This window comes from Phoenix dactylifera, chromosome 1 (genome assembly GCF_051530095.1).
Source record: "Phoenix dactylifera cultivar Ajwa chromosome 1, Ajwa_hap1_PhDact_Kaust_v1.1, whole genome shotgun sequence".
NCBI classification, from domain to species: Eukaryota; Viridiplantae; Streptophyta; class Magnoliopsida; order Arecales; family Arecaceae; genus Phoenix; species Phoenix dactylifera.
The window spans coordinates 53,753,573-53,816,749 of NC_143190.1; the positions used below are offsets into that span (position 1 = coordinate 53,753,573).

General features: G+C 44.9%; 2 protein-coding genes and 1 pseudogene across 3 annotated transcripts; 1 reads left to right on the forward strand and 2 right to left on the reverse strand.

Moving 5' to 3' along the window:
• Nucleotides 1–1,451: 1,451 nt before the first annotated feature.
• LOC149768752 (protein ASPARTIC PROTEASE IN GUARD CELL 1 pseudogene) lies at nt 1,452–3,294 on the reverse strand (annotated as a pseudogene).
• Nucleotides 3,295–6,138: 2,844 nt separating this feature from the next.
• On the forward strand, nt 6,139–21,013 carry LOC103706846 (putative CoA ligase CCL8). 2 transcript variants are annotated; one of them, XM_089925609.1, is made up of 17 exons: nt 6,139–6,482; nt 8,094–8,272; nt 9,390–9,557; nt 10,658–10,838; nt 11,453–11,541; nt 11,779–11,847; nt 11,997–12,050; nt 12,319–12,426; nt 12,932–13,030; nt 15,216–15,308; nt 15,460–15,537; nt 16,341–16,445; nt 17,561–17,651; nt 19,646–19,719; nt 20,285–20,464; nt 20,583–20,636; nt 20,723–21,013. In XM_089925609.1, the coding sequence occupies exons 1-17, from the start codon at nt 6,335–6,337 to the stop codon at nt 20,765–20,767; spliced, it is 1,815 nt and encodes a 604-aa protein (XP_089781735.1). In that variant the 5' UTR covers nt 6,139–6,334; the 3' UTR covers nt 20,768–21,013. The 2 variants fall into 2 exon arrangements, with proteins under 2 accessions (XP_089781735.1, XP_088562340.2); XM_088706214.2 differs by having other exon boundaries at nt 6,231–6,482; nt 9,351–9,557.
• A 666-nt stretch (nt 21,014–21,679) lies between these two features.
• On the reverse strand, nt 21,680–30,646 carry LOC103706844 (peroxiredoxin-2C-like). Its single transcript, XM_008791094.6, has 3 exons — nt 30,267–30,646; nt 29,697–29,776; nt 21,680–22,149 (listed from the first exon to the last, which is right to left on the reverse strand). The coding sequence occupies exons 1-3, from the start codon at nt 30,419–30,421 to the stop codon at nt 21,896–21,898; spliced, it is 489 nt and encodes a 162-aa protein (XP_008789316.3). The 5' UTR covers nt 30,422–30,646; the 3' UTR covers nt 21,680–21,895.
• Nucleotides 30,647–63,177: the final 32,531 nt, after the last annotated feature.

Consider the following 63,177-nt stretch of genomic DNA (forward strand, 5'->3'; position numbering starts at 1 on the left):
TAGAAGCCAATCATTTTATTAAATAGATGATTTAATTTAACCTATAATAGATTGAATCAAATTAAACAGGTTAAAGCGCTTTGCTAGGTGGTGAAGCACCTAAAGCAGCTCTATAGGTTTAGCTGTTGAGGTCCAGACAACACTCACCTTCGAAGGCATGCCCCAAACAATGAGCGATTAGAACAGGAAGGCAGCGAAGGGTTCCTCCGGAAACATTCCCAAGGTGGATTGAAGAGATCCAGTTATGGTCGGGAGTAGTTCAGGGCCACCACTTGCAAGCATTGTGGACTAGCCATAGGATCTCCAAGGATGGACTAGAGAACCTCCAACTCTATTTCACGGAGGTATTGGAGATGCCGATGGAGAGGGTGGAGACATCGAGATAGGCCTGTGAGTCCACAATATTGATTGCTTGAAGCCTTGGCCGGAGGGTGCTGGCCAATTCGGTTGCCTGAGATTTCAAGGTTAGGGGAAAGCTTGACTATTCGACGGCCTATGGTTGGTGGCTGGGCAACTGTTGCCATGGAACCCTGGGTGCCCGGCTTTGTTCTGGGTAAAGACATTGTCAAGACCACCGTTGTGTGGCTTCAATTGCCATGTTTGCCCTTGGAATATTGGGAGAAGGAGATGATCTGGGATATCACAGCAGTGGCCGCCTGCCCTCTAGCGCTCGATAGCTTCATTGACTAGTTGAAGAAGCTAAGGTACGCCAAGATCGAGATCAAAATTAATGCCCTAAAACTGCTTAAGCTGGGGATTCCCATTCGGGGGCGATCTAGGGATTTCTGGCAATCCTTCATGTACGAGAACATTTCAGTGTTCTCCTACCACTATGGAAGGATTGGTCACAAGGACAAAGAGTGTCGCTTCCCTTTGCCCTCGTCGACGGTAGGAGGTGGTGATTTGGGTGGAGTTTCTTCGAAGCCAATGGTGGTGGAGACCGGCAAGGAGATCCCCTCGATGGTGGAGGAGGAGTGTCCAAATGTGGGAAAGCGCCCGGTCTTTGGACCCTGGTTGGCCACGATGAAAATCCAGCCACCTAGGGTTTCAAAGGGAGAGGTGTGGCTGAGGAAGGAAGCTGAGTCAATCCCGAAGCCAACATCTGGCCTAGGTTCGACTCAATCCGGACCTAGTTCCTCCTGCAATTGATTGAGTTCGTTGGGGTCTCCACCGAATTCTGATGGGTGGCAAAAGCCATCCAAGGTGGCATGGTGGACATCGCCGGAGAAAGGTTGTCCCCATGCTGAGGCTCGTCAGCTAGGTGGTGAACCGAGTTAGCTCGGCTCTGGAACCGAGTTAGGCTTCGAGTCATGGGAGGAAGCTAGCCAGCTTCAAGGAGTTAGTCAAATTGGTCGGGCTGACAGGCTGACTAGAGATGGGCACTGGGCCGGGCCGCCCATGGCCCGGCACGGCCCGGCACGAAGCGGGCCGTGCCAGGCACGACCCGCATGCTACAGTAACGGGCCGTGCCTAGCACGACCCATAAAAGGGGGCCGGGCTGGGTTACCACTTTCTGGCCCGCGGGCCGAGCCCGTCACAGCCCATAAGGGCCTGGGCTGGCACGGCCCGTCTACCGGGATGAGGTAGTTCTTCGCCGGCAGCCGGAGCTCCCGCCCTTCCGGAAAGTGGAACGCCACAGTCGGCACCTCCACGCTGCTCCGCGACGAGAGGTCGTAGCACGTGTCGAACAGCGACATCCCCTCCGCCGACGGCAGCCCCGACGTCTCCCGCCGGAACGCGTCCCGCAGCGCCCCGTACGCCTCCGCCTGGAGCCGCGTCACCGCCGTCCCGGGATTTTGGTAGAATGAAACTCCTCTAGTAACTTTTGTCGGAGGTTTGATTCAGGCGGAATGACAACCCTGCCTTTGCTCCACGATCACACCGCCGCTCCCGCTCTCGTCCATGGCGAACGACGACGGCGGGATCGACAGCATTTTCCCGCCGACGCTGATGCCGGAGAGACCCACGTAGTAGAAGGTATCCAGCTTCCGGTTGTGGAGGAGCGGCGCGGCCACTGCCGGGCCGGAGGCGGCGCCGCCGCCGCCGAGCTCGAGGGTGGAGCTCGCCGGGGAGTCGCGGTCGACGAGGCAGTAGGAGAAGGAACGGGCGGAGATCTGGGAGGGGAACGAGAGGGGCCCGCCGCCAAGCACGAGGAGCCCCGCGGCGCCGACGAAGAGGCCCTCGTTGTCGTGGCCACAGCCAAGGGCGACACCGGCGACAGGGGCGGAGTTGCCGAGGGTCACCGTCTCCGTCGCGAAATCCCCGACGGTGTAGGACCCGTCGCCGTAGGAGACCTGGTAGAGGCACGATGAGCCTCCTTTGCCGCCGGAGGAGTTGCGGCAGGCGGAGACGTCGAGGGCGCGGCAACGGGGCGAGTCGCAAGGGAGGGGGGTGTAGGAGGAGGAAGCAGAGGGGTCGAAGACGGGTCGTGCCTGGAGGGGGTCTGGCAGCCCGTGATGGGCCGTGCCTGGCACGGCCCGTCTCGTGCCGTGCCGGGCACGGCCCGCCAATCCACGGGCCGAGGGCCGGGCCGGGCTTGGGTTTTAGGCTAAGCAGGCCGTGCCCGGCACGGCCCGTTTACGAAGCGGGCCGGGCCAGGCACGACCCGTTTAGTCTGTGGCCCGGTGGGCCTGGGCCGGGCTGGCCCGGCACGGCCCGATGCCCATGACTAAGGCTGACGGGCTGAGTGCACTAGACACCATAATGGCAGAGGTGGACTTGGGCCTGGGCCAACTCAAGCGATCCAGAAGCCTAGTCTCTCCTTGGTGATTGTCCATATGGAGGGTGTGATCATGCCCTAGCCCATGTGGTGGCCTGGAGGGCGGCACCGAGTGCGATGGAAGGTGGCGACGTTCTTCACCATCCCCAACCATCTTCCTCGACCCCGAAGGTTGAAGCTAGGAACCACGGGCTGCCCGACGTCCTCGGTGGTGCATTGGAGGCCATCCAGTCAGGAGGAGGGGGCTCCCACCCTAGTTCGGGTGCGGCAAAGAGCTTGATCACAACATCCGACCCAGCAAGGGAGGATGACTACTACTCGACGGTGGCCGCTGGCGGAGGCGACACACTTGGGCAGGAAGAGTCGTCAAAGTTAGGTGGGGGTGATGAGGAGAAGGCTCGAGCGGTTGGTTGAACGGCAGGGGGAGACGAGCATAAGGACATAATCCGAAGGGCAAAATTGGTCTTAACTGGGGGCCCCACCAAGCCAACCTCAACGGAGGAGGTGGTCAGGAGCGTCAGTGCTAAGGATCTAGGCACTGATGTCGGTGGTGCTTGTTTACCTGACTTCGCCATGTTATGATAAAGTTTTTTCTATAGAATTGCAGGGAGCCGGGAAGCCATTATTTGCCGACTCCTTCAGATGGCTAGTGCAGCTTTACAATCCGAATGTTTGTGTCTTGTTTGAGACGCACCTGTCAGGTGGGAACAGCAGGCTAGGTGGTGTTTCCCTTCCTTTTGGGGTTTCTATGAGATGGAATCTAGGGGTTTATCTGGGGGCATTATAGTGGTGTGCAGGTTGGGTTTTGCTACTTTTGATTTGTTTCACAACTATAATCAATAAGTTATTATGGTGATTTCTGATACAATGAGGACCTTTGGATTATGTCTGCGGTGTATGCCAACACAGACTATAGAAAACGTTATATATCGTGGGCTAAGGTGGCCAGTCTGATTCAATAGGGGTCCCTGCTATTGTGGCTGGGGACTTCAACTGCATTGGTGGGCCTTGGAAGAAGAGGGGGGTAAGGCCTTCTCTAGTAAGTTGGATGTTAGAGAATTTCAAGAATTCATATATCTTTCAATAGCTTTGTCGACCTCAGTTTTATTGGATCCAGAATCACATGGTGTAATAATCGCATGGGTAGAGCGAGAGTTTGGGAGAGGATTGACCAAGCCTTTGCCACGGCTAGTTGGATCTAACGCTATTCAGATTATCAGGTGCGCCACTTGTCCCATATTGCTTTTGATCATTTCCATTTTGTATTGTTGTCCCTCTCATTTTGAAAAAAATTGGCTTTCTTGTCCAAAATTCTGGGATATTGTGAGGGGTGCTTGGAGAACGATGATAAGGGGTGATGCTACGTACCGAGTCACCTGCAAGTTGGAGTTAACCAAGTGCCTATTTCAGAGGTGGAAGAAAAAAGGAGGTGGAAAATATCTTTAGGAGATTGGAGAAGTGAAGGATTCGATTGCTCATTTACAAGCTATGGAGGATTAGTATGAGGGGTTGCCCCCTAAGGAGATGGAGTGCACCTCCTTGCATGGTAGGTGGTTTGTCAGCCACTTCACCACGAAGGGTTGGAAATTCACTTGCTGATGATAAGGAGAGAGGCCCTGATTGCCAGGGATGTGGCTGGATATGTGCTTGAACCGGAGGGCTTATAGAGCTTGATGATGAGGGCCAAGTATGGCATGTGGACCGCTACAACGAAACTCCAGGATGGTGCCACTGCTCTTATATCTGGAGAGAGATGTCCGCCCGGGCTCCGCTGGTACTGCCCATGGTCAGATGGGTAATTAGGGACGGGCAACCGATTGATATGATGGATGATATCTGGACGGGTAGTCGCTGAGGCTTTGGTCTACTATGATTAACCTAGAGGGTGTGGAAGTCCTTAAGGTCTGCGAACTGTTGCTTCCGGGTGAGAGGAGATAGAATGGTAATGTTGTTCGGCTTACCTTCGGGGATTAGCTGGCGGAAAGGACCCTAGTAGTGCCGATGCCTAGGTAGGGGGTCCTGAATAGGAGGATTTGGAGATTGACTGCTAGATCGAAGGTTAGAGTTGGCAATCTTTGTGATCTTTATAGAGCTAAGCTCACTTGGTTGATTGATGAAGGCTAGATCTGGAAGCTTTGTGTTCACCATCATGTTGCTCTGTTTCTTTGGAAGCTGCCATGAGACTGTCTTCTGACCATAGGTGTTTTGTGCAATAGAGGAATGAGGCTCTCCCTCTCATGCATGGTTGTTTGGAGGTGAAGGAGTCTATGGTTCATGTGTTGTTTCATTGCCCGAGGGTGGCTCAGGTGTGGAGGTGCTCTGGGATCAACTTGAGTTTATTGTAGCAAACGACCCGATTGAAGCCTTCTTGGCCTTTCTAAAGGGAACCATGAGGAGGCTAACCATGGTCCCTCAGGGTGTTAGGGCAGCATACGTTGCCTACTATATTTAGCTTGACAAAAATGCTTGGGCATTCAAGAACAAAAGGCAGCAGCATCCAGGGCATGTGGTGGACAGGCCCTTACTTTATGCAGTCAAGATCATTCAGTTTCTCTCTACTAGTGAACTTGGATAGCAAGGGACACCTAGGACTCCCATTCGGCTCCCGTAAAGACTCGGATGATCCTCGTCTACTAGGAGTCCCCACCTTCAAACTTTCTCAAGGTCAACTTCGACGGAATTGTGTCTGATAGTGGGCACAGAGTCGAAGTGGGATTCGTGATTAGGGCTTCCGACTCCAAACTAGTGATAGCCGGTAGTAGGCGCATTTATGATGTTTCAGATCCTGAAGCAGAGCTAATAGCAGTTTGGGAGGAAATCACCTATGCAAGGAGCATCCTAAGAGTAGACTGCATTCATCCTGAGGATGCCTCGGCGAGGGTAGTCGGATGGTTTTAGAACTCGTCTGGAGCAGGTGGAGAGCATACGCTGCTGTAGAATATCCACGGATAGGCAATGAATTGTCCTGCCTTTCGGGTTAACTATGTATATCAGAAGGCGAATAATATGGTTGACTAGGTTGCCTTCTACATGGTTTAGTATTCTGATGGTTGTTGTGGGACAAGAACGAGGTTAATTCATTTCCTTCTTGACTTGTTTCATTTTCTAATATTTGTGAATGTGCTCGTATTAGGTACGATTGATCAGCTTTATAAAAATAATAATAAAACAAAGCATGCCCGTGAAGCTCGATCCCTGAAATAGGCACCGCTTTTACCGATTTGTGGAAAAGTGACACGTGGCTTCTCTCTATTGAATAGACGTCCGCTGAATTCCTATGCGCACATCTTTCAGCCGTCCGATGCTCTGCTGTCGGGCAAAAAATTGCAAGGCGGGCGCATTACGTTCCTTGATCCCCGTGTAACCGTATATATACGACTCATGACGGTGTTCTTTTCTCTCCTCTAACCTCTGATATCGGGCCGTACCGCGGGCTCTCTCTCTTGGCCCAATGGGCGTTCTCCTCCGCGACAACTAACACCGATGAAGAGTTAGGTGGCGAAACTGAGCGAAGCCCCGTGTTTCTCCTTTTCTCCGGTTCTTGTTTTTGTTTCTTTTCTTTCTTTCTTTCTTTTTTTTTTGTGGGAAGGACTTGGGCCCAGTGGCGGCGATTGAATGAGAGGTGGCGGTTATCATGAGCTCATTTACGCCTCCAACTGCTTTCTCCCCCCTCTTATTCGCCTCCTCTCCTCCCATGGAAAGAGAGCCTCTCCGCCTCCGGGAATTCTAGGGTTTTCACTCCCTCCATCTCGTCTCTTCTCAGGTTAGCTCCTTTTCTTGGTCTCGATGTCTTCTAGCTCCCTTGGTTAAGGTTTCATCGAGAAGTTGAAGCGGGCTGGGACTTCTTATTTCCTAGGAGTTTTGCATTGGTTTCTGTTTCTTGGTCCAGTTTGTATCTTGATATGTGGTTATTCTTCAAGAATTCTCTTAGATAACTTTGATCAAGATTCGTATCATCGAATTGAAGCATCCGATCACTGATAATGGCCGGTGGTTTGATAGAAGTCGTTTATTCTGATTGAGAGCATTCTCTTGCCTAACATTTTCTTCAACAATAAATTTCACCAAGGTTTTTAGTTTTTTTATTCACGCGTTATCAAGGACGGGACAAGAATTATAAGGATTATTATATATAAGACGATCTTGCAAGAACAAAGCTGACATTTTGATAGGAAATCAGGCTCTGGTTAGGTAATGATCTTGCCAATAAATAACATATATTGATAACCAGTTCATCCGCACCTGGACAGTATATTGCGTTGAGCACAGAAGAGATATAACAATATCTTTAGTCTAATGAAAAAGATCAAGAATTTCTTGTTAATGTTTTCCCTTAAGGTTATATCAAGTTAATTGGTACGGAGGCAGTTCAGACTGAGAAGATGGTGATTACGCAACACCTCTTTGCAAGATAGGTTAATTTCTTTTAAATAATGTTTTCTGGAAGAAGGATAATATATCTATGACTACATTTAAAGACTTTGTTGATTTGTTATCTACTTTTAAAGATTTTTATGTTTGTACTTGAAAATTGGAATAGGTGCTAAATTATATGTTAAAGAAAAACATTTTAACGACGGGATTACATTGTGATTCTGGTGAAATGAAACAACTGATGCCAACATAGGGATTAAATACATCTTATGGTTAATCATCAGCGCTGCCCAGGTTTTAGTTGAGTTTAAAATTGCACAATCAGATCTTAACTTTTTATTTTGATATTTTGTGTGGATCGAGGTTTTCTTGTTGTCCAAATAGTTCTAGTAAGGCTAGTTTAAATTGGGAGCACAGACAGAAATCAACTGTTACTGGCCATCATCGAATGCTCTGGATATGGATCATATATGAGTAGCAGTTATACGTTAGGACTATGATCTTTTGTATTAAGGTTCTACGAAATCACAAGTAATTTTTTTTGCTAACAAAGGCTGTTGTAACTTCTCTTGTTCAAGATCATGTTTTCATGAAAATCAGGGTGGCATGTATCTCATGCAGGTTGGTTTCCTTATCTTCCAAAATGATTAAAATGATTTCAACCAACACTATTTCTATAGGTAAAGTAACTCTATAATAATTATTTCATCATGAAAATCAGCATGCCTTTTTAAGCCTTTTTGAGAAAATCACATCCCAATCAGTCAGTAGACTTGTTGTGGCAAAAGCCAATAGCTGTGCTGTGGTTTGAACAATAAATATAAGCATGTGAAGCAAGAGTAATCATTTCATATGTTGAATGAGTGATTGTGAAAGCTGTAGGGTTGAATTACTTATACTGATGATTATCAGATTTACATATTCGTCATAGTACATCCCACTTTTCTTATAGGAAAATAACTAATATTTTCTGAGACATCTTATTTTCTTTGCTTTATAGCCAATACTGCAGGACCCTCATTTCATACATTCATGGAAGTTGTCAAAGCAGTTCTTAGACAAGCTTCAGCAACTAATGAACGTGTTGCCATAAGAGCTGAATATAAGAGCTATAGCTATCTTCAACTCAGTGTGTCTGCTTTGAACATTTCTAACTTATTGCGCAGCAAAGATATTGAAGTAAGTTTAATTTTTAATGTTCACACATAGACACACATATGTTACCAGCTGTCTCTGTATAATATATTAGATGCTTCCTTTTCTTAGATCTAATTATATATAGTGTTTCTATTAATCTAATATAGGCCATATCAAACTTCAGTGTATTGTTTCGCTTGCAGGTTATAAAATTGATACATATTGCTATCGCTTACACAAATGCTAACTGCTCTTTTTATATTTTGTATTTATGTACCTTCTGCTTCCCCATCCCATGCTATGTATATGTTGAAGATTTACCGTCAAATACTTTTTATACATATATAACATATTATGGATGTGCTGTTTGCATACAAAGTTCATACAAATCTGTTCCCTAGCCTCGTAGCATAATCACAAGCCTTACTGTAATTATCAAGATGCCTTTATATGTTACTATTTAGCATTCATTTATATTGAGGGCTAAATCCTTTTTAATTCAAGCTTTTCAAATCATATTTTGCTGTGACACTCATTACCTGGGTCTTCTTCTTTCCTGCGGTTCTTTCTTCACTACCTTAGCTTGTCTCCTTACTAGGGTCTCCTTGGATTTTTGTTGATGTCAACATGTCCATCCCAGCTCAATTGGTCAATTACCACTATCCTTAGTTCGTGCAGGTGCAACATCACGTCTATCATATTCATTATTTATTTCTTTTTGACAATACATCCACCACTGTGTTCTCATGTCTCTGAGACTCCATCTAATTGCATGGACTCTCTTTATCCTAGCCAACATTCCATGGCATAGAACATGATTGCTATTTTCAGGTACTTTTTCCACAAATCTCAAATGCTTTTGGCTATCATACAAGATCCTGGAAGCACTTTTGCACTCTATCCCCTGCCTTTTAGTACTCTTAGATATCTCATCATTACATGGGGCTTTAATCTTCTACCTACAGTATTCAACAAACTCTGAATGTTGTAGGAGTACAGCCAAAACACGAGGTGGAAAGTCAATATATGGTTAAAGTCCTGTAGGATGTTGATAATGCTTTGTGATGTACTTTTGTTTAATCAAGATCATTTTGATGAAATGGTTTTTCAAATTATACAGATACACAAGAGGTGCATTAATGAAAGCTCTTCTGTTCAGGGCACCAATGGAACAAGATACCTTGATGGAGCTCGGGTAGGAATTGTGGCTAAACCTTCTTCTGAATTTGTTGCTGCGGTCCTAGGAACTTGGCTTTGTGGAGGTGTTGCAGTTCCACTTGCACTCAGTTATCCAGAGGCAGAGCTTTTGCATGTGATGAATGATTCGGTTTGTCCTATATCACTCACCACGTCAGGCATTTGTTTACTCACCTTATCAAATGAGCTTTTTGTTCAAACCTATTTTTGGACTGGGCAAGTACAATTATGTATAGAAAATGACAGTAGTTCAGTATTCTCCTAATTTTTGCTTTGTCTTTTCCTTTATTGCATCCAACTTTCAGATGGAGTGGAAGAGATCTTTGGCTTTTTTTCTTTTTAGTTCCAACGTTGTATTATTGGTGGTTATACATGTATTATCTATCTTGTTCAGACTTGGAAAACTGCGGCCATGAGATAGTTATTGGAACCCTCAGATTTCCATCATCCAGTTAAAAGTTTTATATCTCATTCTGTCCAGAACAGTACGTGCATTTTTATGATACTTCATTTGGATTCTTGATAGTAGATGCTGATTTGTTGATTCCTACAATTTTGGTGGAGGATATCTAGCACCTGCACAGCCATCTTCCTGGTTGTTTTATAAGATAAATGAGGTTAAGAACAAGGATGCTGGGTGAAAATCATATACAAGGCTAAAGTTTAAAATATATTCCCATCTGCAGCTCATATCTTACATATATGTGCGTGTATAGAGGAGAGGGAGGGAGGGAGGGAGGGAGAGAGAGAGAGAGAGAGAGAGGGAGGGAGGGAGGGAGGGAGAGATTCATATGCATATTCATTAATCAGAGGTACATTTTGATTTTCAGTAACACAATAATGGGCTCTGAAACCATTATTAACATCTAACAAAAAAAATGATTTTGACTTATAGAAATAGGCATGAGTTTTTATCTTTTCTTATGACCCATTTTACATATAGCCTCCTAGAAGTGAGTAGAGACTGAAAATCTTGTGGGTATATGTAATCTGCAACTTTGTTATTCTCTGAGAGAAACATTATGAAGAGTACATTGAGCATTACTGAAGTAAAACTAAATTCATATGATCTCTATGCTATGGATGGCTCGTATGTTTCTTAATTTTCCGTGTTTGTGTGTTCTTGTGGACTGTATATAATGCAATTTATATATATACATATGTATATATATATATATGTGTGTGTGTGTGTGTGTGTGTGTGTGTATGCTGAGTTATTCTTACTTGTAGGATATTTCCATGATCCTGAGCACTCAAGAGCATCAACAGCTTATGGAGAATGTGGCTTCTAAATGTTCTGCTCATTTATCTCTTATTCCTGCTGTCACCAGTATGGAGCAGTCAGGTAGTGCAGCAGCCAATATGATTACTAAGTTGACTGGGGAAATTGAGGAATCAAGAATAGCTGAAGGTAATCTGTGTGTTTGATTCTAGCTGTTAAGCCTCTACTGTACTCAATCTTCAGAAAATCATGTCAAAATTTCCTAATAGTAATTAGACCATTACACACTTTCATCATTATAAATCATTTGAAAATTAATAACATATACTGTATTTCCTCAAAGTTATAGAATACGAGGTCACCCAAATTATATAATTTTCAACTTTCCATTTGATTCTATGAAGCTGTCAAATGTTCTGCTATTTTTATGTAATTATATATAAGATACATTTGACAGAAGAAGTGAATCATATTAGATATATACAATTTCAGGTAATGTGCCCTTATTTTTTCATAAGAATAACTTTGAATTCAACTTCACATTGCTCCATTTGTTGGGTGAATTGTTACCCTTTCACCGATCAATGTCAAATCACAAAATGATGTACCTTAATGTTTTATTATCAAACCGGGCATGATTCATGAAGCAAAAGAACTTTCATGATATCCACTGTACTCTTTACCATATGTAGCGTCATGGCACAAAAAATGACAGTGGTAACTATATTTGAATCCCTGCACATTTGGCTTCTGTATTGTGGATATATATGAATTTTACAATGAGTGCAATTCTTATTATGCAGGAGATGACCCTGCTCTGATTCTTTATACGAGTGGTACGACTGGTAAACCAAAAGGTGTCGTGCACACACACAAAAGCATAACTGCTCAGGTACATATCTGGATCCTGCTTGCACTTTGACTTGTTAGGGACCAAGCTTTTTCTTCTGCCTTTCTGTTTGTTCTGCTTCTTTGTGGTATGTACAACTTTCTGAAATGTAGAATTGATGCAAAATTATTCTTTTCTTGTTTTGGATAAGTGAGAATTGTAAAAGATTTTACAGATTTTGTCCGCAAAAATATTTGCCCTATGATGTGGTGCTTACCCCTGTTCTTGGCTTGTTTTCAGGTCCAAATTCTGGCAGAGGCATGGGAATATACATGTTCGGATCAGTTTCTGCATTGTCTACCTTTACACCATATCCACCTAGAATGCAACATATGAGCTTAATCGGTTTATGTACGGCTAGATGTTTAAATTTGGGAAGTAATATATATTAAGGCATTTGTTGGTTTATGGGAATAATTCATTTTTTTAGTGAGTTGAGATCCTTAACCTCCGGTTTACATGTGCATGGTCTTTTTAATGCCTTACTTGCACCTCTATATGCAGGATCTGTGGTATGAATCTGACTTTTGATAATAGTCTTTACAGTTTACAAAATAACATGTTATTTTTTTCATTAGAAGATAAATGTTGGTTAGAGATTAGTTCACTGCAGTTGTTTGAACTATTTTTTCTGGAATTCTTAATTGATTTCTATTAGTCAAACATTTGCTGTGAAGTTACATCACTCAATGCAGTTCAGTACATTGGTTTAATCAGATAACTTTTTATGATGCGATATCTTTTTCTTGGATGTCTATGCTCTGCTGGTGCTTGTTGCAGGTTGAGTTCATGCCAAAGTTTAGCGTTCGTGGTGTGTGGCAGAGATGGCGTGAATCATACCCAAGAGATGGAAGTAAAGCAGATGATGCTATCACTTTGTTCACAGGAGTAAGCTCTGTATTTCGGTAATATATAAAAATTTCTATTCCTAGAATGTTGGATGAAATTCTTGCCCGTATTCCTGCCTGAGTTACGATTTGCCTCAACTTTCAAATTTGAAACAATACAATATTAAGAGATTAGAACATCTCTTAGTTAATAAATAAGGCCAAAACATAACAGGAAGTCATAAGTGGACTGTGGTTAGATGTAGTAGTTGCCCTAATGCAACAATTGGTTGCCTCTTAGAGCAATTACCTGCTGCGGACCCTGTGTCCTGGTAAGATCGACTGCGTAGAAGGTTTTCAGATGTGATAGTTATGAAAGATAATATCAAAATCATGGTCCTATGGAAATGATGTAGTCTCTGATATGTGATTTGTGGGTTCCACTATGATCTCTTCGAGTTGCATATTTTACAGTTATTTTGATGGATTATTTGACTTCCATATTAATGATGTATCATACCAACTTTTCATTGAGTCAATTTGAGAATTTCTAAGATTTTTTTTAGGTTCCAACAATGTACACTCGACTGCTACAAGGTTATGAAACAATGGACTCAGATCTACAAGCAGCTTCTGCTTCTGCTGCAAATAAATTACGTCTCATGGTAACTACGCTGATGATCCTCTTGCAACTTCTCAAGTGATGTGCATGTATGAAGCTTGGTACTTTATAGTTGTTTTAATGAATATTATTTATAATACTTGTTGCATATACTGCTTGTAAGGATTTAAAGCTAGATTCAAAATGCTAGTTAAGCTGCTTCTGTATACTGTTTTATATGCTGTGGTTGTACGTAAATATAATGACTGATAATTATATTGTGCTATTTTATGTATAAAAACATGCTCGCACATCTATATATATAGTTTAAAATAGGCATGAAAACTGACATATTTTAATAATTACTGTAACTATGACCAACAAGTCCTATTCTATGTATTTGGAGTTAAGCTTAATGGGTCAAGGGATGTTCATTTGACGTTTGAGAACGTCATGGCTCATTTGCAACCTGACTTCAATCTCTCATTTGTGTTGTTTTCTTTGTTTAGGCAAGTATGCTATAAGGTCGGTGGCGTAGATAGGATGCTTACCTTGCTGGTAATGCTTCTTAAGCTCCTCCATTTGGGAGCTACCCTTAAGGTTAGATTTTGAAAGAGTCTAAACAAAGAGGGAAGAATGCTAGGTTTGCTATTGGAGATTGCATTCATTTCTACAACATAAATTTATAAGTCAAAGATCCATATTTCAACAAACTTAATGAATAAAAATCTGAACTTATTTTATTTTGTAAATGAACTTTCAAAGTAATGTTTTTATTAACTCAATTTAGTATTTTGTGACTATCACAAATCTTAATCAATTCCAATTCAATTAAACAATGTTTGATTGCTTTAATTCAATAGTTCAAGGGTTCCTATTTATTTAATTAATAGTTATTTTAAAGTTTAATATGAAACAACCAAATTAAGTTGCTACTATAATCATTATTTTGTGTAGAGGTACATAAAGGAACAAGCAATAACCAGTTTTCATTTTATTTGAATATCAGAAATCCTTAATTTCTGATATTCAAACCTTCTTTTTTTGTGTCTGGATTTTGGTTTATGGGTCAAAGTATGATCCATTACAGTTCATGGTGCACATCAAGATTCCAAGATTCTCCTAGATGTGGATATACTAAAATAGTTTAGATGGAGGAGGCAGAAGGCAAAGTTATAACTTGGAGATTGCATTCATTTCTACAACATAAATTTATAAGCCCAAGATCCATATTTCAACAAATTTAATGAATAAAAATCTGAACTTATTTTGTACTTGAACTTTCAAAGTAATGCTTTTATTAACTCAATTTAGTATTTCGTGACTATCACAAATCTTAATCAATTTCAATTCAATTAAACAATGTTTGATTACTTTAATTTAATAGTTCGGGGGTTCCTATTTATTTAATTAATAGTTATTTTTAAAGTTTAATATGAAACAACCAAATTAAGTTGCTACTATAATCATTATTTTGTGTAGAGGTACATAAAGGAACAAGCAATAACCAGTTTTCATTTTATTTGAATATCAAAAATCCTTAATTTCTGACATTCGAACCTTTTTTTTGTGTCTGGATTTTGGTTTATGGGTCAAAGTATGATCCATTAAAGTTCATGGCGCACATCAAGATTCCAAGAATCCCCTAGATGTGGATATACTAAAATAGTTTAGATGGAGGAGGCAGAAGGCAAAGTTATGTTTTTCCTTTCAAGAGTGCAATTATAAAATTGAAATTGCAGACTTGTCTCTAGGACTGATTTACTGATTTCCTTTCAAATGGACTGGCATAGATTCTTGTTCAGGTCCAACATGCCTTTTGTTCTACTTTGGAAGACACTTCAGTAGATCTTAACATTGATTGATTCTTACATTATTTTATTCTTATCTTCTTTTCCTTTCTAATAATTACACAGTAGCTTCTATTTTCTTCAAAGTAAGAATGAACTAACAATAGTATCTTGTGATTATATATTCTGGTACTATAAGAATGCAACATCTGAAAGGCGGCAACTCTAAGAACCCTAAAGCTCTTAATGCGAATTCTTACTCGAGTTGAGGTTGCTTTAACGCCATCTGAATATCTCTGCTTTGTAGATCTTTCTTAGTAATATCAAAATGCTGCAGTAATTTGTGTTGAAATTTCAGCTCTTTGAATGTTGTCTTTTTTTAATTGGGAACAAACCTTGTGCCTTTTAGTGATAAATGGATACGTTTCATTATTAATTGGAAGTATTTTTTCCCCCTAGATGTGTGGGTCATCAGCACTTCCTTTCCCAGTCCTGAAACAGTGGGAAGAAATAACAGGTCATCGTCTTTTGGAACGCTATGGCATGACAGAGGTCAGGGTCATTGGTTATAATCTGAATTCAAATTTTAACTACTTAGTTATGCTGTTGGATGTACCGAGTTAACACATAACACATGCCTTGTCCTGGCATACATATTTAAGCTTTGGTCGTATATTCTTTGTTGTGACATGATGATTTCCAGTTTGTCATGGCGCTGTCCAATCCCTTGCATGGTACTCGAAAGGGAGGCACGGTTGGAAAACCTCTTCCTCAAGTAGAGGTATGTTAATTACTATCTAGGCATCACTTAATTCAGTTCACTTGCTCTTCCTCTGATTCAATGTGATTCAAAAGGTCTTCATCATTACAGTTCACTGTTGCAGATTATTTATCATGTTAGTCATGCTTTTTAGTTTGCTAACTTAGTGCACTCAACTTCGCAAAATTTTGAGCTTTTGAATCTTGCATGCATGCGAGCAGGAACTCGGAGCCTGGTGGATTTGATCCCTATTAGTTTAGGGAAATTTGGTGGCTGCTCATGCTGTCACAGACTGATTGTCAAACTTAAATTGAATAACCTTCATGATACCAAGATTTCATACTTCATAGGCTGTTGAAAACCTAGAGCTCTTTATGTGAGTGCTTTTATTTCAACTCTGAAATCGATGCCTTTGATGTGGTGGCTGAATTTTTTGTTAATAATGGACACTGTTGGTGTTATCTTGAAATTAAGCAGTTTGATCACAAATTCACCCGGTTTTGTAACACAACTTCTTAATGGCTTCCCTCCCTCCCATACATTCTTCTAGTTCTATAGTTCCTTGTTTCATTCTTCACTTGTTATTCTTTGCCAAGTGGTTTCTGAATAGTCAATATATGGGATAACTCCAAATCATTTTTATTGGTGTGCTAGTATCTTTAGCTACATGTAACATGCTGGATGGTTATTGTATATAATTTTGGAAGTAACTATTTGTTTCCACTTTCCACCATTATTTAAATTCTTATTCACTATTGAATCTTTCAGTTTCGTAAAAATGGATCTAAAGGTTCAATTATATCTCCCTGGATTTTTTTTGCCAGGTCAAGATCATTGCAGAATACGAGGGTAGAACTGGAACAACTGAAGTGGGTGAGCTTTGTGTTAGAAGTCCTTCACTGTTCAAGGAATACTGGAAACAGCCTAAGGTATGATTAGTTTTATACATGTACATGTAATCTTTTAAATTTTGTATTGATCAATAGGCACTTCCAATAGCAGTACTGAAAAAATGGGAAAAAAAAATGCTTATGTGACTGGTAAAAGCCAAATAAAAACTGATATTCTCTTACTAAGAAAAAGTAATGAACATACATCCAGTTCATCTTGTACATGCCATATTTTATTTGTACGTACTCAAAGATAGAACAGAAGATTACAGAACATTAGGCTGTTCATACACTAGAAGAAAATTGGTACCAGAAGCATCTTTCAAAGTTCACTTGGCAATTTCTTGAAGGTTGGTTCTACTTGAGCTCGTAGTAGATGCGGGAAACAGAGATCAGATATACTAATGTATGTGGCTGTATATTGTATGGATACGGCTATAGCCACTCAATGTTCCCACTTAATATCTAGGGATGTGCTTCTTGCTCTTTGTTGTATAATATTCATTAGCTCCCTGGAGAAGTATGCTGTTCTGTAAGGAAAATCTTACCTTGTTCCCTCATTTCCTACAAGCTTTCCAACTCTTGCCAAACTCATTGATGCGGTGTTCTCCTCACATCCTTGTCCCATGTGCCACTTGACGGTAAAATCAAACTTATCATACTTTCCGACAAAATTGTTCCCACCTCTGCATCCCTGCTCCAATTCGAGCCCTGAGTTCCAAGGCATTGCTCCCAATATTGGATTTTGTTGCAACGCCATTCTACTCCTGCTTCTTAAGTTGCAAACTGCACTATATCCCAGAGATTGTACACCACAACCAAATGGCAGGAGGTTCTGGATTTGAACCATGGTGGTGTTGTTACTGAAGCATTTGACCCAGGTAACTTTAATTGGTGGTGCTCCTATGGTTATTTAAAGAAAAAGTGTCACAAACTCATGTTTTTTTTGTAATAGAATACTTATTTGGTCATGTTGACATTACAAAAATCCTCTGTAATTTTGGTTGTGAGCTAATTCGATGGAATTAAGAATTCCAAAATTGTGTAAATTGGACTTGATTTCAATTATGTGAAATTAGGTTTTGTAAGAATAAGCAATAACTTTTTAGTATTTTTGTTATTTTTCTTTACTTTTTTCCTATTTTTGGTTATAGATTACAGAGGAATCATTTGTTGATGGTGGATTTTTCAAGACTGGTGATACTGTTACAGTGGATGAGGATGGATACTATATAATCTTGGGACGTAAGAAAATATTATTTCCATGCTTTAACTTCATTCCCAATTTAAATTTTTGCTTGCTTATACTTCATATTTATTTTTGTGGCAACTTGCCAAAGAGAATGGAAAGAAGGAAGTAATTTACAAATTTCTAGCTTCAATGTCCTGCTGATCTTGATTGGCATATCTATTGAAAAAGTATTTACAACAGTATTTGTTAGCATATCAGTTTTTTTTCGTTTTTCAGAGGTGATTAAACTGTAAAGCTGAATTTAAAAGCATTCTATCCATGTTCTTGAAGATTGGAAGAACCACGTGACTCTTCCTTGTGGATTATCCAACAACATGTTGTTACCGAGTTTTATGCTTAAATTAAAATGGTTCAGAATGCATAAAATTGTAGTAAAGCTTTATGAGAAAGGACCAAAGAAAACAGTGTATAGCCTCTTTGATGTATCCTTAAAGGTAATGGATACAGGAATTCAAATTATGAAGCTAGAAAGAGGAAAAGATTGATCTCCTGTTGCATATCATCCAATATCATGATTCATTTATCCTTGCTAATCAATTTTATTATTCTTTTTTGTTTGACACAGCTCAACATAAAATACAACTTCCAGTGAGTCAAAAGTATTGGCTTTCCTGGTCAAAATGACTTCCTTACCTGCTAAGATTTAAAATCCTAATTTTGAGGAGTTCCAAGACATTGATTCTCTAAGCACTTTACTTATTACTTATTTCAGCATTTAAAAAATACACAAAATAGCCTAAAATCTAATTTACACTGCTTATTTGTTATTAATCACGTGAGAATAATTACTGATATTGTATCAGCTTGTGCAAACTCTTTAATATATCTAATGTATATATAATTCAGTGAGGTAAATTCTACATGACCATTATAGCACTTATATAATCATCATAGCTCATTTTATTGTTTTTTTTCTTCTGTGGTGGTTTTTTTTTTTTTTTTTTTTTTTTTGGGGGGGGGGGGGGGGGGGGGGGGGGGGATTGGGCTTGTGTTTATTGTGTAGAGGTATGGTGCATTTGAATGTTGAATTATGGCATTTGGACCTGTCGATGTCACACTCAGGATTTCGTGTATGTTCATTGGGAACCATTTTTATGAATTTTTTAGTAATTATTGCCTCACTCAGGATTTTGTAGAGTATGTTCATTGGTGACCATTCTTACGAATTTGTTAGTAATCAATGCCTGACATGTGGGCATGGTCCATCTTAGCATCGTAAATCCAGTTTCAAAATTATTTAAGTCAATAAGCACCATAAGATTGTTTAAAATGTTCTATGCTTCCAAAAGGGAGGAAACAGAATGTGTTTCTTAGTGTGAACAAAACGGTGCATGTTCTACATCAAGAAGACATAAGAGTGCTCATTATCAGAAACTCCAAACTGCTAGAAGCTCTGAGAAGTTTCGACGGCATTCTTCCAAGAAGAATATCAGAAAACTTTTTTTTTGGATGAAGCAGGGGGTACAACCCATCTTGTTCCAGTCTGATAAGTAGATGCTATGGCATCAGCCTGAACAAGTAAAGCTAACTGTGGACTATCAATATCAATCTGTATAATCAAAGCCTCTCTGAGTGGCGTGGATGGCCAGCTAGTCGGCGACCTTTGTTCCCTTCTGATATTAAAAGCTTTTTTAATCATATGATACTGGTTTGATCTTATTCATGATGTGGATGCTTCCAACCAGCTCAAATTGTTGGTTCTGATGTGGTTCATAATGTTTACATTTGTAATCAGTGATGGATTTATGATTTTAATTAATAACCACAAAATTTTAGCACCATGGCATGGTTAGCGGGGTTCTGGTTTGGGAGTGAAAAAATGTGATATTTTTGAGAATTTGGTTCGGTGATATGTTCTTGTGATTCTTCAAAAGATATATTACTACTCTTGTTTATTAAGATCAGTTAGTTGAATCTCAAAGTCTCTTATTCTTATACAGTTGATAGTGCTGACGTCCACCTATGGGCTTGTACTTGTCACTCGCAGGCACAAATGCTGATATCATGAAAGTTGGTGGTTATAAGCTGTCAGCATTAGATATTGAAGCAGTGCTTTTAGAGGCAAGTATCTTTCCATTTTGTTCTCCAAGTCTGTCTCTACTTAGAAAAATGAGCATCATTACATTCACCCCTACTCCTTTTTGTCACAAATTGTGCAATAGATATCCACTCCTTTGTAATTTACTTGCAGAAACTCTATTATCATACAGTTGTTATATATGAATGATTGTAGTCATGTTGACTTTTAGCATTGTCATGTCTAACTGGAAATTTTCATACTTGATACCTAAGAAATCAAACCCAGGTTTAATATTTTTCCCCTAGTACACTTAAAAACGAGATGTTATTTTGCAAGATCAGGCTTGCAGATCAGTTTTTGGGGCTTGAGATGAATGTTGATTTTAACAAATGCATCATCATATATATGGTTCCTGCTTATTGAAGCAAAATACTTGCAAGGCATTCAATTCGCATGAAAAAAGAACACATTTGAATTGACAATAACATCTACAACTTGTGGATGGCTACCGAAAAGCGCGGGGTCATACTGAAATTGTCAGAGATTACTTGAACAGGTCCTTTTTTTAATATAGTGACCCGACACAGTTGTATTCTTTCTATGCAGCATGAAGTTATCGCAGAGTGTTGCGTTCTGGGCTTACCTGACAAGGACTATGGGGAAGTTGTATGTGCTATAATTGTACCTCAGGCGGACGCAAAGAGAAGATCACAACAAGAACTGAAACCAGCTATTAGCTTAGAAGAGCTACAGAACTGGTCCAAGGAGAAGCTAGCTCCGTATAAGGTTATTCTTCAGAACATTTCTCATATCTATTTGCATCTCTCTTTGATTTTGCACTTCTGCTTAGTTGCATTTCTCAAGATCCATTTCTTATCAGTGAGTTTTTAATTGCAATTTTCAGATTCCAACTAAATTGTTCTTATGGGATTCCCTTCCTCGAAATGCCATGGGAAAGGTGACATATTCTCTGTCAAATTCTTCATTTCAACATCCATATATCAACTTCCTCTGCTGTACAACTCACATCATTTTCTATTTCAGGTGAACAAAAAGGAGCTGAAAAAATTACTAGGAGGATCTTTCTAGGTTCATAGTCTTAAGGCCATAATTTTGGTCATATGTGCTTTTATGTAAAAGAACTATAGCTATAATTATATTAAATAATTAACTACCCATCCACTTGGGTTAGCTTGATAGGAAAGTCGCTGTTTTAGAAAGAAATAATTTATCAACAGTGGCCTTTATTTTTGTTTGTACTTCTTCATTACAGTGTGTGTACGTAAAGAATTCGTTTTTTGCCAAAATACCTACAAAAGGCATTTATTTTTCCAACTATATGTTGCGAATCTTTTTCAATTTCCTGTTAGCAATTTGTTGCTCAGAAGGCATTAGTTTCCCACCCCATGGTCATGCCTCTTTTTGCAGATTTATCAGAAATAGGGGCGTGCGCGCATGTCTGTGTGCTATATATACACACATGCACGCATTGACACACACACATGCGATAGAGAGACGAAACCGGCCTATTCTTTGAGATTTGATCAAAGAGTTCAAAAATCAAAGATATTTGTTCTGGCAAACACTACAATATCATACTAAAGCAAGGAAAGCCTAACAAATAGACAGGAATTGGTTGGATATGATTAAGCGTTCAGGAGCGATGCAGTTGAGACAATCCGTAATTCAATTCAAAACTCAGGCACAAGGCATGCAACATCAACCACATCTCTGCTTAAGATTTTATCCAGATTATTCCATTTTAACTTAATTTCTCGTTCCAGAAAACTAACCTGAAACTCAATTTACAACTCAAGCATGATTCTCAGCACAGAAGCATCCTCTCCCCACATCGATGTGTGTTGGTAGGTTTTATGGTTGGACCTGTGCCTGCTTAAATACCGACATTAGATAGCTGGTCTTGATGCAAGACAAGGAGAGGGTGAAGATTGCAATAAGCTCTGCCAAGGGAACTTGAATACAAGCATGGCAGAGTGAAGATTGCAATAAGTTCATCTCTTCAAGATAAGCCTGTTTCACCAAGTTTATGTGAGAAAATTTCAACAAACAGCAACTTCTTTAAATCCCAGATACAACCAGAGAGATGCAAACTCTAAACAAAGCACATATTAAAGACCAATTCTCAAAATGTCCCTGATGATCAGAACACCATGAGAAACTGGGGAAAGTACGGTTAACTGACAAGAAATAGATATCTTAGAGTGCCTTGAGAATCTCATCAGCTCCTGATATGGTGAAGGCTCCACCCTCCTCGATGTTAGCAACCTTGACCTTCAGGTCATCAGCAAAGATAGCATACCTCCGCGAGCGGGTACCAAGCCCTTTCCCTGAGAGATCAAGCTCAAGGCCAAGAGCATGGGTGTAAGCTCCAGACCCATCAGCCAGGAATTTTACGTACTTGTTCTCAGCATATGTCTTTGCCCATGCCTTCATGACAAAGGGATCATTGACTGCACAGGATATAACAGGAGTGAAAAGTTAGTGACAAGTTTACCATCTAGCGGTTAAGTTTAAATAATGGCAAGCTAGATATATCTTTGCTAAAGCCACAAAGTGCCACACAAGAATTAGCGACCAAAATGATAAATGACAGATTGTGTTAAGAGTCCACTAGGTCTATAAAACAGCATAATCTACTATGCCAAGCTCAAAGATATTCTAAACAACTCGAAGAGTGCATTCTTGATCATTTCTAGTGTATTTCTACAATTGCAACTTGTAACATGCTTGCAATTTAAACTTAAATTCTGACCCTTTTGCTAAGAAGATATCACCAGAAAGAAAAGGAGGAAGGGGGAAAAAAAAGGAGGGGATGTTGGAGAAAAATGGGATGTCGAGAGGGACATATATGCAAGCCTTACCCCCGCATTTAGAGAGGGCATTCGGAGAGATTGTTTTCATGTTTTGAACCCATTTGCCTATGCAGCTACAATTTGGATGACTTTCTGAGAATTATAACAAGTACATAAAAGATCTAAAAGCAAGTGAAGAAAAAAGAAGAGAGAAAATTGATGGATATTGAAGTTGATGGATGGTTATATGGGCAATATTTGTTTAGAACCATGGACATGGCCTTTACAAGTTAGAGCTGTTGGGAATAAACTGTCCCAGAAAATTTTAAATCTATAATACTCTACCTCAACAAATAATAGGCAGAAATAGGCTTAGAGAAAATAAATAGAGAAAGTGGAAAAATGGAATCCGAGATGCTGAGGCGTGGTATGTTGGTCACTTTCCTTGAAGTAGATTTCGCCGCCTTACAGTGCACTAGGCTTAGATGGCGTTCTACTCCTGAGATACAACAGCCTCTCGCACTGTTCCTTCTGCCTTAATGATTTGCACGGATCAAAGAAGCCTTCGAACCCAGAATCAATATGCAGCAAGCCCGTTGATTGAAAGAAAAATAGCAAACAGGGAGAATAGAAGTTTTCTGTTTTCAATTGTGTATCCTGTCTAATCCGAAGAGGTCTATTTGTAGACTTCTTCGGGACAGACGCGACCCAAAACCGATCCAACGGTCAAAACCGGTAAGAAAGTTTGAAAAAACACTGGGAGTAGGGCCAGCGGATGCGAGGTCGGTTGCGAAGAGGTGTTAACGAGGAAGCGACGTGGCTCCTCGTGCTATGGGTGCGAGGCACAGCCCACGCACCTCTTGGCTTATCGCACCCGTTGTCCGACCTCGGCTCCTCTGGGCTCATCACACCTGTGGTCCGACCTCGACCTCGGCTCCTCGTGCTTCGGTTGAGGAGGTGGGTCGGACGAGCACAGGCACAGGCGCAAAGAGCCTCGGACGAGCAGGGCCGAGCGAGCACAGGCTCGGCCGCAAAGAACCTCGGGTCGGACAAGCACAGGACAGCTCGGCCGCAAAGAACCTTGGATCGGACAAGCACAGGCACAGAGAACCGAGCTTTATGTAATAGACATAAAAAGGAGGGAATGGGGAATCGAACCTATTACCTCATCCCCACCCAACCAACGCACCAACCATCAAGCCAAACTCCCTTCTTAACATATATGTATAACATATATATTTTAAGTATGAAAACTTTTAATCATTATTTAATAAAAATCTAACATTCCCCCACCTGATTAAAATATTTTTTAAAACTTTATAAAATCAGAAAATAGTCAAATCGGGCTTGTTTATGTCACGACTTCAATAAAGGTAGCTTGCGGCTTTGAACCTTTACCTAGTGAAAGTATATTTTCATCTGAAAGGTATAGTGGTAGCTACAAAGCTTTGAACCAAATCCTTTGGTTCAGATTTCTACAATACTTCACCCATGACAAATGCAAATACTGGGTTCATCATAGGTGGTGCTTTTTCTGGCCTTATGCACCAATATCTCAGTTTCATGAGTGCTCTAGGGGTTAAACCCTTATCCCCATAGACTGCGGCCACACAGTCACACTCACATAGGTGAGTCCTTCAAGGGTGCTCGCAGCACAGCACCTTGCCATAGACTCGGACTCATTCAGAGTTTTAAACTCTTCCGTATACCTCTGCTGTATTTAGCACTCACATCACAGGGAGAGACCAAATGACATAAAGTCATTTTTATAATAGTGCTAACTAATCATTAAACAACTTGTTTTTCCGTTGAACCTTTCATCTTGGGATCTCCAGTCAGAATAGGTTGGGTTGCCATTGTCAATGATTCCTTATGGGTTTCAGTCCCATCCCCTTTGATGTTTCTATGACTTTGCTTCTAGCCAGTCCTTTAGTTAAAGGATCTGCTAGGTTATCTTTAGATCCAACAAATTCCAAAGTTATGATACCATTTTTAATTAGGTATCTAATAGTCTTATGTCTCACACTAATGTGTCTTCTGTTTCTCTTGTTATACTCAGTATTTCTACAAGTATTAATTGCAGCTTCATTATCACATAACAAAGAAATAGCAGGTATAGGCTTTTCCATAATAGGTATTTCAGACATAAGATTCTTAAACCATTCTGCTTCTTGACTTGCAGAATCTAAGGCTACAATCTCAGCCTCCATAGTGGATCTTGTGATCACAGTTTGTTTGGATGATCTCCAAGCAATAGCTGCACCACCCAACATGAATATGTATCCACTAGTTCCTTTTCGATTCACTGAATCAGTGATCCAACTAGCATCACTGTATCCTTCAAGTACAGTGGAAAATCTTGAGTAATGTAAACCATAATACATTGTACCTCTCAAGTATCTAAGTACTCTATCCAGTGCTTCCCAGTGACTAAGACTAGGGCAACTATTAAACCTACTAAGCTTTCCTATAGCATAAGAAATGTCAGGTCTACTTGTATTTGCAACATACATCAGTGTCCCAATAATTTGAGCATATTTCTCTTGGGCCACTGGATCACCTTTATTGCACTTCAAGTTCAAACCATGCTCATAAGGTGTACTCACTGGTTTACAGTTGTACTTATCAAATTTCTTCAATATTTTCTCAATATATTGTGATTGATCAAAGATTATACCATTAGGTGTTCTGGTAATCTTGTTACCAAGAATTACCTCTGCCTGACCTAAATCTTTCATATCAAAATTATTAAACAAGAAAGTTTTGATATCAGTCACCATATTCATATCAGTACCAAAAATTAAAATATCATCAACATATAAACACAAGATAATACATGAATCATTTTCAAACTTAGAATATAAGCACTTATCTGATTCATTTGCTTTAAAGCCATAAGAAACAATTATTTTATCAAATTTTCTATGCCATTCCTTAGGAGCTTGTTTTAAACCATAGAGGGATTTGACTAACCTACAAACTTTTCTTTCCTGTCCTTGAGCCACATATCCCTCTGGCTGATCCATATAGATCTCTTCCTCTAAATCACCATGAAGGAAGGCAGTCTTGACATCCATTTGATGAATTATCAAATTATGGATTGAAGCCAGTGCAATCAAAGTACGAATTGTGGTTATCCTAGTCACAGGAGAATATGTATCAAAGTAGTCAATACCCTCTTTCTGAGAAAAGCTCTTAGCAACTAATCTTGCTTTATATTTTTCAATAGAACCATCAGATCTTAATTTCTTCTTAAATATCCATTTACAACCTATAGCCTTACTACCAGGTGGTAAGTCAGTTAAAAACCATGTTTTATTAGTCATAAGTGAATTCATTTCACTATTAATAGCTTCCTTCCAAAACATAGAATCTAATAAGTTCATAGCATCTTTATAAGTTTTAGGATCATCTTCAACCATAAAAGTATAGAAATCAGATCCAAAATCTTTCTTTTTTCCAATTCTTTTCCCTTTACCAAGTTCATTAATATCATTAAGTTCATTTTCATTTTCATTATTAGGAATAATTAGAGAATTAGATGGCGAACTACAAGATGCATCATTAGATCTATCTATTACATGCTTTTCTATTTTATCCTTAAATGGAAAAAAGTCTTCAAAGAAAGAAGCATCTTTAGATTCAATTATAGTATTCTTATCTATGCCATTAATATCAGAACTAATGACTAAGAACCTATAAGTAACACTATTAAGAGAATAACCAAGAAACACAGCATCAAAAGTATTAGGTCCTAATTTTCTTTTCTTGATTAAAGGAATATTAACCTTAGCCAAACAACCCCAAACTTTTACAAAGCTTAGGTTAGGTTTTCTTCCTTTTCAAAGTTCATAAGGAGATTCATTAGAACCTTTAAATGGAACCCTATTAAGCAGGAAACATGCAGTAAGCATTGCTTCCCCCCACCAAACCTCAGGTAAACCTGAGTTGGCAAGCAAAGATCTTACCATATCTTGCAGAGTCCTATTTTTCCTTTCAGCCACTCCATTAAACTGAGGTGAATAGGGAGGTGTAACTTCATGTAGAATTCCATTAACTCTACAGAATTCATTCAAGTCATTAGAGGTGTATTCTCCTCCTCTATCTGACCTGAGAATCTTTATTCTCTTGTCAAGTTGATTTTCTACTAAAGATTTATAAGTCTTAAACATCTCAAATGCTTCATCTTTAGATTTCATTAAATAAACTTGACAATACTTAGAATAATCATCTATGAAGGTAATGAAATACCTTCTACCCCCTTTAGTCAAAGTTCCATTTAGATCACATACATCTGAATGTATTAATTCTAATAAAGTTGAATTTCTATTTACTATTTTAAATGGTTTTCTAGGTTGTTTAGATTGAACACAAATTTGACACCTTTCCTTTTCATTTAATGAAACATTAGGCAATAAACCAGAGCTAATCATTCTTTTAATAGTATTATTATTCACATGTCCTAATCTAGCATGCCAAAGAGATGAAGAACATATTGAAAGCACAATTTTATTATTGTTATCAGAAGAAAAATCCAAAGATACATTATTTATTACATACAAGCCATCACACTCATAGTCTTTGCCTACAAATGTTCCATTCTTTGTTATAATCACTTTCTTAGATTGAAATAACAAAGAATAACCACTCCTATTTAGAAGAGATCCACTGATCAGATTCCTCCTTCCATCGGGCACATGGTACACATTAAATAGTGTAAGCACATTTCCAGACGTAAGCCTTAGAAGTACTTTTCCAGTTCCAAGCACTCGTGCCGAGGTGGAGTTTCCCATAGTTACTGTTAGGCCGTTCCGGACCTGATAAGTAGTAAAAAGGGTATGATCAGTACACATATGAACATTCGCACCTGTATCCACTAACCAATCGGTAGAGCAAATTGCCAAATTTAATTCTGGACTTAAAGTTACATACCGATCATCAGTACTAGTAGGACCAGTACTGGATAGCACCATGTTGGTTTGTGGATTTGCAGGTTGAGAAGGCGCATATTCATAGTTCTGATACTTCTTCCTCTTCATCCGGCATACTCGAGCCATATGACCGAGTTTTCCACAATTGTAGCAAATCGGCTTCCGATCATTCTTATTGATATGGTGTTTTGGCTTCATAGGTTTTCTTTTGTTTCTAGGTCCACCCTTTTCAAATTTGGAGTTCTTGAACTTATGGGTCTTATTCTAGCCTTCTACAAAGTTCACCTTGGTTAGAAGCTCAGGATTCATGAGTTGCTCATTATCTTTCTCAAGGTGTTGTTCTTGGATCCTAATGGCAGACAATAGAGTTTTCATTGTCATATCCTCGGTTTTATGTTTCAGGGATAATCCAAAGTCTTTCCAAGAAGGTGGGAGTTTGTCAATGGTACAAGCAACTTGAAGGCTCTCAGTTATACCCATTTCCCTTAAGCCTAATTCATGATAAATCACTGTTAACTCATGGGCTTGGTCAACTACGGGCTTGGTGTCAACCATCTTATAAGACAGGAATTGACTAGCAGCATACTTGTCCATTCCGGCATCTTGGATACCATATTTCTTATTAAGATCATCCCAAATCTCCTTGGAGGTTTTAAAAGTGCAGTAGACATCAAAAAGGGGATCAGTAAGATAGGACAGAATCCTTCCCCTACACAGGTAGTCTTTCTTCTTAAATTCCTCCAAATTACAAGTTCTAGCTGGTTCATTCTCTTCCTTATTTGGAGGAGAGTCAAAGATTATGGAAAATAACCCAAGTGTGGTTAAGAAGATTTCTATCTTCTGTCTCCAACGCTTAAAGTTATTTTCATTAAATTTTTCAGGAGGAACCGGGTCACTTGCATTGGCCATTGGGGTAACTCTAAGTACTAGCCTATTATATGTAGGAATAATCTACTTCAAGAATGTTGGGAATAAACTGTCCTAGAAAATTTTAAATCTATAATACTCTACTTCAACAAATAATAGGCAGAAATAGGCTTAGAGAAAATAAATAGAGAAAGTGAAAAAATGGAACCAGAGATGCTGAGGCGTGGTATGTTGGTCACTTTCCTTGAAGTAGATTTCGCCGCCTTACAGTGCACTAGGCTTAGATGGCGTTCTACTCCTGAGATACAACAGCCTCTCGCACTGTTCCTTCTGCCTCAATGATTTGCACGGATCAAAGAAGCCTTCGAACCCAGAATCAATATGCAGCAAGCCCGTTGATTGAAAGAAAAATAGCAAACAGGGAGAATAGAAGTTCTCTGTTTTCAATTGTGTATCCTGTCTAATCTGAAGAGGTCTATTTATAGACTTCTTCGGGACAGACGCAACCCAAAACCGATCCAACGGTCAAAACCGGTAAGAAAGTTTGAAAAAACACTGGGAGTAGGGCCAGCGGATGCGAGGTCGGTTGCGAAGAGGTGCTAATGAGGAAGCGACGTGGCTCCTCGTGCTATGGGTGCGAGGCACGGCCCACGCACCTCTTGACTTATCGCACCCGTTGTCCGACCTCGGCTCCTCTGGGCTCATCACACCTGTGGTCCGACCTCGGCCTCGGCTCCTCGTGCTTCGGTTGAGGAGGTGGGTCGGACGAGCACAGGCACAGGCGCAAAGAGCCTCGGACGAGCAGGGCCGAGCGAGCACAGGCTCGGCCACAAAGAACCTCGGGTCGGACAAGCTCGGCCGCAAAGAACCTCGGGTCGGACAAGCACAGGCACAGAGAACCGAGCTTTACGTAATAGACATAAAAAGGAGGGAATGGGGAATCGAACCTATTACCTCATCCCTACCCAACCAACGCACCAACCATCAAGCCAAACTCCCTTCTTAACATATATGTATAACATATATATTTTAAGTATGAAAACTTTTAATCATTATTTAATAAAAATCTAACAAGAGCACATGCCAAGTAAATTGGTTGAAACCAATAAATCAATGCTGTTGGTTAAAATGAGTCTTCAAAAACATAAATAGACGAGTGAGCACAACAGCCACAGAATGGTCATGCCCGTCAAAAGCTCATGATTCAATCTTCAGTTGTTCAGTTCAATGTAAGCTCTGAAATTGATGTTTCATTCTTAAGGTAAGAACTTTAGGAACTTAACCAGAAAAAATAAATCGAAACAAAAAAGATGGATAATAAAAGACCGGGTATTCATCAAAAACCAACTAATAATAAGAGGGGGAAAAAAAGGAGGAAAAATAGAAATTTTAAAAAAATATATATACCACTAATAACAAAGATCTCATCGACGCCCTTTGATTTGAGCTCCTCGGCACTCTGGATGAAGCCCGGCACATGTTGCATGCTGCGTCACATAAAACAATAACCGCATAATTAAAAGACCCAAAACTTCCTTATCGAATAAAAACAGAAAAAAATCCAAAACTTCAAACTGACTCCAACGCCCAAAAAACTAGATCGGGCCATCTAAATCAAATCAGAAGGCCAAAATCGTACTATCATCTTACACACACAAAAAAAAAAATCGATCGGAAAAATGTTCGGAAAGGATTATTCCCTTTTTGTTCCTTCCAGTAAAACCTAAGCCCGTAGAGGACCCTTTTTTTAATCTTGCTTTTAGAATTCAATATAACATAATAAAAAAGAAAAATAAATAAAAGGCGAGTATATAAACGCAGATCACGAATACTTTTCTTATCATCGCTCCTTCAAGAAAAATCACCCATGAGAACCAAGAATAATAATAATAATGATAATGGAAACAAAAATTTAGAAGCAAAAGAAAAGGGTAAGATTGGGGGAAATCAAAGCGGAAGAAGACGTGAAGGAGGGACCTGCAGGTGGGGGTGAAGGCGCCGGGGACGCCGACAAGGACGATCTTCTTGCCGGCGCAGACGCCGTGGATCGACACCTGCTGCAGCTGATCGTTCTCATCGAACCATCCCAACGTCCCGTCCGGAAGCGAATCCCCCACTGCGATCGGAGCCATCTCTCCCTTCTCTCTCTCTCTCTCTCGCTCGCTCTCTCTCTCTTCTCTTCCAATAGGATAGGATTCGCCTGTGCCAGGTTTTGGGAGAGGACGGTCACTATTTATGGACTCAGTGGCCTACTGCCATTCCCTCTCTTCTTGAATGTTCTAATGCAAATATGCAATAAAACCACCACCGCCCCATGACAAAAAAAAAAAAAAAAGGAAAATGGTAATAATCCGGACGCCGGCTCCAGCTGGATGCTGGAATCTTTTTCGACTCCGTTTCCAGACCCGAAAAGCATCTCGACAATCATGATTCTTGCTTTGTAAGATCCATTGATCGCTTACCGTCTGATCGATGAATCTATTGTCACGCAGAGACTGAGGCTGGTTAAATGTTTGCTTTTTGGCTAATTTATGTGACTCTTTCTAAGTGTAGGTGGCATGGAAAGATTTTATTTGATTACATTTCAAAAGAAAAAGGTGATCATGGCCGGCGTAGGTGACAGCACCGAACGTTTCGCTCGCGATGCTTTTTGTCGTGTGCTTCCTACATTTTGGCCAGTCGCGCCCTCAGGTACATGGGCCTGGTCTGTGCCAAACCAACCAATGACCAGGTCGCCAAGACATGGCTCGGTTGAGCGCAAATGCCCTCGTCCGCTTGGATGACTTCGCTTGTGCGTTGAATAGACTTGAAAGTTACACACACACACACACACACACACACACACACACACAAACATATATACACACACACACATATATATATATATATATATATATATATATATATATATATATATATATATGTTATGGGGGAATTGAGCCGCCATGCCCCACGTGATCGGCACGCGTATCCAGGAAAGCTACAGCTGCCCTATGATCCAGCACTCCGACCCCGAGTCGGACCTCCTCGGCTCCGCAGCCCGACCCCGGGTCGGCTGCCCTATGATCCAGCACTCCGACCCCGAGTCGGACCTCCTCGGCTCCGCAGCCCGACCCCGGGTCGGCTGCCCTATGATCCAGCACTCCGACCCCGAGTCGGACCTCCTCGGCTCCGCAGCCCGACCCCGGGTCGGCTGCCCTATGATCCAGCATTCCGACCCCGAGTCGGAGATCTTTTGATAACGACAGGCTATTCTCCAGAGGCACGCCGCGGCCTCCTGCTCCACTACTCCCTGCAACGGCTGTACCCGATGCTGCCCACGATCTCCTGTATCAACCGTACAAAGCGGAGCTCCACTACGCCCTGCCATGACCGTACCCAGCGCTGCTCCACGACGCCCCGTAACGGCCATGTCAGTGGCCATTCTATCGTGCCCCACGACGACAAACCCCCCTGAGAGACCTCCCAGCCAGGTATATATGCGGCTGGGGGGAGAAGGGGGGGTAAGCAATACCTCCCAGAGCACTCTCTCCCACTTGTGATTATCATCTCTCCTCCTCCAATCTCCTCTGACTTGACCGTCGGAGGGCCATCACCACCCTGGTGGTGGTGCAAGGCTTGTTTGCAGGTTCCTTGGCGGAAGGTGGAGCGCAACCAGCACCAACCAAGACAACTCAGGCGGAACCCCGTTCACACCGTCGTGTCAATCGTTCTCGGTTTGGACCACCAGCAACAGTTGGCGCTAGAAGGAGGGCCGAATCTCAGAACGATCGTAATGGCACGGCGAGGTGGTCGCGGAGCTTCCAATGCTTCCGGTCGCGGAGCCTCTCGCGCCTCTGGCCGGGAGGCTGCTGCGTCCCCAACACACTCTCAGCAGCATTCCACCGCTTCTCCTCCCATTCAGACGGTCGAACCTGCTCAGTTCGACCAGCTAGCCCAGCAGGTTCGCACCCTCGCGGAGGCAGTGCAGAATCTGCAGGGTGTGATCTCTCGGGTGCCGCAGCGGGCTCAGGAGCCGCTGCTCCCCGAGCACTCGCCTCTTCCTCACAACCCGCGCTCCTTCCTCTCCCATGGAGAGGAGCGCCGGCGCGGGGAGGATTCTCGAGTGCGGTCCATTCTGCCAGGACCTTCTCATCGGAGCTGCGCGGGGTACGAGAGGCGGACCCAGGCGCGTTCTCAGACACCCCAGTCCTCGAGGGGCCCGCACTCCAGTCGGTCCCCCTCGCGCCGCTCCTTGTCTCCCACCCACCGGTCGCGCTCCCTGGACCGGCGGGTGGATGATCTCCACAGACAGCTCCAGGTCCTGAAGGGCCACTCCAAAGATCCCTTCGCCGACTTGGAAATCTCCTCCCAGCCGGCGCTTGCCTCAAGGATCCTGCGAACCCTAAACCCGCCGGGGTTCAAAATGCCGACGATCGAACCCTACGACGGGGCGGCGGACCCACGGGACCACGTGGAGAGTTTCAGGACTCTTATGCTCCTCCATGGAGCATCGGATCCTCTCCTCTGCAAGGCCTTCCCGGCGACCCTCCGCGGCCCGGCAAGGGCGTGGTTCGCCGGCCTGGAGGCTAATTCCATCCAGTCCTTCCACCAGTTCACCCGTCTCTTCATCAGCCATTTCGCCGTCAGTAGCCGGCGAAGACTGGTCTCCGACTCCCTCTTCGATGTCCGGCAGAACGAGGGAGAGAGCCTGCGGGATTATCTCACCCGCTTCAACAAGGCAACACTGGAGGTCCGGAATTTGAGCCAGGAGGTGGCTCTCTCAGCCCTGAAGCGAGGCTTCCGGAAGGGCAGACTCACCTTCTCCCTGGACAAACGCCTGCCGCGGAGCTTCCCGGAGCTGTTGTCTCGGGCAAACCAGTATGCAGACGCCGAGGAGGCAGCCTCCCACCGGAACAAGGAGGCCGCCGAGGCCCCTCTAAAACCCGGGAAGAAAAGGCGAAAAGAGGCACCCCAGAGGAGGAGCCCGACGCCTCAACGCCGGCGCAGAAGTCCGTCACCAGCAAGGAACCACGGCGCCACACGCCCTCGTTCTCCGCACCGACGCTTCAACCGGTACACCCCACTCCTGGCCCCCCGGGCCTAGATCCTCATGGAGGTCAAGGGGCGGGAGGACCTCCCGGTCCCGAGGCAGATGAAGAAGATCCCTGGGAGGAAGCCTTCTCGGGCGTACTGTGAGTACCACCGAGACCACGGCCACGATACCGAAGACTGCTTCCAGCTTCGGGACGAGATCGAGGCTCTCATTCGCCGAGGGCGTCTCGGTCGATATGTAAACGACCGACGTCCCCCCGCAGACCCGCGTCCAGCCGACCCGGCCCCTCAGGAGCCTCGGGAGCAGAATCGACCCGTTGCGGGAGTGATCCACACCATCACTGGGGGCTGCTCTCGGCCCGTGAGGAACGCAGGGGGCTCGGCGGAAGTATCAGGAGTGGCCGTCGCGAAGAGGCAGCGGGTCGGAAATGTAATCACTTTTTGTGATGAAGATGTAAAGGGGGTTCAGACTCCCCACGATGACGCCATGGTGATCTCTCTCACTATGGCGGACTATGATGTAAGGCGTGTTCTTGTGGATAGTGGAAGCTCAGCTGATATTTTGTATTACGAGGCCTTCCAAAAGATGGGCTTTTCCCGACAATTGTTGCACAAACCATCCACCCCCCTCATAGGATTCACTGGAGACGCTATCTCGGCCGAAGGTGTCATCGAGCTGCCTGTGACTGCGGGCATTGCACCCGCAGAAGCCACGGTGCGGCTCGGGTTCTTGGTCGTCCGTGTCCCCTCGGCCTACAACGCTATCCTCGGACGACCCGGACTGAACGCCCTTCGCGCGGTGGTTTCTACCTACCATTTGCTCATGCGGTTCCCCACAGCGGCCGGGATTGGAGAGGTCCGAGGTGACCAGCCGACCGCACGGCAGTGTTTCCTAGCAACTCTCAAAGGGAAGAAGCCCATGGAGGCCCTAAGCGTCGAGTCACTTGACGCCAGAGACGAAGTGGCCTTGCGGCACGGGGAGCCGGCCGAGGGCGTAATCGAAGTTCCCCTCGAAGAAGGCCGCCCGGACCGCACGGTCCGGGTCGGTGCCAACCTCGACTTGGAAGCTCGGCTCCGGTTAGTGGAATTCCTCCGAGCCAATGCAGATGTGTTTGCCTGGTCGGCGGCCGATGTACCTGGGATCGACCCGGAGGTCGTTTCTCACGCCCTCAACGTCGACCCGACCCACCGACCAATAAAGCAAAAGAAGAGACACTGTGCCCCGGATCGGATCCGGGTGGTCGACCAGGAGGTAGACAAACTCTTGGAGGCAGGTTTCATAAGAGAGGTGAGCTACCCCGAGTGGCTGGCAAACGTCGTACTTGTCCGGAAGGCGAGCGGGAAGTGGAGGATGTGCGTCGACTACACCGACCTGAACAAGGCGTGCCCCAAGGATAGCTTTCCGCTTCCACGGATAGACCAACTGGTCGACGCGACTTCCGGATATCAGCTACTGTCTTTTATGGACGCCTTCTCCGGCTACAACCAAATAATGATGGCTCCACAGGACGAGGAGAAAACTGCCTTCATAACAGACCGGGGGCTGTACTGTTACAAGGTAATGCCCTTCGGTCTGAAGAACGCTGGCGCCACTTACCAGCGCCTCGTCAATAAAATCTTCAAGGAGCAGATCGGCCGGAATATGGAGGTGTACGTGGACGATATGCTGGTAAAAAGCCGCCATGCAGACCAGCACATTGCAGATCTGGAGGAGACTTTCACCACCTTGCGAAAGTTTCGCATGAAGCTAAACCCAGCGAAGTGCGCTTTTGGTGCTTCGGCCGGGAGGTTCCTCGGTTTCATTGTCAACCAGCGCGGGATCGAGGCCAACCCGGACAAGATCAAAGCCATCCAAGATATGTCCCCTCCGACCAAAGTGAAGGAGGTTCAGGAGCTCGCTGGAAGGGTCGCCGCGCTCGGACGATTTGTGGCAAAGTCGGCCGAACGCTGCCAACCATTCTTCAAGGTGTTGAAGCGCCCAAAAGACTTCCTCTGGACGGCCGAATGTCATGCGGCGTTCGACCAGCTCAAGGAGTACATGGCGTCTCCTCCCCTGCTGTCCAAGCCGCAAGAGGGGGAGATGCTCTACCTTTACCTGGCGGTCTCCCCAACCGCAGTCAGCGCAGTACTGGTTCGGGAAGAGGCAAGACTTCAGAAGCCTATATACTACATCAGCCGAGTCCTCCGGGATGCCGAGACGCGGTACACGAAGGCTGAGAAGATCGCCTTCGCGCTGCTGACTGCGACCAGGAGGCTTCGCCCCTATTTCCAGGCTCATTCTGTCACCCTTTTGACCGATCAACCACTGCGGCAGATTCTCAGCAATCCAGAGAATGCGGGACGGCTGGTGAAGTGGGCAGTAGAACTTGGTGAGTTCGACATCCGCTACCAGCCCCGACCAGCCATCAAGGCCCAGGTGCTCGCGGACTTTCTCGCTGAGTGCACTGTGCAGGACGATCCGGGTGACGTATACCCCTAGGTCCACGTGTCTCCGCTCGCGCCCAGGCCGCATCCTCCTCGAAGAACCCGCGTATCGCGGCCGCTCAACTAACACTCCTCACCAGCAGCAACTGGCGATCCGATTTCCCAGGTAACGCATTAATTAGCATTTAATACCCTTCTCGTGTTCCCCCCAGGCAACGCTTGGAGGAGAGGAGAAACACGGTCGCGGCTGGGCACAGAGAAACCCCGATGGGCGGCGAGCGACAAGTGGCCGACCAACGAGTGGAATCTCCCGAGGCTCGGCCCTCGGATGTCTGGCTAACCCGATGATCATCCCGGGAGCAGACTAGCCGGAAGCCCCGACCGGTCGCCTCGGCTTGCGCCAGCCTTGGCCGACCAACGAGCGGAATTTCCCTGAGGCTTGACAACCCTCAGATGCCTGGCTAACCCGATGATCATCCCGGGAGCAGACTAGCCGGAAGCCCCGACCGGTCGCCTCGGCTTGCGCCAGCCTAGGCCGACCAACGAGTGGGATCTCCCGAGGCTCGGCCCTCGGATGCCTGGCTAACCCGATGATCATCCCGGGAGCAGACTAGCCGGAAGCCCCGACCGGTCGCCTCGGCTTGCGCCAGCCTTGGCCGACCAACGAGCGGAATTTTCCTGAGGCTTGACAACCCTCAGATGCCTGGCTAACCCGATGATCATCCCGGGAGCAGACTAGCCGGAAGCCCCGACCGGTCGCTTCGGCTTGCGCCAGCCTTGGCCGACCAGCGAGCGGAAGAATTTCCTGAGGCCTAACCCTCGGATGCCTGGCTTAGCGCCGGAAGAATTTCCTGAGGCCTAACCCTCGGATGCCTGGCTTAGCGCCGGAAGAATTTTCTGAGGCCTAACCCTCGGATGCCTGGCCTAGCGCCGGAAGAATTTCCTGAGGCCTAACCCTCGGATGCCTGGCTTAGCGCCGGAAGAATTTCCTGAGGACTAACCCTCGGATGCCTGGCTTAGCGCCGGAAGAATTTCCTGAGGCCTAACCCTCGGATGCCTGGCCTAGCGCCGGAAGAATTTCCTGAGGCCTAACCCTCGGATGCCTGGCTTAGCGCCGGAAGAATTTCCTGAGGACTAACCCTCGGATGCCTGGCCTAGCGCCGGAAGAGTTTCCTGAGGCCTAACCCTCGGATGCCTGGCTCAGCGCCGGAAGAGTTTCCTGAGGCCTAACCCTCGGATGCCTGGCTTAGCGCCGGAAGAATTTCCTGAGGCCTAACCCTCGGATGCCTGGCTTAGCGCCGGAAGAGTTTCCTGAGGCCTAACCCTCGGATGCCTGGCCTAGCGCCGGAAGAGTTTCCTGAGGCCTAACCCTCGGATGCCTGGCTCAGCGCCGGAAGAGTTTCCTGAGGCCTAACCCTCGGATGCCTGGCTTAGCGCCGGAAGAATTTCCTGAGGCCTAACCCTCGGATGCCTGGCTTAGCGCCGGAAGAATTTCCTGAGGCCTAACCCTCGGATGCCTGGCTTAGCGCCGGAAGAGTTTCCTGAGGTTTAACCCTCGGATGCCTGGCCTAGCGCCGGAAGAACTTCGGGAATCAAAAGTCAGCAAGAAGCAACCAAGAGCTAAAAAAAAAAAAAAAAAAAAAAAAAAAAAAAAAGAGGACGAGGGCGAGATGAAGAAATATTCAACGTGCATTAATTTTCAGGGCCGAGGCCCATACAATTGGGCAAAACGCCGACATACAAAAATAAAAAAGACAATGAAAGGTACAAGAGGTCAGCTTGGAGGAACTCCCGGGTCGGGAACGCCGGGCTCGTCCGCGGGAGGTAGGGAAGCAGCAGGAGAACCAGCAGGCGATGGCGCCGGAGAGGAGTCCAGGAGGGAGATCTCGCTCAGGTCAACTTCGGGATACTTAGCCGACACCCTTGCCAGGCCCTCCTCGAAGCCCAAGGTGAAGGCTTCGGCCCCCGCGTCCGACGCGTCATGGACAAACTCGTCAGACTGGCGATAGGTCCGCACTGCCTCCGACATATCATGGGCGAACTCGGCGGACTGGCGATAAGCCTCTACCGCCTGACGCCCGATTTCCGCCCTCTTCTCGGCCAGCTCCGCCTCAGCTCGCTCCATAATCTGAGCCTTGGCCTCCAAGACCTTCGCCACAATCCGGCCTTCGGCCTCAGAGGAGACCCTCAGCAGATCAGCCTGAGCCTCTTTATGCTTCGCCTCGGTAGCAACCCGAGCGGCCTCGGCTTCCTTCAGGCGCGAACGGAGCTCTTGGACGTCCGTGCATGACTTCTCCAGGGCCGACTCCAGTTCGCCTAGTTTGGCTTCAAAAGAGCGGATTCGGTCGCAGGCGTTGTCGGCAGACCGCTGGGCCTTCTCCCACCGCTCTCGATAGTCCGCGATCTTCCGGGACTGCTTTTCAGCCCGTTCCTCCGCCTTCTTGACCCTGCTTTCGAGGCCCGAGGCGGCTTTGAGTTGCTCCCGAGCCTCTGACAGTTGCTCCTCCAGGGCGGCGAAGCCGAGTGCCCGCTCTTCGGCCTCCCGGAGCCTCGCCTCGAGGTCCCCGGTCGTCCTGCCTGCCGCAGCCCGGCCTCCCTCTTCCATTGCTTTCAGCCGGTCCTCGGCCTTCGCCAAAAGCCCCGCCTGTTCCTTGTAGCACTCCTCCAGACGGATCATGTACTGGGCGAGCTAAGAAATAGGAAAAATAAGGGAGTCAGGCGGAGAACAACAGAGCCAATAAATGGTGAAAGACGGCCAGAAGAACACTCACCGACATGAGACAGACGCAGCTGGCGGCCCCAACGTCAGAGACATCCAACTCCCGGACCCGCCGACGGTCCTTCTCCAGCAACACTGTTTCGATGAGATTTCGGGCGCCATCGGTAGTGAAGGCAGACCCCGATTTCTCCCCGGAGCCGGATGGTGGTTCTGCAGCCTTACCCTTATCCATCGCCTGGGGAAGAGTCCGGCTGATCGCGCTCGGGGCGGGGGTCGCCCCAGGAATTGATAGGGTCCCGCTCGGCCGGGGCCTCGGCGCGTCCCTCCTCGAGTCATCAGGAGCCGACCGAGTCGAAGGCCGGGTCGGGGACCGATCACGTCCGACCCGTCCGTCTTGAGCAGGCTCAGGTGGCACCTCCGGAGTAGCGGCAACCTTACCACCGGAGGGCTGATACAGCGTCAGCTGCCGGTCGGTGCCCACGACATCTCCCTGACCGGTGGGCCCGGACTCGTCGGTCGGCATCGGAGGTATCTCCTTACGGGACTTCTTCGCCGGTGGGGCCCCGCTCGGAAGAGCTCGTTTCCTCCTCCGGACTGCTTCCAGCAGGGACGCCCTACCAACAGCCTTCGACTTCACCGACCGCATGACGTCGTCGACCTCTGCAAGAAGGACGGGATGGTCAGGGACTGAGAAACCGAAAGGAAGTAGGAACGAAAGAGAAGAAAAGAGCTAAAGAAACGATGGCGGACTCACGGTCGGTGGGGACCGAGCTCAAACCGACGTTCACCAAGGTATCCTCAGAAATAAGGCGGCCCACCGGGGGAAGCTGGCCCTCGGCGACCAACCCCTTCAAGGCGGCGACGCCCTCGGATTCCTCCCTCGACAACTTCGACAGGCCAATTGGGGACTTCACCGGCGTCCCCCAGATTGCCCTGATTTCCCAGGAGGGGTCTGCATCAACGAAAAAGAAGCGCTCCTTCCAGTGGTGAATGGAGGTAGGACCCTCCTTGACAAGGCCGCACCCTCGCCGCGCTGCGAAGCACCACCACCCTTTGTCCTGGGGGTGGCCGCTCAGGCCGTAGAGCTCCCAGAAAACGTTCAAGGTGGCGGGAATCGCATGCAAGCGACAGAGAACCTGGAAGACCGTCAGAGCACGCCACGAGTTCGGCACCAGTTGCGTCGGTGCCATTCCTAAACCCCGGAGCACCTGTAAGACTAGGTCTGAAGGGGGAAAGCGGAACCCGGCCTGGAGGATGCCCTCATTGATGGCGATCTTCCCTCGAGGAGGATGAGACATCCTCTCCTCAGGCCCTGGGAGCGTGACATTGCAGGCCTCGGGAAGGTGGTACCGAGCCACAAATCCGTCTAAGTCCTCGGCGACCAGTTTTGACTTGATGCTATCTGCTCCCACTTCGCCCATCCCTAATGGCCAATCTACGGTCAGGACGGGGTCAAGAAGGAGGGAACGGCCGGAACGACTGGGGTGCACTAGTACAAAAAGAAAAAGTATGAAGAGCTCAAAGTAGAAGAGTGGGAAACTCACTTGAAGAGGAGGAAGAACGGCTCCGAGAGCGTCAAAGGAAAAGCAAGCGAACGTTTCGGCGGCAACAATGGTAGCGCAAAGGAGAAACTCGAAAATGTCCGTAAAGAAGAAGACGGACGGGGGAGGGCCCCCGATTAAATAGGCGAAAGGGCAAGTGACACCTCGATGACGCCAGAAGACGCCTGGCCGCCGAAGGGTCGCTCGCACCCCAAAGGCGAATCGACACCATTAAGGAAGGATGTCCGCCGAAATCCTCAGGTTGCCAGGTCAGCAGCAACCGCCATACGCCATAAAGAAGGCGGGAAGCTTGAAGCGCGCGCGCCTCTCCGAAGGATGGCGGCAATCTCGAAACATCACTCCCTTCACCTGTTCCCCTTCTGGTTCCAGGCTCGGAAGTGGGGGGCTACTGTTATGGGGGAATTGAGCCGCCATGCCCCACGTGATCGGCACGCGTATCCAGGAAAGCTACAGCTGCCCTATGATCCAGCACTCCGACCCCGAGTCGGACCTCCTCGGCTCCGCAGCCCGACCCCGGGTCGGCTGCCCTATGATCCAGCACTCCGACCCCGAGTCGGACCTCCTCGGCTCCGCAGCCCGACCCCGGGTCGGCTGCCCTATGATCCAGCACTCCGACCCCGAGTCGGACCTCCTCGGCTCCGCAGCCCGACCCCGGGTCGGCTGCCCTATGATCCAGCACTCCGACCCCGAGTCGGACCTCCTCGGCTTCGCAGCCCGACCCCGGGTCGGCTGCCCTATGATCCAGCATTCCGACCCCGAGTCGGAGATCTTTTGATAACGACAGGCTATTCTCCAGAGGCACGCCGCGGCCTCCTGCTCCACTACTCCCTGCAACGGCTGTACCCGATGCTGCCCACGATCTCCTGTATCAACCGTACAAAGCGGAGCTCCACTACGCCCTGCCATGACCGTACCCAGCGCTGCTCCACGACGCCCCGTAACGGCCATGTCAGTGGCCATTCTATCGTGCCCCACGACGACAAACCCCCCTGAGAGACCTCCCAGCCAGGTATATATGCGGCTGGGGGGAGAAGGGGGGGTAAGCAATACCTCCCAGAGCACTCTCTCCCACTTGTGATTATCATCTCTCCTCCTCCAATCTCCTCTGACTTGACCGTCGGAGGGCCATCACCACCCTGGTGGTGGTGCAAGGCTTGTTTGCAGGTTCCTTGGCGGAAGGTGGAGCGCAACCAGCACCAACCAAGACAACTCAGGCGGAACCCCGTTCACACCGTCGTGTCAATCGTTCTCGGTTTGGACCACCAGCAACAATATATATATATATATATGTCGGTGTATATATATACATATATATATATATATACATACATACATACATATATATATATATATATATATATATATATATATATATATATATATATATGTATATAATAGATGGATCATATATATCTAATATAAATGTATTCCATAAAATTAGAAAAATAAAATATTACGAAAAATATTAGAGGCAACACAGTTGGCTGTTTGCCTCATGATAGATGTGCCTGACCACCTAGGAGACATACTCCCGTATGCTCCTCCAAGTATCAAGTAATAGTGGGTGAGTCCCTTGCGAGCTAGATTGGCTATGGATTCAGCCAATTAACGTCGTTGAAACTCTATCAATGGCAATATGGTCGCCCTCAAAATTTGTTTCGTATTGGTGACACCTGCCCAGGCCGTTCTTAACTCCGCTCTCGAAACTTAGACTTCAAAAATAGGTGACCCACCCACTGTGATCGGCCTTGAGTCCGTGCCTCGGATCACGAGCTCAACTCCACCTTTGCTATCTCTACCAGTCAAAACGCCATCAAAATTGACCTTGAGGAAGTTTGATAATGGGAGCTCCCAGGTGATATTGCAGGAGCAGATAGGGAGTCCCATGTATCCCAAGCTGTCTTAGTTACATCGGCAGTTAAAAAAAAAAAAAAAAAAAATCTCAGCAGCTTGCACCATTGCCCTCTCTGCAACAAGCCTCGTCATCCATAAACATGCTTTCAATGTCTGAAGATATACTTCATTTGATTGATTAAGACTGATGTTTAGTCATTTGGGATGGTTTTACAAAACAAAGCAAGTGCATATCAAATGCCGGCATAGGCTTTCAAATGCGGAGTCTTCATGGACCTAAGTTTTGTTTATCACCAAAATAACTTTACTGGGTCCAACTAGCTATTGTCCTTCCCATAAAATTGTTGGGATGACGGCCGGGCAAACCTCAGCGATGAAAATGAAACCCAAATAAGCTACATTGTCTTCGATGTAGCATTAAATAAACATGGTGATGTCAGATATGACCCGAACACAGCTAATATGGCAGCTTCGACACTTCATCAACATGATCAGGTGGAGTCATTCCTTGCCAACCTCTATGATCGAGCTTTTAATTCGACTAGATAATCGCTCAGCTCAACACCGATCTGATCAGGATCCTCTCACCTCAAATCCCGACTAAATGCGTGAGTTGTCATGCGGATCCTGACTTAAGCATTATAGGGAAAGCTCCGGCGAATTCTCTCACTTTGTTTGTTGTCATGCAGATCAATAGCAATGATTTTTTTTTATAAAAAACTAGCATTCAGTTGGTGCTCTAATTTTTAATCTCTGATGACAAAGCTATAACACTCAGTTCAATAATTGCAATTTTTAAAACTCCAAGTCCCTACCCACTTTCTCTAAGTTTGAAATGACTAATATACCCCTTTTCACTTTATTTTCTCTCCCTCTTCCATATCTTCTTCCACCTTTCCATCCAAACCCATCTGCCACACCTACTGCTAAATAAATATTAAAAAAAAGTCCATCATTCATGGTATATTAAGTATGTACACTGTATATAGGATGATATTAACCGTGTACTATATTATCTTAACTATATATTATGGTATATTAATTATGCATTATGATATATAAAGTATGTATAATGGTATATTAAATGTATAGACGTATCCAATAATTGTGCACTAGGGATATTAGATGCATATTGTCTTATATTCATTATGTATTATGGTATATTAAATGTGTGCTGTGGTGTATTAATTGTATACTATGGTATATTAAGTGTATACACTCATCTTGTAAGTGTATACTATGTTATATTAACTATGTACTTTACTATATTAAGTATGTATTGTGGTATATTAACTGTATCTTGTGGTATATTAAGTGTGTACATGTGTCTAATAACAATATACATGGGATATTAACTGTGTACTATGTTATATTAGTTATATACTATGGTTATTAAGTATGTACATGTATCTAGTAACTATATATTGTGATATATAAACTATGTACTGTAGTATATTAAATGTGCACCATGAAGATTATATTTACATTTTTTGTACTATGCTACAATGATGTACATTCTCCTTTTCTTTAAGTTGCAATTATTGGCTCAACTCTGCAAACTATTACTTCCAAATAATCACTACAAGAAAAATAGTTTTTTCCGGCGTTTTTTATAACCTTTCCCGACGCTATTTAGCGTCGGCAAAAACCCCACCGACGCAACGGCAAGCGTCGCAAAAGCGTTGTCGATACCTGAGTGGAGAAAGTTTTTGCCGACGCTTTTCTTAACCTATGCTTTACCGACGCTTCCTAAAGCGTCGGCGTACATTGTTTTGCCGACGCAATAAAGCGTCGGCGTAAACTGCTAATTCAGCGTCCGAGCTGGGTTTTTACCGACGCTTATATAGCGTCGTCTAAAGCCATGTTTTTACCGACGCTTTGAAAGCGTCGGCGATAACGTTTCAAAGCGGGTTTTTAACGACGCTTTAAAGCGTCGGGAGTGGATTTTTTTTAAAAAAAAGAAAAACAAAAGCATATTAAGAAATATATTATAGCAATATGAACCTGCATTACATTTACATCAAGACAAACATACAGATCATTCGAAACATTCATATTGTCATATAAGATTAAATTTACATAAGTTTAGAATTACAATGTATTTTGAAAAATATAAGAAAGATACATATTAAACTCCTTAGATAACAGTCTAAAAAGTATCAGGGACCGGATTCAGCCCCATCATCATCTCTGCGAGCTGTTGAAGTATCAGGAATCTACAAAAAAAAAAAAAAAACTTTAGAAGTTAGGAATATGAAAATCATAAATTCATGCAAGATAATAATTATGTAGTCATCAAATACATATAGTTATTTACCTGAGGAGGGAGAAATCGCTGTAACATAGATGAAATATGCTCAAGCTGAGACTGCAAAGTTTGTTGGTTCTGCTTCAGCTCCGCCAACTCTGCCTGATGGCGATCCTTCATATCTTCAATTGTTGCCCGAAGTCTTCTAACTTCTGCATTGTTACTGCCTTCTCCAGCATTTCTTGTATACATGCCCACTGCAGATAACTGAGTGGGGGTAACTCCAACACCATAACCCCTCACTCGACCATAACGCTCTGGGCCCAATAATTCAGCGAGCACCCGAGCTTCAATATGACTGGTCGTGTCGGATGATGATGACTCTCCGACGCGCTCTGAAATAAGAGTTGTTGCCCTGTCCTATATCTCTAAAAAAAAAAGTCAAATTAATGTATGCCAATAATAGAACTAATAATAATATCGTTGAAAGATTCAAAGATGAATACATACAACTATATCTTTTGACTCCTCCCGAACAAAACTGCAATCTCGGTGGGTGTGAGTCATCTTATAAAACTCCACCTTACCAGGCTCCCTCCCATTATCATCCATCTACAACAAAAAGTATATTGGCAAGCTAGTTATCTTGATACATGCTATATGATAGAATAGTTACAAATAGTTTCAAAGAGTTTCAAAAAAAACTTACGAATTCAGCTCTACGCCTAGCATAACTCATCGAGCCTGAAGTATGAGGAACAGTCTGAGAGGCTCGTGCAGCTCTACCAATATTGGAATATGTCCTCCCAAAAAAAGAATAAACAATATAATATATTTAATGTATAAATTTGTAATCTATATTATTAGTAAATACAATCTAAAGTATTGAAAAAATATACACAACCTGAGCTTTCTCGGAAAACCAGTAGTGAACAAGCTCCCTCCACTGATGAGGGATTACATCAGGAGGACAAACATGGGCAACCTCCTCTTCTGTCATACCATCGTGCTTCCAGTCCGCCTTTAACTTGGCCCTATATTTTTTCCACTTGCGGTTGACGGACTTCAGCACCCAATCATAGCTCTCTTTAGGAAGGACAAACTTTTTCTACAAAAAGTCAAGAATGTTATAACAATAATAAATCAAAAAATAAAATTGTGATAGTAAGCAAATTCAATTCTTTACCTCAATAACTTTAAGAAGCTCAACCTTATACGAAGGAAGCATTTCATTCCATTTCGTATAGTTGAGCGGACACAATTGACCCTTCTGCGCAACCGATCCTAGAAAAGTCGATAAAATGCTTGCAGCCCTCTTGATAGGCTGCCCCAGTTCATTGCATTGGACGACGATCTTCTCATCCTCACGTAGGCTCCATACATCCTGTGCTCGAGTGGATCCTCGTGTCCTCCTCACTCTCCCCAGTCCATCTATAAAAATAAAATAAAATATCCATGGATTGTAAGAAAAATTAATATAAAAAATGTAAATCAAATGACCCTGGATGTGCACGTCATCCATGTCTGGACAATCAATAGGTGGCACATGCGCAGACTGAGACTCGTGCTGCTGGGGCTCGTCGGGCTGTTGGGACCGTGGGGACTGATCGGAAGAAGATCCCACGGATGTGTGCTGAAACTCAACATCTCTAAATCGTTTTCCTCGCGGCATGTTGTTACCTAGTATGCACAAAAGGAAGCAATATTAGTCAAATAATAAATAAAATCTAAATGAATTGCAATAGAATATGTCTGTTTCACTCATCTCTGAAAACTTTTATTAACTTCCCCTCTCACTGAACTTTCTCAAGTAAATGCCAGTAATCTTGTTTTGAAGTTATGCATATAAATGGCAGCGTAGATCATTTTTGTCACTAAAATGCTTGTAAATCACAATTTCAGATGTTTACTGTGGCATCCCCCCTAAAATATGCATTTAGATAATATGGCTTTCCCTCTGAACCGCTAACTGAGGACTCCATAAAAATTAGCAACATCTGCTATTTCAAGAGATAAGTGTTGATCAGTTGGCCACAGTTCAATTTTATCAAGCTTGGCTGGCCTTTTGGTGAGACACCTCATAGGCCATATACAAGATTTTATCATTAGATATACTAGTGATGCTAGTTTTGGAAAAATTCATGAGTATGCTGCATAATTTCAATACACGATGTTTCGTGTGTATCAAGATCTTCAGAGAGATCTTTTTCAACCTCTGCTAGTTTTGAAAACTTTGTTAACAATCTAATGCTCTTGCAACAAAATTTAGTCCATTCTTTTGGCAAGCATCTTCAGCAAGAGGAGTTGAGAGGACCATGACAACAGGAGTTAGCTCTTCCAGAAGCAATCTTCCCAAAAATGAATTTACTGGATCCATCTTAATTTCTGAAGGCAGTGACATCAGGCTTTCTCTCAGAACAGATGCCTCTGCTATCTACTGTCTAAGCAGGTAACGGTAATAACCAACTCTTTTCAATGGTGTATCATCATAGTATTAACAGGTATTCAGCAAATAAACTCTCAATCTATACCTGTGATTAGGACAAAGCAAACTATAAGCAGATGATATGCATAGTATTCAATAATGTGCAGGTGTGCATAATGCACATGGAGAGAGTGATTGCCCAAGGACAAAATACAGAATAAGCAAATAGTCCTAAGTAGAAAGCACATATTAATGCAATAATTCTATGTGCATAACTGATACTTATAAGCCCTACAATTCGAGCTACATCAGACAATAAATTCCAAATTAAAATAGGAAAATTTTCACTTCTATGTCATTCCTTGAAACTGGGAAGGTCATTTGATGCTTGAATACCAATATATAGTGGAAGGATGTAACAACTTCAGACTACAGGAACTACACTGTATCTCCTAGAAATTACTAAACCATATAATCTTTTTCAGAGAATATGTCATGTTGATGCAAAAACTTTACAAGATGCAACAGTGCATGGTTTGTTAGCTTGCTACGAGTTCTGGAAGTTGTGCTGACATTTAGTCCTTGTATTTAAAGTTCTCAATGTAAATCACCATCATCATTGAATTTTTATGGCTCTGAATCATGGAGGATGTACGATCTAGAATCCTTGTATATGCCCATTGTGTCTTGCACTAACAATTGTGCAGGGTTGTATGGTTTGCCTTTTGTCGCCCTATCTAAATTACAGAATTCGGAATTTCTTAAATCTCTCAATTCAAGACACCTGCTGATTATTGTTTACCTGGTGCAGGGGACTGGTGGTTCTTTTGCATGGCTTGAATGAGCACAGGTGTGTTAACATCTCATTCCACTGAAATTTATTAAGGCAACTACAAGAGCTTATGCATAAATTTTGAAATGCTGCTGAAGGAAAATGTTTTGTGGTCTGCAGTAGAAGATATAATTATTTTGCGAAGCAACTGAATGATAATGGATTTAAAGTGTATGCAATGGATTGGATTGGTAAGTTATCAACTGAGCATCATCTTCAGAAAGATCATTTGCTTTCTGTTTGACAAAAGCAAATGGAAGGCATAAATGTTTGCATGCTGGCTTTACTGCTAGCCAAGAAAAAATAAGTCTATTAGTTAAAAGTTGAATATAAATTTGCATTGTTGCTTCTTCATCATGAAAAGAAATCTCATGTTTTCATCGCCTTCAGTAAACTTTTCCTTTTAATAAGCAAAATAGCACTACATTGCAGTTTGATAAAGATCGCAAAATTTACCATCTAAACAACAAGAAAAACATTTAGAGATTATAACGCTATCACGAGATCAAAACTGCGAAATTAGAACAGAACAAGAAAAATATCTTCCATACCTTCGGCCGGAGATTCGTCGGGAGAAGCGGTTGGAGGAGAGGGTGCGGAGGACGCCGAATGCTGGACCGCCGCCACCGGAGAGGAGGGAGGAGGAGGGGACAAGGGTCGGCGCTCAGGAAACCCTAGAAACCCTAGGTTTTGGAGAGCGTGGAGGCGGAGGAGGGAGGAGCTAGGGTCGGCTAGGGCTTGATATCGATCGAGGATGGGGGAGAAGGGGGGCGGCCGCTGGGTTTTGTTTAGAATTAGGTTTTCGACGACGCGAATACGCGTCGTCTTAGGTTCTACAATACAATGATGCTAATTAGCGTCGTATATTGCCGACGCTTTTTAAAAGCGTCGGGCGTTTTAGGCGCTAAAAAGGAAATCGCCGACGCTTGTATAAAACGTCGGCAAAAAAGCGTCGGTGAAAACCAATTTTGCTGTAGTGAATTGCATTGTGTAATGTCTGCACATGTTTAACATTCTGTTGCATATCAGAGCTAATTAATTCTAGAGTTTACATGTGAATAAGATTACCATTTTATTGCATATTCACTTTATATGCATGGTTGATCGGTTGATATGCAAAATTTGTGCACCCATAAATGGCATGTGTTGGAAAAGGCTTGGATCTCTCAGTGAAATAGTTAATTTTGACAAATGGTTAGGAATACCTCAAATCCTTTACACGACCTAGTTATATATCACTATAGATTAGCTTGGTATTAGGATATGTTCAATCACCCACAAAAAACTCATGAATGGCTTCGTCCACTTCAATTGTTCTACAACCCGGTTCCTTTTTCACTTATTACCCCTTTATCATCTCCCTCACGTTCCTTGCATCATCCCATCTACCCATCAATGCATAAGCATCCGGCAACTGAATGTAACAAGAGCTATCGAAAAGACTCAACTTCAAGGGCTGCTTTGCAGGGAGGCTGTTGCAGGAGACAGAGGGAAGGAGGATGCTTCAGGAGAGAGAAGACCCTAGACCTAGGGGCAAGGTCTAGGATGCACCACTGATTGAAGGATGAAGGTCCTACTTTGGAATTGCTGGGGCTGGGGAAACCCTCCTTTGCTCCAGCTTTCCGTAGGTTGGTCCACCTACACAATCTAGTGGTGTGTATGCTATTTGAGACCCGGCTCTCCGGAAGAAGTCTTCAGAGAGCTAGACGAGCCATCTTGAGGTCTTGGGGGTTTCATGCAATGGAGTCCCAAGGTCTATCTAGAGGCATCATAGCAACTTGGAGACAGGATGGTTGTAGCATTGATAGCTTCAATGTGTGTGTAAGGATCCGAATTTGGGCCCGTCCTTGGGCCCAACGAACTGAAGTCGGCAATGGGTGCCGACTTCAGTCCGTTCTTCGTGGTCATCCCCACGACGACCACGCCGGCCGAACGGCCAGCGAAACCCCCGCACGCCCTTCCCTCTTTATCTCCCTCTCTCTCTCTCACTCTCTCCCTTCGTGAACTCTCAGAGGAGCCCCTCCCCATCTCTCTAAAAAACCCAACCTTTCATTCCCTCCTTTTCCCCCTTTCTTGAGAGGATTGCCGGAGCCCCGTCACCGCCGGAGCCGCCATCGTCGCCGGGGAGCCACTTGTCGACGACCGGAGGTGAGAAAGACAACCTTATTTCTATTTTTATGGATTTAAGGGAAAGGAATGTGGGCATGTTCATCGGTTTTCATTTCCCCTGTTTTGGAAAAAAAAAAAAATTGTGGGATTCGGCCGGCCGACAGTGGCCGGCCGGGGTCAATCCGGCCGAAATGAGTTCGGCCGGAGGTGGGCGAACGGAGGCCGGGCTTCCCAGCCCCGGTCCCTCTCTTTCCTCCCTTTCTTCCTCCCCTTCTTCTCTTCTTCTTCCTCCGTTCGGCTTGTGACAGTGGGATGGCCGACGGCGGCGGGCCGAGCGCCGCCGCCGAGGGCCGACCGGAGCCACCAGCCACCCCCCCTTCTTCCTTTCTTCTTCTTCTTCTTCTTCTTCCTCTTCTCCTTCTTTTTCTTCTTCTTCTTCTTCTTCTTCTTCTTCTTCCGGCTGGATGTTTTTCCTTGCATCGATTTCCGTGCTTGATTTGTGAACCAGATCTTGGACCGGGTTCAAACTGTGAACCGGTTTCACCTATGCTGTGAATAGGGTTTGATCCGAGTTGGAGTGAATGGGTTTTGGTTAGGGTCTGAACCTGAGTCAGGAATTTGGGTTAGCCTGGTGTGAGTATAAACTGATTCATCAGGATTTGATCTAATCTGGTCTGATCAAATCTGGTTTAGGTTGGGTTGGGGAATCTGTGTTGGGCTGAGTTGAACCTAATTGAATCTGTGGGCTGGTTTGGTATGGGCCTGAGATCTGATCTGGACCTGAATCTAGTTTGGTTCAATTGGGCCTAATCTGTTTTGGGCTACAATTGGTTTTGGGTTTAAAGGATCCTGATTTTTGGGGTTTTGGTTTACCTGTTCTTAGGGTCTATGTCTGATCTTAGGGGCCCATTCTTGGATCCATGAACTTAGAAATTTAAGAAATTGGGAATAATTTAAATTATGTTTCTTAGTTAATTAAATAATTAATATTTATGTTTAACCTGGGTTTCGTGATATCTGTGACAGGGATTCTTAAGCGAACCCAGGTAGGTAACCTTGCTTAAAGTATGATTTACATGTACTATGCATATGTGTGATTATTTCCAGCATATTGATATGTTTTATATTCTTGGCAGTATTATCATTTAGAAGCATGTTTTTTGACTGTAAATCGATCATCTGAAATTCTATTATGCATATATATTGGTTTTGAAAACTTATGTTTATATTAAGTTTGATTGTTGGAATTTGTGGATGTGATTTTGGAGACCGCGTGACTATTGTCTAGGATTCCCGCCAATGGGGTGGAAATGTTGGCCCTGTCGACTTGTATGAGGAGCTAGTTCCGGCACTATGGGGTGTTTTGGCTCTGCGGAGCATGCTCTGAGGAGCAGAGATTGGGGCACCCTGGGGTGCAGCACTGCGGTGCAGGGCTCCATTTGGAGCAGAGTGTTGACACTTCGGTGTGACCATGCCACTGGGTGATGTGGCCGTAGTCATGCGGTAGATATGTGGATTATGTTATGCGTGATATGATAGACTAAGATGGTATATATATATATATTACTTGAGTATCGGATTGGTTTGCGGATCATCATATTTATTTGTGCACATGACCTGTAGTTATATTGCATATGCTTTAATACATGTTATCGTGACTTTATACATGTTGTTACCTACTGAGCTGTTGTAGCTCATACCTGTTTTTGACATAATTGCAGGAGATGATTGATAGGGGATTCGGGAGGAGAGGACTTATGACATTGGACATAGATAGATTTAGATTCATTTTGTCATAAGTAATTGATCTTGTAAATAAATGTTACCAACTTTATTTGAGACATTTGAAATTGAATTATTGATTTGATTATCATAAATGATAGATTTTTAGTATTGATATTGTGATCTAATGTTGTGACTTGAGTGTCTGATTATTCAGCCTTGCACGCCCGTGCGGTCCGCCGTGCGGGTGTGCGGCGTCTGGCGCGTCCCGGGCCTAAGTTCGGGTTCGGGGCGTGACAGATTTAGTGGTATCAGAGCTTAGGTTAACGATCACTAAGGACATCAGAACAAAAGAACAATAACTAATGAAAACCCTAGGAGCATAGGGACACATGTGAGGAAATGAGAGTGGGGTAGTAAACTCATAGGATGATTTTTGACTTAACCCTAACTTGTGGTATTATGTCTGTATCAGGATGCCGCCCCGCCGTGCTCGTGTACCACCTCGTCGTCTGATTGAGACGATGGGAGATGATCCGGCGACTCCTCGCCCAGCGGAGCAGTTCAGGAAGAGGAGATTGCTCCGACAGTTTTAGACCGACCAGAACAGGATCAGGCGGGAGGATCGACCCCAGTATTGGAACTGGTCAGGGAGGTGATTGGGCTGGTCAGACAGCAGAGGGACCCACAGCCACAGCATCCCTCTGCTAGCTCGTCGGATCAGGGGAGGAGCATTGCAGAATTTCGAAAGTTGGCTCCTCCGGCCTTCAAGGGAACCACAGATCCCCAGGAGGCCGAACACTGGCTTGACGAGATGGAGAAGGCCTTCAGGGCCATGGAATGCACCGAGGAGGAGAGAGTCAGATATGCTACTTATATGCTCCAGGACCGGGCACACCACTGGTGGGAGTCAGTGGAGCGGACCATGATACAGGATATCGGGACTGTGACTTGGGCTGGATTTCGGACGGCTTTTTATTCTAAATATTTTCCGTCCAGCCGTGTCAGAGAGTTGGAGAGAGAGTTCCTGAGTCTCTCTCAGGGGAGTATGTCAGTTGAGGATTACGAGGCAGAGTTCGATAGACTGTCTCGTTTTGCACCCTCCCTCGTCCAGGACCCTGTAGCCAGGATGAGTAGATTTGAGGAGGGATTGAGACCCCACCTGCGTCGAGGCTTGGCTGCTGTCCATTGGACCGACTATGATGATCTTGTAGACAGAGCGAAGAATATGGAGATTATCTGGAAAGAGACGCAGGAAGCACATAAAGGGAGGCTGAAGAGGGCCAGAGATTCTGATTCGGATAGTGAGCGGCATGTACGCCGACCCGTGCAGATCCGTCACGGAGCAGGACAGCGAGCTCCACCTGGGAGGACTGCACCAGAGCACCGGGTGATATCAGGAGCCTGTTATTTTTGCAGTCAGATTGGACACAAGGCCATTGATTGTCCCCGGAGACGGCCCAGAGTTGGAGCATGTTACAGATGTGGCCAACAGGGCCACAAGATGGCTCAGTGTCCTCAGACCCAGTCTAGGACTATTGTCTGTTATGGGTGTGGTCAGCCGGGCCACAGGATTTCTAGTTGTCCCCGGGCCGGATCTATGCAGAGGCCACCGAGCGCTAGGGCTCCTCAGCGACAGATTCCCCCTGATCTAGCACAGATTTCTCAGCCAGCCGCTCCCAGACAGCAGACAGGAGGAGGGTCTCGCACCCAGGGACGGGTATATGCACTGACACAGCAGGATGCTCAGGCATCCAACACGGCAGTGACAGGTACCTTATTAGTACATTCTACTTATGCATATGCACTATTCGACTCAGGGGCCACACACTCTTTTATTTCATCTACATATGTGCATAAGCATGATATATTTTGCTCACCCTTGGAGAGGGAATTATGTGTTAGTACCCCAGCTGGGGGTAAGATGATCACCTCACTGATATGCAAGTCTTGCCCAGTAATTGTGGAGGGTAGAGACTTGAAAGCTGACCTTATTGTCATGGACTTACATGAATTTGATTTAATTCTGGGTATGGATTGGTTAGCTATATATCACGCTACCATTGACTGCTTCTCGAAGCGGGTGACTTTCCGAATCCCTGACATTGAAGAGTTTTATTTTGTGGGTGATGGAGGATGTATCTCCCCTCAGATAGTGGCAGCCTTACAGGGTATTCGGTCTCTCAGGAAGGGGTGCTCTGTGTATATGGCAGCCGTCATGGATTCTGAGCAGTCGGAACAGAAAATTGAAGACATACCCGTGGTCAGGGAATACTCTGATGTTTTTCCTGATGAGCTTCCTGGTTTACCACCAGTTAGAGAGGTGGAATTTGCCATTGATCTAAACCCTGGTACGGCACCCATATCTAGACCTCCTTACAGAATGGCCCCTGCTGAACTAAAAGAACTGAAGGAACAGTTGCAGGAGCTATTGGATCTGGGTTTCATTCGACCCAGTGTCTCTCCTTGGGGTGCACCAGTGTTATTTGTGAGGAAGAAGGACGGCAGTATGAGGCTATGCATTGATTTCCGGGAAATTAACAAAGTGACTATCAAGAACAGGTACCTCCTGCCCCGGATTGATGACTTGTTTGATCAGCTTCAGGGTGCCCAGGTGTTTTCAAAGATTGATCTGCGATCTGGATATCATCAGTTGAGGATAAAGGAGTCTGATATAGCCAAGACTGCCTTCCGCACCAGATATGGCCATTATGAGTATCTGGTGATGCCTTTCGGGTTGACAAATGCTCCAGCTGCATTTATGGATCTGATGAACAGGGTATTTAAACCTTTCTTGGACAAATTTGTAATTGTGTTTATTGATGACATCTTAATCTATTCCAAGAGTCATACTGAGCATGAGCAACACTTGAAAATTGTTTTGGAAATTTTGAGACAGAATCAATTGTATGGGAAACTGAAGAAATGTCAGTTCTGGCTGGATCAGGTGATGTTCTTGGGGCATGTGGTATCTAAAGAAGGAATTATGGTTGACCCGAAGAAGATCGAAACTGTAGTTGACTGGAGCAGACCGACAAATGTATCAGAGATCCGCAGTTTCCTTGGATTAGCCGGCTATTACAGAAGATTTGTAGAAGGCTTCTCTAGTATTGCTGGGCCCTTGACTCGACTCACTCGCAAAGGAGTGAAATTCGAGTGGTCGGATCAGTGTGAGAAGAGCTTCGAGGAATTGAAGCGCCGGCTAGTGTCAGCACCTATTTTGACTCTGCCAGTCACGGGTGTTGATTATATTATTTACAGTGATGCCTCCAAGAAGGGTTTGGGCTGTGTGCTGATGCAGAATGGAAAAGTTATTGCCTACGCCTCTAGACAGCTCAAGCCTTATGAAGAAAACTATCCCACACATAATCTCGAGCTTGCAGCAGTTGTATTTGCTCTGAAAATATGGAGGCACTATTTGTATGGAGAGACATGTCAGGTATATACTGATCATAAAAGCCTGAAATATCTCTTTACTCAAAAAGAGCTGAACATGAGACAGAGGAGGTGGCTGGAGTTGTTAAAAGATTATGATCTGACTATCCACTATCACCCTGGAAAGGCAAATGTAGTAGCAGATGCACTGAGCCGGAAATCTTCAGGGAATATTGCAGCCTTGATTACTACTCAGAAGGATATTCTGGAAGATCTGAGGAGAGCAGAGATAGAGGTGTATCTACATGAGGCTACTATGAAATTGGCAAACTTGCGAGTCCAGCCTACACTTATTGATAGAATTAAGGCAGCGCAAGTTGATGACCCTCGACTCCAGAAGATCAGGAGGGATATCGAGTCTGGTACACAGTCAGATTTCCGTATACATGAAGATGGCTCTTTGAGGTTTATTAACAGAGTCTGTGTTCCAGATAATCCTGGTCTGAAGAAGGAAATCATGGATGAAGCTCACAGTACGGGATATACAGTGCACCTAGGCAGTACCAAGATGTACAAGGATCTGAAAGCGGTGTTTTGGTGGAATAACATGAAGAGGGAGATTGCCCAGCATGTATCTCAATGCTTAACTTGTCAGCAAGTTAAGATTGAGCATCAGAGACCAGCAGGTATGCTACAGCCTCTGCCGATTCCAGAGTGGAAATGGGAGCATATCACTATGGATTTCGTATCAGGGCTACCTCGTACCCTTAGAGGTCATGATTCAGTCTGGGTGATCGTAGACAGACTGACCAAAACAGCTCATTTTCTGGCAATCAAGACTGGGATGACACTGGAGAAGCTGGCAGAATTATATATCGAGCAGATAGTACGGCTGCACGGAGTTCCAGTATCCATTGTATCAGACAGAGATTCCCGGTTTGTGGCACATTTCTGGGGCAGCTTGCACAGAGCTTTGGAGACCACCCTTAGCTTCAGTACAGCCTTTCATCCACAGACAGATGGACAGTCTGAGAGGACCATCCAGATTCTAGAGGATATGCTGAGAGCCTGCTCTATTGATATGAGGGTCTCTTGGGATCATCACTTGTCACTGGTAGAGTTTGCTTATAATAATAGCTACCAGACAAGCATACAGATGGCTCCTTATGAGGCTCTATATGGTAGGAAGTGCAGATCGCCTATCTGTTGGGACGATGTGGGGGAGAGGAAGATCTTGGGTCCAGAGATGGTGCAGCAGACAGTGGAAAAGATTCAGTTGATCAGAGAACGACTCCGAGCAGCTCAGAGCAGACAGAAAAGCTATGCAGATATCAGGAGGCGGGAATTGGAATTTCAGGTCGGAGATCATGTGTTCCTCAGAGTATCCCCTTCTAAAGGGATCATGCGGTTTGGAGTTCGAGGCAAGCTCAGTCCGAGATATATGGGACCCTTCGAGATTCTCGAGAGAGTTGGATCTGTTGCTTATAGACTGGCACTTCCACCTGCTCTATCGGGAGTTCATTCTGTATTTCATGTCTCCATGCTGAGGAAGTATATTGCTGATCCAAATCATGTGATTGATGTGACACCTTTGCAGCTTCGCACCGATCTTACATATGTGGAGCAGCCTGTCCGTATAGTGGATAGGAAGGACCAAGTCTTGAGAAGACGCACTATCCCATATGTCAAGGTCCAGTGGAGCAATCATAGTGAGAGAGAAGCCACCTGGGAGCTGGAGGAGGAGATGAGAGAGAAGTTCCCTGCCTTGATCTTGGATTGAGGTATGTTTTAATTTCGAGGACGAAATTTCTTTTTAGTTGGTTAGAGTGTAAGGATCCAAATTTGGGCCCGTCCTTGGGCCCAACGAACTGAAGTCGGCAATGGGTGCCGACTTCAGTCCGTTCTTCGTGGTCATCCCCACGACGACCACGCCGGCCGAACGGCCAGCGAAACCCCCGCACGTCCTTCCCTCTTTATCTCCCTCTCTCTCTCTCGCTCTCTCCCTTCGTGAACTCTCAGAGGAGCCCCTCCCCATCTCTCTAAAAAACCCAACCTTTCATTCCCTCCTTTTCCCCCTTTCTTGAGAGGATTGCCGGAGCCCCGTCACCGCCGGAGCCGCCATCGCCGCCGGGGAGCCACTTGTCGACGACCGGAGGTGAGAAAGACAACCTTATTTCTATTTTTATGGATTTAAGGGAAAGGAATGTGGGCATGTTCATCGGTTTTCATTTCCCCTGTTTTGGAAAAAAAAAAAATTGTGGGATTCGGCCGGCCGACAGTGGCCGGCCGGGGTCAATCCGGCCGAAATGAGTTCGGCCGGAGGTGGGCGAACGGAGGCCGGGCTTCCCAGCCCCGGTCCCTCTCTTTCCTCCCTTTCTTCCTCCCCTTCTTCTCTTCTTCTTCCTCCGTTCGGCTTGTGACAGTGGGATGGCCGACGGCGGCGGGCCGAGCGCCGCCGCCGAGGGCCACGGTCGGCCGCCGAGGGCCGACCGGAGCCACCAGCCACCCCCCCCCCCTTCTTCCTTTCTTCTTCTTCTTCTTCTTCTTCTTCCTCTTCTCCTTCTTTTTCTTCTTCTTCTTCTTCTTCTTCTTCTTCCGGCTGGATGTTTTTCCTTGCATCGATTTCCGTGCTTGATTTGTGAACCAGATCTTGGACCGGGTTCAAACTGTGAACCGGTTTCACCTATGCTGTGAATAGGGTTTGATCCGAGTTGGAGTGAATGGGTTTTGGTTAGGGTCTGAACCTGAGTCAGGAATTTGGGTTAGCCTGGTGTGAGTATAAACTGATTCATCAGGATTTGATCTAATCTGGTCTGATCAAATCTGGTTTGGGTTGGGTTGGGGAATCTGTGTTGGGCTGAGTTGAACCTAATTGGATCTGTGGGCTGGTTTGGTATGGGCCTGAGATCTGATCTGGACCTGAATCTAGTTTGGTTCAATTGGGCCTAATCTGTTTTGGGCTACAATTGGTTTTGGGTTTAAAGGATCCTGATTTTTGGGGTTTTGGTTTACCTGTTCTTAGGGTCTATGTCTGATCTTAGGGGCCCATTCTTGGATCCATGAACTTAGAAATTTAAGGAATTGGGAATAATTTAAATTATGTTTCTTAGTTAATTAAATAATTAATATTTATGTTTAACCAGGGGTTCGTGATATCTGTGACAGGGATTCTTAAGCGAACCCAGGTAGGTAACCTTGCTTAAAGTATGATTTACATGTACTATGCATATGTGTGATTATTTCCAGCATATTGATATGTTTTATATTCTTGGCAGTATTATCATTTAGAAGCATGTTTTTTGACTGTAAATCGATCATCTGAAAATCTATTATGCATATATATTGGTTTTGAAAACTTATGTTTATATTAAGTTTGATTGTTGGAATTTGTGGATGTGATTTTGGAGACCGCGTGACTATTGTCTAGGATTCCCGCCAATGGGGTGGAAACGTTGGCCCTGTCGACTTGTATGAGGAGCTAGTTCCGGCACTATGGGGTGTTTTGGCTCTGCGGAGCATGCTCTGAGGAGCAGAGATTGGGGCACCCTGGGGTGCAGCACTGCGGTGCAGGGCTCCATTTGGAGCAGAGTGTTGACACTTCGGTGTGACCATGCCACTGGGTGATGTGGCCGTAGTCATGCGGTAGATACGTGGATTATGTTATGCGTGATATGATAGACTAAGATGGTATATATATATATATTACTTGAGTATCGGATTGGTTTGCGGATCATCATATTTATTTGTGCACATGACCTGTAGTTATATTGCATATGCTTTAATACATGTTATCGTGACTTTATACATGTTGTTACCTACTGAGCTGTTGTAGCTCATACCTGTTTTTGACATAATTGCAGGAGATGATTGATAGGGGATTCGGGAGGAGAGGACTTATGACATTGGACATAGATAGATTTAGATTCATTTTGTCATAAGTAATTGATCTTGTAAATAAATGTTACCAACTTTATTTGAGACATTTGAAATTGAATTATTGATTTGATTATCATAAATGATAGATTTTTAGTATTGATATTGTGATCTGATGTTGTGATTTGAGTGTCTGATTATTCAGCCTTGCACGCCCGTGCGGTCCGCCGTGCGGGTGTGCGGCGTCTGGCGCGTCCCGGGCCTAAGTTCGGGTTCGGGGCATGACAGTGTGTGATTAGCAGATTATCATGGTGGTGTCTGAAGGGAGTGGGGCACCATGGCTCCTAGCTACGGTATATGCTAGCACGGAGTTCAGAAAAAGAAGGATATTATGGGGCGAGGCATCCAAGCTGCTACAGCAAGGCATCCCCACGGTGGTAGCAGGGGACTTCAACTGTATAGATCACCCACAGGAGAAGCTGGGGGGAAGGCTTTCACCCACAAGAAGGAGATCAGGGAGTTCCAGGAGTTCATAATGGCTAATGAACTGGTCGATCTTGGTTTCATGGGCCTGAGATTCACCTAGTGTAACAACCGACTGGGTGGCGCCAGAGTCTAGAAGAGGCTGGATAGAGTATTTGCCCGGGCGGGGTGGGTACAGGACCATCTAGACTTCAGTGTGAGTTATCTGCCCCGAATAGCTTCGGACCATTGTTCAATCCTGATCAGTACCTCCAACTCTCTTCCTTATCAGTGCCCTTTTAGATTTGAAAAATTTTGGTTATCCTACACCCGGGCAGGGGAGATTGTGCAGGAGGTATGGCGAGTGCTAGTGAGAGGGGATGCCATGTATAGAGCCTCATGTAAACTTGAGCTTACCAAGCGGTAGCTGAGGCACTGGAACAGGGAGGAGGTGGGGAACATCTTCAGGAGGCTCAAGGAGGTCGAAGCTACTATTGGAAAGCTACAAGCCCAAGAGGAGCAGAATGGAGGATTGATGGTAGAGGATCTGAGAGAGTTTAGATTCTAGCTGGCCAGCCATGACTCTTTTTTTTGCCAGCAGGAGACCCTGTGAAGACAGAAATCTCAAATTTAGTAGATCAGAGAGAGAGACCGGAACACCAGATTCTTCCATTAGGCAACGGTCATCTGAAGGCAGAGGAACGAGATTAGAGTGATTAGGAGAACTGATGGGCACCTGACGGAAGACCCAAGTGCTATTAGATGGGTGCTGGAATAGTTCTTCAGGCAAGTGGATAGAGTAGACAGATAGTGAGAGCCCCCCCACCATGCCGATGCCCCAGACTTCAGTGTTCGAGAGGGAGAATGAAGCCCTGATCAGGCCAATGACTGATGCAGAAATCTAGGAGGCAGTCTAATCCTTAGCTGTGGATAAGGCCCTGGGGCCGGATGGATTTCTCCCACTTTTTTTTAGTAGATATTGGGAGGTGGTCCGTCGAAATGTGATCGAGGCCGTGCAGCACTTCTTCAACACAGCTATGATGGCAGATGATTGAAAACGGACCTACGTCACCCTGATTCCAATGAGGGTGGATGCTACGGAGGCAGGCCACTTCCGTCTAATCAGCCTATGCACCACCTTATACAAAGTGACGGCAAAGGTTTTGGTAGCTAGATTGAGGAGTATTCTTCTGAGGATCATTAGCTCGGAGCAAGGTGCATTCGCAGGGGAGCAAAGCATTTCCGACGATGTACTGATTGCATAAAAGTTTATGTGCGACCTCCGAAGGGCTCCTTCTTGAAGGAGTCTGATGGGTATCAAGCTGGATATGGAAAAGACATATGATAGAGTGAGCTGAAGCTTTCTGAGGACCATGCTTATTAGCTTTAGATTCCATGAGAGGTGGATCAGTTGGGTCATGAGGTGTGTCGGTTCTCCGTCCTTCGCCATTACGGTGAATGTAACACCCTCTCGTTTCTTCGCCTCCTCAATGGGTCTTTGGTAGGGATGCCCATTGTCCCCCTTGTTATTTATCTTGTGTGCCGACGCACTGTCCAGAGCTCTTCGACATGTTGTAGAATCTCAATTGCTAGAGGTCTATAGACCGGAGCCGGAGTCTATACATGTATCGCATCTCTTTTTTGCTGATGACTGCATGATATTGGCTCGGGCTACCATGCAAGCGACTTTGGTTATCTGGAAGGTCATGGGGGAGTATTGTGCCACCTCAGGCCAATGGGTTAACTGGCCAAGTCGGCCATCTACTTCAGCCCAAAGACCAAGCCTCAGGTGAAGACTGCCATCAAGCAGATTATGGGAGTGGGTGAGCAAGAGGGCACACTACATTATCTGGGAGTTCCGATCACTGGCCGCCAACTGCGATGCAACGACTGCCATGATATTGAGCACGATATCAGACACAGGCTTGAGGGGTGACAGATGGATGCTCTTTTGATGATGGGCAGAGTGACACTGGTTCGGTCGGTTCTCAGCTCTATGCTAATATACCCGTTAGCGAACTCCATAGTGCTAGTGGCGCCAATGAAGTCCTTAGAGCAGATATTCAGAAACTTCGTCTGGGGCAGGAAACAGGGCAGAGGAGGCATCCATCTACTGGCATGGGAGGTGATATGCCAGCCGATCAAGACAGACGAATTGAGAGTGTACTCTCTAGCAACGAGACATGTGGCTAGATACCTGCTGGAGTTGGATAGTCTGTGGTGTGCCCTCATGAGAGGTAAGTATGGGGAGTGCTCAGTGATATCTAACTTCCGGGTGGGCCAATATGCCTTCTTCATCTGGAAGAAGATATGCGACCACGCCCCGATGGTACTTCCAGCAATTAGGTGGACGATTGGCGATGGGCAGTCAATTGATGTTCTCCGGGATGCCTGGGTGTCTGATCGGCTATTGAATAGGACACCCACGATGGTAGATTCGGTGAGACTGACCGGGTGCAAAGTCTGGGACCTATTTATTCCTGAGGGGGGCATATGAAATAAGGCACTAGTTCGGGACACCTTCGGAGAGCAGCTGGCAGAGAGGGTCCTGGATATCCCGCTGCCTGGTGGCGAGGTGAGTGATAGACTACTATGGGTCCCAACAAGAGGGGTGAGGGGTGCGTGCCAAAGATTTGTAGGCATTGATGGGTAGGGAGGCTACCCAGCAGATTGAGGCCAGGTGGATATGGAGACTGCGTGTACATCCCCAAATGGCCTTATTCATCTGGAAGGTGGCTTGGGAATGTCTACCGACCCAGGGTTTGTTGCCACAGAGGGATGTCAAGGTTACTCCGATGTGTGCAGCATGCACTACTACAGAGGAGACTATCAGCCACGCTCTTCTGGGTGTCCCCGGGCTGCGCAGATCTGGCGGTGTGTGCTTGGTACCCTATCATGGAACGTGAGGTCGGCGGAGGCTTTGCTGGACCACTTGCGGATGCTTGTAAGTAGATCGAGGACTGTGGTGCGGGGCATCATTGTTGCTTATATGGCGCATCATATCTGGCTAGACAGGAATGCCCATACTTTTGAGGGAATGAGGACATCCTCGAGGGCAGTGGGGGATAGAGCCATTCGCCATGCGACCGAGATTATCGCCGCTATCCAGTCACCTTCACTAGAGTGGGTTAGGGACATCTGGGACATCCACATCGCTTCTACATCACCCCGAGTGACTCTTGTCTCTTAGAAGCCTCCACCCGTGGCTACCTCAAGATGAACTTTGACGGTAGCGTCTTAACAGCGAAGACAGTGAAGGGATAGAATTTGTGATCTGGAACCACAGCTCTAAGCTAGTTGTGGCAGGTGGGCGACATACTTGTGATATGACTGTTATTGGAGCCGATCTCAGGGCAGCATGAGAGGGGATCACCTATGCGAGGAGTGTCCTAGGGGCTAACTGCATCATCCTGGAGGGCGACTCTACTATGGTGATTGACTGGATTCAGCGGTTGAACGACAGGGTGATGGCCATCTATTACTCAGGGATACCAGAGATTAGTGTCTGAATGTCGTTCTATCCAGGTTGCTCATGTTTATCGAGAGCGGATGAGGCCCTTTCTAGATAAATAATTTCCAAAGTGATGACTACTTCACTTCTTTAATTAGTGGCCAAAGCCAACATCATCCCATGCAGTGGGCGGACGACGTTGAGGCATGATTGGCCGATCATGGAGATTACATATGCGTTTTCTCGATCGGCTGCAAGCCTGCAACGTGATGAGAGGGAACAAAGCCCAGCACATGGCGTTGCGTTTTCTCGATCGGCTGCAACGTTGATCCATTCCTACTTCATGGAGAGAGATCCGTTTCCTTCGGAGTTGGCGTGTAAAGAATTGAAGAAGAAGATGGATGGGATGCAGAAGTTGAGCACACGATGATAGATTTTTTTTTTTTTTTTTCACGCTGGTGAGGGGGTGGATGGAGAAGGGTAGAGTTGGGATTTCGGAATGGGGACGGAAAGGATAAGGGGTAGTTCTAAATACACCCCCCCGATTGCTCAGGACACCCCCCAAAAATTAAAAAAAAATTAAATACTCTCTACACCCCCCCATTTGCTAAGGACACCCCTAAAAAATTAAAAAATCCTAAATTACCCTTCACCCTCCCCACCCCCTCACCTAAATTGCTCTCTACACCCCCCAAACCCCCCCCCCAAAACCCCGCTCTTCCCCTCCAAAACTCCACTCCAGCCGGCTTCTCCCTTCCGCCCAAAAAACTTCGCCTCAAGCACCTCAAGCACCTCGCC

Excerpts from the sequence above, each read along its gene's own strand:
- LOC103706846 (XM_088706214.2), top strand. The coding sequence starts at position 6,335 with ATGAGAGGTGGCGGTTATCATGAGCTCATTTACGCCTCCAACTGCTTT. Across the intron at positions 16,446-17,560 it reads AATACTGGAAACAGCCTAAG|ATTACAGAGGAATCATTTGT; the intron begins GTATGATTAGTT and ends TTTTGGTTATAG. Across the intron at positions 17,652-19,645 it reads ATACTATATAATCTTGGGAC|GCACAAATGCTGATATCATG; the intron begins GTAAGAAAATAT and ends TGTCACTCGCAG.
- LOC103706844 (XM_008791094.6), bottom strand. The coding sequence starts at position 30,421 with ATGGCTCCGATCGCAGTGGGGGATTCGCTTCCGGACGGGACGTTGGGA. Across the intron at positions 29,777-30,266 it reads GCCTTCACCCCCACCTGCAG|CATGCAACATGTGCCGGGCT; the intron begins GTCCCTCCTTCA and ends TATGTGACGCAG. Across the intron at positions 22,150-29,696 it reads TGAGATCTTTGTTATTAGTG|TCAATGATCCCTTTGTCATG; the intron begins GTATATATATTT and ends TATCCTGTGCAG.